General features: G+C 37.6%; 1 protein-coding gene across 4 annotated transcripts; it reads left to right on the forward strand.

The window, feature by feature from the left end:
* The first annotated feature begins 23,475 nt into the window (after positions 1-23,475).
* On the forward strand, positions 23,476-60,351 carry sh3pxd2b (SH3 and PX domains 2B). 4 transcript variants are annotated; one of them, XM_014472419.2, is made up of 15 exons: positions 23,476-23,871; positions 26,405-26,485; positions 34,975-35,050; positions 40,587-40,663; positions 46,525-46,616; positions 50,356-50,381; positions 50,829-50,864; positions 52,436-52,567; positions 52,739-52,840; positions 54,044-54,127; positions 54,859-54,976; positions 55,434-55,636; positions 55,821-55,867; positions 55,955-56,080; positions 56,169-60,351. In XM_014472419.2, the coding sequence occupies exons 1-15, from the start codon at positions 23,800-23,802 to the stop codon at positions 57,702-57,704; spliced, it is 2,808 nt and encodes a 935-aa protein (XP_014327905.1). In that variant the 5' UTR covers positions 23,476-23,799; the 3' UTR covers positions 57,705-60,351. The 4 variants fall into 4 exon arrangements, with proteins under 4 accessions (XP_014327905.1, XP_023198001.1, XP_023198000.1 ...); XM_023342233.1 differs by lacking the exon at positions 54,044-54,127; XM_023342232.1 differs by lacking the exon at positions 50,829-50,864.
* Positions 60,352-69,143: the final 8,792 nt, after the last annotated feature.

Here is a 69,143-nt window from a genome sequence, read left to right on the forward strand (position 1 = left end):
TCTTTTCATCATGACTTCTAGCTTCTTGTTTCTTCTCCGTCACTTAATGTTTCCTTTTTGAATTTTCCTCAAGTTTACTTTCTCAGAAGACAGACGCTCCTCTTATTACAGGTCTAAAAATCACAACAAAATGGTCATGGTAACAGCTCTGTAGATAAAGGGAAAATCCAATTAGAAGTCAACTTCCTCAAAGTAAAGCGCTCAGATAGTTTGATTTTATTTTTAATAACTTTGGCTCATGATGCTTAGAGCCCAGCTTTTAGTTTTGGGTATATCATCACACAGTGATTTTTCAACTTTCTACATGTCAGAAAAGTACAGAAAAACAATTTCTTACACAGTACAGTTTTCCAACATTGTCACATTGCTATCATGGAAATATGGCATAATTGGAAAACCCTCATGCACACACACTGACCCTCACCTACTTTACTTAGCTGTCAATGCTGTGTATGTCCAAAGTGGGAAAAAGTTACCTCTCAGCCTTCTTTGCACTATTTATGGCTAACAATAGTGACACTAATGACTCCTATTAAAAAGGCCACTCACAGCACATTGCTAAAGTCTCCAGGCCTTTAACACAGAGCAGTCTGCTTCAGTGAACACTGCTATTTTCTCTAAATACAATCAGACAAATTAATATGACAATAAAAAGTCTGTCTATTATCTTGTACAGCAGTCAGGAGCCCATTTTGTTTATTTACTACATAGAATCTCCAAATGTTTTTTGTGCGTTTAGAAGAACATATATGCAATTAAAGACAGTAATTTAGAGAGGTTTGTAATTATTACGTTTAAAGGTACTGGACAGTATACAAACCACATGGGCATTTTCAGATTTTTTTCACATTACAATCACAAATGTGAAAGTATTTTGTTGGAACTGTATGGACCAACACAAAGCAGTGCATAATTGATCATTGGGAAGAAAAAGATTCATGGTTTATCATATTTTTACAATCCTTAATTGTACTAAATGAGTATCAAGATTATTATGTGAATACATATTTTGGTACACCCCTAAAAGTTTTGGCTCTTTTGGTCTATTTTGACATTGGTGTTTTCTTAAATCTGATTTCTTAAATCTTGTCTTCCTTTAAGAAAGTATCTTACAGAGTTCTTTTTTTCAAGTGAGCATATTAAAAGTATTCTACGCCATTTATGAGCAATGCTTTTCTTGGAAAGAATAAAACAGTCAAGCAATTACGTGGGGTGCATAAATAGGATGTTTTTATATAACTGATGTTTTGTATTCATGAAGTCCCCATCTTGAGCTAAAATCATTTTGCTCTCAAAGGTCATGTGGTGAAGAGAGAGGAGGGGATAGGTTGAGTCTGAGACGCGGTGCAGCAGCAGTAAAGGTCAAAAACAAGAAAGGTAAAAAACTGTTTTTACCATGTATGCGTAAACCTTGGATATTTATTTCTGTTTTACTCTTCTTTTTTGCCTTTGTTTTTACGTCTACTTTATACAAGAAATCTCTGAGGTAAGGTATTGCCCCCCATGCGTACTAATTTTAGATGTTAATGCAAAATTCAGTGTTGTAAACATGTGCTGTTATCAACTTTGTCTAAATAAATATCTGTTCCATAAATTAATTTAGATTGACCACTGTTATGTTAATCTCAAATATGTGTAATGGTATAAAGCATCAGACACGTTTTAACCTTGGTTGTCTTTTCATAAGTTAAAAAAAAAAGAAATTAAGCCTGCTGAGGTTTTTCATAATTTGCAGACTGAATAAAGCTCTGGCCTCTGAACCACTTCTAACCCTGCTGAAAACTACCTTACCTTGAACTTGAAATCACGTTTAGGGAGAAAAAAACAAAATTGATCTCTAAAATATAATTTAATATAAGCTTGGCCTACCAAATTAAAATGGGAAATGTACAACTACGAAATGTTTTGGGTAATTACTTTTCTTGGTAAATGTAATTCCCAATTCAACAGCATTAAACATTGGCGGTGTTCTTGTAATCCACTCATTAGGTTTTCTGCCAGCTATTATTTAATAATGACTAAGTATTAATTAACCAAAGGGTTTCATGTTGGATTCCTGGCATTTGAAGGAGAGGCTGTTCATGCTGTATGACTTTTGCTTTAAGTCACACTTCCTTGGCTGCTATAAATAACAGTGTTCTCACACTTTGCATAGAAACCAACTCTGGACTAACAATGCACAGAAAATTAACTCTATGAATGTGTGAATAAATGTGTGGAAAAGCTTATATAAGTAAGTTAATATAATTACAATATTTCCTCTTTATAGTGGTTGGTGTAAATTGTGAAGCACTTTGGTCGCCTGTTGTTTTTAAATGTGATTTATAGAAATAAATTTGACATTGGACAACTGACTGATGGAAAAATAATGTATGTTCTTTAGCATAAATCTTGATGGACAATATCTGGTCATCAGTTCATAACCTTAAGCTCACACACTCTAGTGTTATCCAGCATGACTGAGATCCAAAGTAAACAAGCAATACCTCCTGCGAATGGTTCAAAAACAAAGTGAAGGTTATGGAGTGCCCTTGTCAAAATCTTGATTTATGTCCTTATCCTTAAAAACCTTTCAACATAGCTAAATTAAAAAGATTTGTGTAAAAACAAGGTGACAGATTTTCGCCAGAGCTGTAAATGACTAATTGTCAGTTCCAGCAGTTAACGCTCAATGTCAGCTGGTGGATGTCAGATGATGAAACCAGCTGTCAGGGTTTGTGGTTTGCTTGTTTTATTTTCTTTAAAAAATAAAATTATGCTTTGAAAATAACTTTTGTGGTTATGTAGGTTATGACATCAAAATTTTAAGTGTGACAGAAAAGCAAAGCTTAATTCATAATTCATCCTATATTTTTCATACAAAGCATCAAAAGAGGGAATTTATTTTCAAATCAAAGTGGTTTTCAGACCTTCTGACATTTTGCAGGTCTAAAAAATGTGTATTTTTTTTCTAATTTTTCAACCAGCTATTGTAGAGAGAATGCTTTTTGCTTTTTAAGTCCTCGAACTCTGACCTGGGAATCAATCTGGCATAAAAAGACTCAAGTCTCATGGGTTGAACCATTTTTGTGACCATGCATTACAGATAAGATAGAAAAGAACCAATTGAAGATCATATCTTGTGTCTTTACCCAAAGAAAAGAAAGAACATATTTCTTTTTCTTTTGTTAACAAAAATAGGCAACAATAACAGGTTGGCAGAAAATAGAGTTTTGCAAGAAAAGGAACTGATTGGTAAAAGAAATGCCATCTCACAGGTAAACCGCAGGAGAAAATTGATCAAATGCATCTCAGATTTTCTCCGATTCCTGGAGTAATTTCTTTAATATTCCTAATTAGACACTTGTTTGCTTTCAGACTCTGCTCTTGTGCTGTAGAAACTTATGAAAACCTTTAATGTTGTTGTTTCACAATTCCTTTGACAATAAATGTAATTGAGAATATGTGGCAATACCTGAAAATTGACAAGGGGAAACAATGCAAGGAATAGTGAAGATTAAAATAAATACTGGCTCCTTGGAGGAAAGGAATAAAGAAAGAGACATGCTCGATACTTTTTCCCAGCACTATGGGTCGCCGGGTTCGTTTTATATTGACCTATTAAGATTTACGGGGTGCTTTTTTGTAATCATGCAGTCAGAAACAGAGAGGGAGGTTCTGAATCAGTATCAACATATTGAGTGGAGGCGATTATTAGCAGGCAATCATAGTGACACAATTATCAGCAAGCAAAAAAAATGTCTGTCTCTCTCGCTTGCTTTTGTCCGTCCCTGTGCCTCCATCCAGTTAGATACTGTTTGAATGATCACGTTCCCTGGCATGAGAGTGCTATGTAATTAACCTATGATATTCTCCATGTTGCAACGTGCCTCCTGCCTGCCTGGGTCGGTCTGCTCTGGTGGAATATTACTGCCATCTTCTGGCCAAGCGTAGGTCAGAAGAACTCTTCTGCAAAACGCAACACAGTTTTGACCTTTCTAAGGCGGATGGCGGGTCCTGTTCAGCGGATGACTGTGTAAAACGTGATTTTTCTACTCAGAAGCATTAAGGAAGTCTTAACAGGTAACTCTGACTTTTACTGGTTTTCTTCTTGACGAAAGCAAATCTAAGTGTAAATAACTTGACATAATGAGAAACTACAGATGCAGATAATTAAAAAGTGTGAACGTTAAAATGGATTTGACAGTTTTGTTTATGCTGTATTTACAGGAAAAAAAAAACATTCTAGGAGCTATGATGCACTTTTTGAAACTGCTTTAATGAAGTGGCACAACCGACATATTTTACTTATGTTGGTAATGCCTTATCTGAGCTGTAGCCTTAAATGTTTTAGAAAAAACAAATACATCAATTATTAACTGAACAGGTGTTCTGTGTGCTTTCTTTATGGATACAGTAACAAAATAAAAACAACATATGTTCAGAAATTTAAAAGATAAAACCTATAATACCACAATAAAGTAATTTTCTCGGTTTTCCACTCAGTCACTTTCACAATGTTATTTTCTTTCTGTTTCATTCAGTTCTCCTGTTTGCCTGCTTTAAAGCAAACTAAGGTGGAGTTGACTGGTCAGCCAAACCGGAACGGAGACCCAGTGGGGGGGCTCTGCAGGTACTCCACTGCAGCTGTGTGAAGAATATTAAGCATATTCTGCTGTTGCTGTGTTGTAGAGTTAAATCACCTGTTTCTCTAAAACCCTCCTGAGTTCATCCAGAGTTCAAATGATTTCCCGTTTGACTCGTTTATAATGGGTTTGGCTATTTTTAGCAGTCTATGTGGGTCAGTTTTAATTGTTTAATTGTCTGTCTAATAATGCCGCATTATAAGAGAGAACATTTTATTTTAATGATCTGAACAGTGAAATAAAAAGTTAGGTATTTATTAAGGTCATAAATTGCAGAAATAAATAATTCTTCAGCAAGATATTTTTTTCAAAAAAGCAAATCCTGAATACATGTGATTTTGGGTCCTTGTGGACTTCTTAATAAACTGAGTAGAGGATGGTTGTTATTATCACATGGTCCATACTTGCAAAAACTATTGTCAGTGAAGAAAGTTCACTGCAACAACAACAGGTAAGCTAAAATGATAAGAAACTCCTATCCTTCTTCACAGGAAATGAGGAAGCAAACAAGTTGTCTTGTTCAAAAATCTCATTTTAAACCTTTTTATCATTTCAAACTATCTTCCATGCATCATGTAAGGAACCCAAACCAAATTCAAAACTGTTTCAAATAACGCATGCCTTGTAACAGTATCCCCAATTAACTTTTCTTCATTTTATCTGATTACAACCACAAACTTCAATGTTTTTTCTAGTTTTTTGTTTTTATTCATGTGACACACCGACGCAAAGGAATCAAGAACCTGATTGAATTTTACCAAGAGCCATAGAGTGGACAGAGCAAATAGTGCAAGAACCAACACATTTATTTATCCAACATGTCAAAAAACACTGAACATCCATCTGAGCAACGACACAAGGTGGTGGCAGCATCATAGTGTGGGCAAAAAATGTTAGAGGCTCCATATTCTAGATGTGTCTCTGTTCCAGAACATCTGATTCAAATGATTGCATGACCTTCTCTGCATGCCATCAAGTGCTGCACAAGTCTGTTAATCATCCACTTATTGAGTGTTTGGCAGAAACGAATCACCTAAAACATGCAGGGCAGTGGTCTGAGAGGACTGGAATTGAGAAGCCCTGCTCTAAGCATCCAGCCGAATTTAAGGTGGAATGGTTCAGATGAAAGCATGTTCAATCAAATGCGAATAACAATTCTGCTAAGCACTGACGCAAATACAATCCACATTTAATTCTCTCATCATTTTTGAAAGCAACGTGTCATTTTCCTTCAACTTCTCAACTATTCACCAAATTGTGTTTAATTGGTGAATAATAAATTCTTAAGTAAATTCTCTGCAGAGCACATTGCAGTTTGACAAAATGTGAACAGGTTCAAGGAGTGTGCAGACTCATAAGACGCCGTAAATCTGTTCCCATTTTTCTGAAACTTTTTATACTTTTTGACATCTAGACTATTCCATAAGATCTCATCACTTTTTCTCTAATTGTGTGCTTTAGTTAGGAGTATACAAGCGCTAATTATACACTGAAGCTGCTTTAAGGGACGTTTTATCTTTGGAAGGATAATGTAAAAATACTGTAATTATAGATAATATGATTATAATTAGGTACTTCTTCACAAGCAGACTTTAAATGAGATGTTGCACAGATGAGAGCAGGAGCAAGAAAAGGGCTCACTTGTGATGCATTGTCCTCACTTACAGAAGTCAATTCCTCCTATATAAGAGTGCAACGACGTTATTGGGAGTGAAAATCGGGGTCATCTGTTTTATTTGCCCATCAATGCAGCCTCACAGTGCAGACTAATAGATCCTGTGGCTGATGTGTCTGTATCCATTTAACCTCCTGCAACATGCATTCTAAATAACAACAAAAAAAGACTTTGTGGAAAACATTACAGTTCTGCATTGGGTTGGAGGTTTAGAGTTTTCTCCTTCTTGCATTGTTTTTCTAGACTTAGAAAACAGATCACAAAACCTCTTACATCTCATGAAAGGATAGACGAAACTCTCTCTATGTTTAAAAGTGTTATTTATCTTTTGTTTGCCTCCCAGCTGAGATCAGATGCGTCTGCTGTGACTTTGCTCTTTCCTAATTCCTTCTTTCCTGTGCTCCACATCGCCCCTTGCTGCCTACCACAGCCTTCTTCATCATCAAAGCAATGGGCTGCGATTTAACTGTCCTCCTCTCTGCGTTTGATATCCTCACTTTCCTCTGTGCTGATCTATCGGTCACAAAACCTTGCCTTGATCCGTACATGATTGGGCATGACATGAGAGACATTTATCGCCTCGCCCCATCACAGTCTGTGCTCTTGCCATGTCCATTCATGCATACTTCAAAGGCTTTTCCATCTCTAAAGTTTGAGCCCTGACTCTCTCCAAAAAGTTTACTTTGTCCTGCATAACTATATGCCTTATCTGTTACTCATCCAAGTTGTTGTTTGAAAACTTTTAAATTTATAAGAGTCAGTTTTAGAATACCACATGAATTACTCTTCACAGCCAAAGAAAATGATGCATCCATTTGTTTCAGAACACAGATAACATCAAGTGGTGGTTCTTCGATTAGAAGGATGTTGGGCGATCCTCCCCTCAGCCTCACAGCACATAGCTGATCATGTCATCATGGCCTTGTAAGCTTCTGGAAGTTGATTTGCAACAGTGGGGTTAAAAAGGCACATTAGAGGATGTATTTTAAAGCCTTGTGTCAAACATGCTGTTTCCTTGTGTAACTTCCTGGAAGAATCGAAGTAAGTTATTTGAAATGTCAGAAAGGAAATAGTGGACCTGAACAAGTCTGAATTTCCAAATGTCTGAGAGTGCCAGGTCGATCTCTTTAAACAATTATTTTAAACTCCACTGGAATGTCCAACAATCACACCATTCAGGTAGATGGGGTCAGTGTTCCAGAGCTGAAAGTGTTTTGCTGCAAAATGCTTAAATCAACCTCAGAAAAAAAGAAAAATGACATTGTGCAAATGATTAACTGAAACCTATTAGGGCTGCAACTTAAAGATGTTATTGGGTGAGGGTCCGTGCCGTCCCCCACATGAGACATTTTGCCAATATGGAACTCTGCCTTTGCCATAACAATCTACTTAATTTTTGGCAATGCCTCATTAAAGCCAAAACCAGACCTCAAAAATATTATTGTGATGCTAGAGAAGCACATCTTGAAAGCATTAAGATTTCAGCTGCATTCTGTCTTGTCCCCTGTTATTTCACAGCTTGTTGCTTGAATTGGCTTTTCATTTGCGCTGGGAATTCACAAAAGAGATTAAGAACATGGATTGACATTTGTATATGTTAAAGGATATTTTCAGCCTAAATGTTTTTTGCTCCCTGTAGAGTTCTGGCAACTCTTCAGTCCAACCAATAATGCCCTTTGAAGGTCCTTCTAGGGCAATCATTGAATTTTTTTAATGGAGGAAATGATTGAGTATTTGCTGCCCCCTGTCTGCAGCCAGCAACAAATCTAAGAGATTAAATTTGATAATGTTTAGTTACATCTTGTCAAACCAAACCTAAAATGAAAAACTCAGCTTACATCCCAGCAGGTGTAACTACTATGTATATTTTGAGACCCTAAAAATAGTTCCAGTTAACAAGCAGAGCTTTGCTTTCGTTTTGTCCTTTCTCTTCATCAGTGAAGAGTAGCTCCGAAAATGAAATGGAAAAATTCAGTTTTCTTTTTAAAATTAACCATCTTGCAAAAGATGACAGAGCCATGTGCTCTTTGAATATTTTGTCAGCCAGTATTCCTCAGTGGCAAAGCTTTCGCCCCTCCAGGGACAATAACCTTTTACTGTTTACCTTTACTTAAAACATGACAAGGGCCTGAATGTCATTTGATGCAGACCTGGAAGTTTGCTGTGGGGAACAAGAGGGAGAGTCGTGAGAATTAGAATGTATTTCAGGTCTGAAGCAGGTGGTGCATTGCTGCAACTCATATCTCAGTGAAGGAGGGGGTTTGGGAAGGGGTTGGTGGGGGGTGGGGAGGGCCTGGGTGGCATGTGGAGGAGACTAGGTAGGAGGTGTAGGAGGCTTTTGCTGCAAACTGTTGCTAGGAAACACTTGTGGCATCTCATCTCTGTCTGCTTGAAATGCCAGAACTAACTGACAGGAAAACAGCTGAGTGAAATGTCACTTCTATCCTCGAAGGAGTTTGAGTGTGGAGCATGTTTCTATTTACGTAGTCATGTTTATCAAAGGTTCACCTCTCCCCCCCTTCCGAGTAAACACCAGATTTTCTTCTGCTAGAACAGAAACTGTTTTGGATGCAGACAAGCTGGTTGCAGTGTCTGTCGCTTCATCCTGCTCTTTTGTTTGCCCGGCCATCTCTCTTTTATAATTTGCTCTCCTTGAGGATTCTTTATTCTCTCTTTTAGCTTGTTTTTCTCCCTTTTCTTCATCACTCTCAATGTGCTTTTTGTACGTTTCTCATTAGATTTGCCTTTTCTTTTGCTTTATATTAGTCTCCTGGGATCCTGGATTTCCATTGTCCTGTTGTTGAATGTAGAGTATTACTGGTTGAACCCTCTTGATGATGTTTGAATATTAACCTGTTTAATCTCAAATTTTTTCCTGCAAAATAAATGCATGCATTTCAATCCTTGGACCTCCCTAACACATTATATTTATGAATTATTACATTTTATCTTGGCTGTGTTAGTGAAAATGTAGGTTTTATTCTCGGCAACAACTGTTGCAGGTGGGAAACTGAATAGTCTAAATTACACAAATGTGGCCTATTTATACATATAAAAAAAATAAGAAAAATCATGACATGTATAAGCTATTATAACAAAGAACGGTTCCAAGAGTGTTCAGAAATATTTTAGATACATAAAGATTCAATACTACATCCTGCAGTCATAGTCTCAATGTGCCAAGCGACCTTTGACCTCATTTAGTCATTTCATCAATGAGGCAAAGTCAGGTGAAAATGTTAGTATGAACAAATCTGCATCTGGGGGGAAATTGTCCCTGTTCCACCAGACCAAGCACTGCACCGTGGCCGTGTCCTAAAGTAGTTTCAGGCGTGGAATCAACTTGCAGTGGCCATTCAGTGAATAGGCCACACATTGTGGAAAGGCTCGTCTTTAGTGGGGGGGTTAGGGTTCTCCAAAGTCCTATAATTCAATTAAATTTAATATTACTAAAAAAATTGTTCCCCATAAGAAAATAAAAATATCATTTGTCCAGTGCATATGGCAGAAAAAAAATCTTGGTTCTGCTTTGTGTGACATCATCACGAGACTGTAAGTTATTTATATATTGTGATATTTGTAATTTATTTAGTTTACCCACAGTTCTTGATGTGGGCAAACATTTCTATGCGTCTATGAACTTTGGAAAAGAATTACAGACTCTTGTGTGGTAAATGGATTTTTGTTTATTTGCTCATAGACGTTTAAAATACAAAACTGAAAAGTAAAATAATGTGGTGGCTTTTACGTGTAAAAATATATTTTTTTATTATTCTTTGTACAAAAGGGTCTATACCTTTAAACAGTATGGTAGCTGGTTATGTAAAAATACAAGGGTAAATTACTTTGCAAATCCTAATTTTCAGGAGGGATAATCTGGCTGGCACCCTTTTAAAAAAATAAATATATTTGTTAACAGTCACAATATGTACAGACTTAATGAAATACCAATTTCTACTAAATGAGATCCTTAAATTTATATCTCACACTTGGATATTTCAGAATTATATTTCCATTTTGGGATGCAAGGTTTATCCAGTTGTCTGCTATGATGTTGGAGATATGCCCATAGTTAGCATCACTGCATTGTTCATGTAAAGCTTTAGCATTACATGACTTCCTTCCTCTCTATCTAAAATGTGAGCTGTGACTGTTTTTAATCAGGGAAGGTCAGCCAAATTTAGAATCAATTTGGTAAAACTACTCAAAGTCAAAATGTGCTTTTTAGTTTCAGAAATGTCCGTTCACATTATGTCTGAAAAGCTGTAATAGAGCGTCCACGTGTGTAAGGCTTGTTTCTTTAATGTCTCCCCTTATTGGTTAGCTCATTGGTTAAAAAGTGCAGACTGCAAGTGAAAAGCTTATTCTATATTTATGGCAAGCTAAGGAACATTTTATGGTTATGCTTTATAGACTTTTAAAACTTAAAAAGCCTTGGAACACACTGCGAGAAAAAAAAAAATCTTTAGACAGTAATGATGACAAAGAGACACCACTGCTAGCAAACTGTTTCTCAAAAAGCACTACATTCACCACATAACTAAATTACCAGGGATGTAAACTTGATTTGTTGTTTGGCTCTAACCATATGGATGTTCCACAAAGCAGCTGCTTAGTCCAAATGTTTGTTTTTCCCATAATTTATCCCTGATCTTTTGTTTCTTACATCTTAAAATAGAAAATGCACATCATTGGTTTTCTTCTATTGATTTGTTTGAGACCTTTAAGGTAATTAAATCATAGAGAGCTTCTGACTTATGGTTTCAATTTGACGATCCTTCTTTTGCTTTTTTATTACTGTGGAATCGTTAAGCTTGACACAGCGTGCAAAACTGTAACAGCTGATTGCACTGCACAAACTGTATACCAATGTATCTAATGGCAGAAGATGTAATTGGAGCTTTGCAAACTGCCTCCGTTGCATATCTGCTGTATATTTGCATGTCATCTTGCTAGCAAGTGGCTACATTATCTATAGCAGTGTGAATGAAAAAACAATGTGGGCTTGTTCTGTACAAGCTCATGTTCACTGAAACACGTCATTATTGATGCCATTCATTGCTTGATCACCATATTCATAATTGTATTTGAGGCAAAACATGCGTCCTGACAACATAGACATGAAAAAACAAGCTCCGCTCTTTGCTAAGAACTAGCTCCATGTCACTTTCAGCATGATAAGAACAAGTCAATACGGTTTGCCTTTTCCAGCTTGTAAATGTGTGCACTTTTCTAAAGCACAGTATCAATATTGACTGTTGGGAAATGTCCTGTGGCCTGGACCTGGAGCTCTCACAACAGGCTGGCTTTCCAACAGCCCTGGCTTGGTATCTCCTCCCACTGTGCCTGCAGCAGCAGTTCGACCTCTCTGTATGACTGCTGCGTATACTTTGGTGCTTTGCCAGTGGAAATTCTGAACAATATTTCATCAAGACAGTGTGTTTGCTCTGCTGCTGTAAAGCCCTTGAGATTTAAGATAGGTTTTCTGTAAAGAGCAAAAAAGCCAGATTCAAAAAATACATTGTTATTTCACAGAAAAAAAGTCTAAATAAAAACCCAATTAGATTTCTGCTTGATTTTATATTAAAAATTACCTGGTTGGCATGTTTACCATGTTTTGGAAATGTATGCAATGTTAAAAAAAAATTAGACTGTTGATGAGTCTGTCTAATCATAACACGTCTTGTATATGCATCATGCTTTAAAGTATTACCAATTACTCTAAAACTTAGATTATGTCATGCATAAATAAAACATAAAGCTATGTTGAACAGAAAATACAACACAAACATAAAGCAAATCATTTACCTTTACTATGGTCTATGTTTATCTAACGTCAGGTGAACAAAAACACAACAAACTCCACACACTCATTAGCAAACAGCTGTCTGAAATAAGTAAACCCTTGCTGCTTTCACAAAGGAAAATCTGCAGCAGTTATAGGTGCTTCAAATCCCATACTTGATTAATTGTTTGTCAACAAGTGCAACAAGCGAAAATTGAGATTTTTTTGACATTGCCTTCAGAAAACAAATGAAGGTTAGCACAACGTCAAGAGGGACAGACATCAGCAATCACCTTGGATATGGTATTGTTGCTGCCAACAGTTTAAGGGATACATTGCCTTTTCCAATTATTTTAATATAACTAAATATTAAACAGAAGTGGAAAATCACTAAAACCCAATACACAGCAAATAAATAACATAACAAAGACTGTCCTTGATCACATAAGACTGTGTTGGTTTGAAATGAACAAACTTTCATCATAACGTCTGTCCTGCTGTCAGATGAAAGATGTCAGTTGGTGCAATTTGTTGCTTGCAGCAGACGTGACTGAAAGATCCGACAAAGAAATTGGTCCAACCATAACTGCATAGCAACAGCTGTTACAGGCTACAGATGCTAATGCTTCTTTTATTGAAGTCAGAGTCTGATGAGACGAAAAGGAGAATAAAGAAAAGGAGACAGCTTTGGAAGTATTCATGTTTGTGACAATAAAAATGCATTAGCACAATTTCCCCTTATTTCAGATAAAATCAAAGCAACACTTTTTAAGGAGAGAATGACATTCATAAAAGGAAAATGTAAAGTTCAAAAGGGTTGACTTTACATCATACCTCCCTTCAAAGAACATCATCTTTGGTCAGAAGAAGTACAACCCACTGATTCGAGCTCTTGACTATAGAATTTCTTACAATTCTCTACAATGGGAGATTTTGTCTAAGAAGGCAGATTGCAACACAGTGGGAACTTGTTTTAGGATAGCTGCCAGTCTTCCCAGTAGAGAACATCCTGGCAAATTTACTTAAAGGTGACATCATGAAGTGTGATACAAAACACACTGCATGATGTGTACAAGAGCTAAATCTCAATTAATATAAGGATTAAACAGACTTTTTTTACTTAAAGAAACATGACAGCACAAATTAGGTGTCTGACTGAGCCAGCAGGCTTCTGGAACAATGTCATGTAGATAGAGGAGGGATATTATGTGAAACTCATCAGCAAAGATACCTATTGCCAAATGTGTAGCACATTGGTGAAGCGCTGATTATCTGGGTTTGTTTCAGAGCCACCCTGTGGTAGAAACAAGGTACCAGGCACTCACAAAGTCAGTCAGGAACTCCATCTTACACCGAAATGTTCAGTTTTGGTGGAAGTTTGACTTTTGTATTGAAACTGTACAATGATCCCAACGCTTAAAATTGAAAGAGTTTCTTATTGTGACTGCATGCAATTTGCCTGTGGTATTTTAGTAGTTGCATCAAGTTGGTAATGTAGCTAAATAGACACATCTACATAAAATATCTGGATTCAACCTCTTACTCTGGCCTTATTTGTTTTCCACACACAAACACACTTCAATTTTCTATTCAGCAGTGCACACTAATAAGATTCTTATTATGGAAACAATAAATGGCGTATAAATGTCTGCGTGCCCCAGTAAATTACCATGAACTGAACCCTATTAGCGGACTGTAAACTCTTGTAAACACAAACCTTGGGGGGTTTGGGCCCATTGCTGAGGAGACTGTGTGCTGGCACAAGGGGATGACACATTTAAAGCATGACTGAGTGCCTAATGCAACATTGCTTTATTGCATCTCACTAAAAAGCTTAAGTCACAATGACTCTTGGGTATTGCTGAAAAACAGTAAAAATGAGAAGTTATTCATTCCACACAGTCAGCGCAGCTTTGCATGTCTGTAGGAGGTCATTTTGGGAGTTAAGACACCTTATCAACTTTGTCTGAATCTATTTTAATTCTTCATTGTTACTGAAACTCAGAGTTTGTAGTTGACCTTCAATTTAGCAACAACCTTTACATCTTTGTCCTCCTGTTTTATGTGTGATACTGGGAGAAATTGCTTTTCCATGCCACTGCCAATCCAGTCATTATGGTCTTTCAGTGATAAGCAGCCTTCTTCAGTCACTGAGCCGAAGCGTGCGTTCGTCCGTTTGGGCAGCGTGATTGAAATATTTTCTGTGCCTCTGAGATTAATGAAGATTGGAGAGCCGTATATGGGCAGGACAATTAGTATGCTGTCAGAATTAAACACGCTGTTAATAAATTAACCAACAGAGTCTCTTTTTTAAGATACTTTTCTCATCAAGGGCGCCCAACTGATCATTTATTAGGTCTCAAAAACATTGTTTGGTTTCTTATTTTCTTGTCAATAAGGGGATTATTAGATTCTCATAGTTTAAAAATAAGCAAGTAGATTTCTAAGAGATATGCAGACACGTCCCAGTGAATTAGGATAGCATCAACACATTAACGTATTTTTAGTAACCCAAAAGCTAAACTCCTGGATTATATAGATTCATTACACAGAGTGGTACATTTCATATGCTTATTTCTGTTGATTTTATTACAGCTTACAGCTGAAGAAGACACAGAATTATTTCTTATTGAAACTTGTATAATACAGACAAGTGTAGCCCAATTATACCAGTCTGAAGTAGGTAAGGGCCCCTGAGTTCATTAAACCCATTAAATTACAAATAATAACACTCTCGTGTTTAACCCTTTGTTAAGTTTCACTTTAGATTAATAATACACCAGTACTTTTCTATTCTTTTCACCCAATAATATAGCTTTGAGCAAGAAAAATATTCTCCAAATACGATTCTACAAGAAATCAAACACACACCTGTATGAGATTTTGAACATATATTGAACACAATAATAAATTCACAGAAATGGTAAATGTTTCAGTCTTTTGGTTTCACAAACCTATGTTAATTAATGTGGGCCCACACTTCAATGTTCACCTAAGTCGGCAATAATTAACCAAAATATAAGTTTAAAAAAACAAACCATTGCAGGCCTGATGTGATGACGAAGCGTGGAATTTGGTACCTTACTCCAAAGGAAAATCTTGAACCTTCTAGGAATTTCACCTATCCTTAGTCCCAGTTGGCAAGATGTCTTCAGCTCCTTCACCAGTCCCTCGGTCCACAGGACTCAGGACACAGCAGGAAAATCCAAGCAGACACAAAACTCTCAGTGTAAGCTCATCTCTCTGCACTAAGCTCAACTCTGGAACGCTCCCACGACGGAAACTTTAGTTAAGTCTTCTGTTAGCTGAGTTAGCTCACAGTACTCAATGTCCATTAGCACTCAATGTGCTAATGAATGCTAATGCGTTAGCGAGCATTACATATGACATTCCACCTACTGTACAGTGAATTCCGGTCTGAAATTATCACAGTAGCTGTAAACAGGAGTATAGAGTCGATATCTATTAACAGACTGTCGAGTTGAAAGCCTAAATATCTGCTAAAACACTCGTTTCTTAATAACTCCGCCACGTTTTTTCAGCGCGGTTCACCTCTTTCTTTCTCATTTCTTTTTTCTTTTACTTCCTGTCTCTCCTTGACCCTCAGCCAACCACGGCCCAGTGAAGTTGCTTTGTTCTACCTCACTTCCTCTTACAAACATAAGCCCTTCAAAATAAAATATGAAGATTACTTTCCTATAAAACGGTTTTAAATACATTTCTTTTTGTTAACACTTATTTATAACAATTTTAACATATTTAAGCAAACATGCTTAACACATTCTAACTTATTATTCCTTCCACAAACTTAACTCAATACAAAATGCCCTTATTTTGGACTGGGTTACACAAGTAACAGAAACGTATTTTAATGCAGAAACAACATGTTCACCATCTAATAGCCTACACATTATTAGGAAGGCTAGCAGATAATCCAGCAGACAGGCATTGAAACTCTACTGGAATCCACAAAATGTCATTGCTAAAGAAACTTGTTCTTTGCAGAGTGTTGCATACAAATCCACTTCTGAAAATGTCATGAACTGTGGTGGTGTGAATGGTGAGGTAGACACAGCAGGATGAGATGATTACAGTGATTTAATGGTGAAAATCCAGAACTCCAAAACACAAAAACAGTCCTAAAACCAGGCGGCACAGCTGAGCGGAAGCCAGGGCTCAACGCCGGTAGCAACTGGCAAACGAAAGGACAGGAAACAAACAGCTAGACGCATACGACCGACTGGTAGATAGACAAGGACCTGACAAAGACACAGTCTGACAAAGACACAGTGTACTCGTTCCCTGAATACACAAGGGGTAATCAGGGAACGAGACACACCTGGGAACAATCAAAGGGAGAACAGGACAACAGAAATAAATACACAGAAAAACATAGATCGTGACAGAAAAGTTGAGTTGCAGGAAAAGGTGTGGAGGAAAGGTTACTGCAGTTGAAACAAATGTAATTAGCTGAAACTCATACTCTTTCAAAAATAAACAAGAAACACTTAAACTGCATCCCTCTGGGTAATTAATTTATGTAATATTTAAGTTCCACTTTTTAAATCAATTATCATAAAATGGATGATATTCTAAATTACTTAGATAAACTCATACCACGTAGAAGAAGAAAATTTGAAAAAAATTCTGAATGCTTTGAACTGTATAGTACAAAAAATCTGCATTAATATTCTGGAGTCTTAAAAGTAACTAAATCCAAAGTTATAGGTGAATTCGAACAATATCCCCAGCCAACTTAAGTTTAGAGTTTATAACCTTAAAAGTTATCTGAAACCGTCACATCGAATCCTCCTCCCACCTTTAAACCCCCTAATTCTTCCGGGACCTTTCATCTCTGCTCAAGATGTGCTGTCGAGTCCAGAAAAAGAACCGAGGAAAAGCGAGGGATTTCTCAGCAGTGACAGGAACACCGACACCAACATCAAGGTGAGGAACAATTACACACACACACACTAATAATAAAACACATCTGCGAGTGTCACTCTGAGGAAAAATGTAAAAAAGGCAGGAAGTAAGAAAATTTCTGTGTGGCCACAAAGTGAAATATTAGCTCTATAACATTGAAAATGCACATTCTGGGCCATATCAATGTAAATGTGAAAGGGATAATAAGCAGTGTTGTAAGCAAGGTACACTAATGCAATAATTGAAAAAAATTACAGCAGCATTACAAAACAATTGGTACAAACAATAAGAAACCATATAGCAAGCTACTTCAAAGTGAGGATCAAAAGTTTCTTAGTTGGTTTTTTGCATGTTTGACTAATAAAAATGTTATGTGGGTGTGCAGCTAAATCAGAGTCTGACATGCTACTGACAGAAAAGCCATCAGAAAATGACATTTTAATGGTTCCTTTCTTCTATAATTGCCCTTATTTCCACATAAATAGAGCATGTGGTGACTCAGACTCTGCATGTTTTTAAAAATATCATCCTCATGCTCTGCCTGCTGATGCACTGTGACACAACTCTTAATGTGCTGCATTTCTGGAAGAAAAAAAGCATATAAATCATATTTTGTTTCAAGAGCCAGAGCCTGGAGTGCAGTTCCTGTTGGTCACACCAGCAGTGCAGGTTGAAGGCCTATAAAGAAAATAGAGCTTTCAACTATGAAATGACTCTTCCTAATGATGGGAATTGTTGTTTGTAGACTCTTCCCTATACTTATCTTTGTTCTCTTTTTTTGCTTTTTGTTCAGCTTATTTGAAAAAAAGTGACAAGATGAAATTTTTTAACATATATTTAGATTTGTTGGTTTTTCTGTTTGGCTAATCCAAACAGAAAAAGGCAGAGACCAAAGCAGACCTCTCCCATCTTAAAACAACTCAAGCCTTTGGATCCTCAGAATATCATTACGTTCAGCAGGAGCCCAGCAATGAACCTTTTATTTTAATCAGGTGTTTTGAGGTAGGGAAAAAAACTGAAACATGTAAGAAACCGGCCTCTGAGAACTGACTTTTGACACGGTTGCCTTTCCACATTTGCATTGGGCAGGTAATTTATGCATAAGCAGGAGGTGGTGTGCAGGAGGCACTGCCTCCTGCTCGTGAGAACATAACAGGTGAAGAACTTCTGGTCAGGGTAAATGATGAATAAAAAAAATAAAATAAAAAGCTAAAATATTCAGATTAGAAATGTTATTTCAAACAGTCTTAAATATGTATTGAGTTTTAACGCTGGTTAATTGGAGAGTTTGGTAGTTGTTCTAAAAGGTACTGTGGAAACCAGAAGTTTACATGCCCTGCATAAAAAACACATAGTTTTTCTCACTGTCTGGAGTCAAATCAGGCCAACCTTCTCTTGTTTTAGGTCCGTTAGAATCACCTAAATTATTTATGTTTGCTAAATGACACAATGATGAGAGAAATAATCTAGACAGTTTCTTTACCCTGCTCAGCGGGACGAGTTTCACCCCTGCTTATAACTGACCTAAAATATGAGAAGTTTGATCTGATTCAGTTTCAAACAGTGGCAATAATGTGTTATTTTTCCAGTGTAAGTAAACTTCTAGTTTTAACTGTACATGTTACAGATGAAGTATGGGTTTTTTTCAGTAATCAGTGGTTCAATGTCTTCTAACTCTATTTTACAATGGAATAACGATTAGTATGTGGGGAAAAGCCCCACAATACAAGCATAAAAATAGTTTAAAGGTTGATAAAATACTCTTTGCACAGTTTCTGATATTGAAGTTGTTTCAGAACAACTTCTCTCAGACTAGCCATTAAATTCAGCCTCTGGGTAAAAACTAATCTGGATTTATTCTATATCAAGAAGATGAGAGAGTTATATAATGCAGATAGGATATTAGCTGCTTGTAACCCTTTAACGCAGGGTGTTCAAACTCCAATACTTAAGGCCTGATGTCCTCAAACCTTTTGATGTGTCTCTGATCAAACATAGCTGAATTAATAGGCTAAATTACATTGACCATATGTCATCAGTTTCTACAGAGGCCTGCTGTTATTTGATTAAGATGTGCTACTTCAACAAAACTTATTAAAGTTGCGGGACACCGGCCCAGACGGACTGGAGTTTAAATCCTCCACTTTAAAGGAATCTCAGTTTAAAAACCTTGACATATCACTCTAATTAATAAATAATAATAATAATAATAATAATAAATGTTGTTTAGTCTTATTGATAATTCATCAAACTTTTGCTTAATCTAGGTAGAGGACTTGTGGGCAGGAAATGACTGAATTCATACCCAGATATTACTTCATAATTTCTTCTTTCATTTTTTTTTAGATTGGTATGACCAAATGATCTTAGCTACTTTAAACTTCTCATAACGTTTCAGGTTAGTCTTTAGCTCTTGTCTGTTTATTTGTACATCGATGTGAATGGCATCTCATCCGTGGCCATGTATAAACTTATAGACACAGATCACATTGTGAGTAACAACATTGTGTAAAGTCTATGGTGTGATGAAAAGATTCTCAATCTTTCTTTTACTCTTATTTCACTTTTGAAACAGTCATTATGGATAAAATGTAACCCTGGAGCTCAGTGGCCTCAAGTTAAGATGGCAATGTAATTCCAGCTTTTCTGCCACTGAGCTCACACAAATAATGGCCTCCACAAAACAGCAGACCTGATGTGTGATAGTTATAGTCTCATCAGTGCTTCATTCTCTGGGTCTTTGGTCAGAAAGATCAAGCTTGTAATCAATTTTATGGGGTCAAGATTCTCAGTGATGATAAGAAAAGGCAAAACATGACGACCAAGATGTGTGGGTTGAACCAATGATGCAATTCTGGCCAAATGTTTGTTATTCTACTCAACAGTAGTTTTATGACTGCCATATTTATTACGTACTTTTAATGACTTAATTGAACCATTCTTGAAGGATGGATTATACAATATACAACTAGAGAAATTATGATTCAAAAGAGAAACGTTCAAATGAAATAGAGAGTGGGTTATTGGGTCACAATGACAGGAAGTTCATTTGGAGGAGTCGGCTCTCAGATTGATTTAGGCAGGTCTGTGAAGACACTGTTACAACCAAACTCAACCAAAGATAAAAGCATGAATGAGTTTCACTAGGTTTGCTGCAACATTAGTCATTTAATCCTGAAAATGTTCTTAATGTGATAGAAGGCCGACTTTGTACTTGTCATACAATTAATTGTAAAATTTGGACCCCGTTGTGACCAAAAATATTTAATTATTTGTAATTTTAGCCCCCTACTCGTTGTTTTTAATCAATGATATTTTTTTGATTAATAATTCCACCATAAAAAAAGAACAACTCAAATGCATCAAGTCAATAATTGTGGAGTAGCTGAACTTATGACCAGAATTGTGTAATTTTTTGTAGGCATAACTTTCCCTTGAATCATGTTCGGAGTGATGTTCTGTTTTTTTCTGGAGATTTTCCTCAGCAAAGTCCTCATTTTACCACTGTAGTCTTGTCCCATTACATCTGCATGTAAGACCCTATAGTGGCAGCCATGGCTGGGGCAAAGGTGAGGTTATAAGGGTGAGCACATCATACAGATGAAAGTAGTGATTTAGAGGGATTAGATAAAGTGAGACTGAAATTAGGACCAAACTGAACTCTGGATTACCTCTAATTCCAAGGCTCATCTTCATGTGAAAAACCATCAAAGCCTTTTTGCAAATAATGACCATAGAAAAGTGCAGAAATCTATTTCTGAAAACAAAAACAAAAAAACATAAATGATTGTGAAATGTGTATGTTTCTACATGCTCACATGGTGGTTTGGGATTCTCCTGGGACTGATAATATGCCGAAATGACGAGTAAACATCATTAGTTCACATTCTGTTTCTGCCTCTAATTGAAGTGTATTATCAGAAGAACACATGTTCCGTCAGCTCTTTTCATCTCAGGGTAAAACACAGTCATGATTAGACATCACAGGGCTGCGTTACCTCGACATGATGCCCACATTAATGCTGAGACTCTGATCATTAGGTGCCTGCAGGATTTAATGATGCTCTGAGTTTGCTGTGGTCTGTCTCCTACTTTCAGGTTGTTTGCTTCTTTGTACCAGGGTAGTAACAAAAAAAAAAAAATATATTGGAGTCTTTGACTTTACAACTGATGGTTGAGAAGATTTTGGTACAAATAATCTGGAAAGAAAGAGCTTTTATCAGAAGGTACAAAAACTGAACATTTTAACCTAATTGCAAAACACTATTATGTCTCAGAAAAGTATCACTACATTACAATGAAGGCTTTGGTGTTGTGCTATCTAAGGTGTGCAGTTTATTTTTAGAGGTTTTTTTAAGAGGTTGATTTTATCAAATACACAATCATAATATTGTTTTAGTAAATGTAGTCATAATAGTAAAACATGGCAATGTCTGCATCACCCGGTGAGAAAACCTTTCCTCAGCAAGGACATTTATTTAGAGTTTCTCCTTTTCTTCACCTACTTTGTGTTGGTCTATCATAAAAAACTCAACAAGATGTTTTTTATCTTGTGATCATGATGTGGCAAATTGTAAATATAGCTCACGAAAATGTACTTACAATCTTATACTGAATAATGAATAATGCAATCTTATACTGTATTAGTTGCAGCTTTTATGTTCTATAATAGACCACTATGTTGTTTCAGTTTAAAGATCTGTGAATTGTTAACTGTATTTTCTTTCTTAAAGTAAAGGTCTAACTTTTTAACACTGTTGATCTTGTAAACTGAAATGTAAAATGTTTTCAGATATCAGTACAAAAGTACTTCACTACTACAAACTTGTACTGGTGTAACTTTTGTTATAACTTTTGTCTTACCTTGTCATGAGCTCAAATATTTGATCCATTTTATTTATTCATTTAAAATGGAACTTTGAACAAATCATCTGGACACTTTTGTGAGTTTATGATTAAAATATTCTACCTACTTGACATTTAAGTATATTTCACAAGGAGTCTAACAAGAGTCCACAGAGCAATAAGTCATGTTTAATTTCTGCTTTTCTCCAGAGCAGTTTCTGTTTCCCTTAACTCAAGTTCAAGTAAAAACTTTCACATCAGCAAGAAAAATATTAGGCATTCATATATTTATAAAACTTAAATAACTTTGCATAACTTACACAGTCAGATAGTTTTAAACTTTTACTTCATATACCAATGTGGTTGTGTTCAAAACACAAATGAGCAACAGGGAAAAACTGCCACATATGCAGTTATATTGTAATAAGCTCAAAACACCAAAAGATGGCGCTATGGTGAAACAAAACTGACAGGACTTTGTGAATGCCATCACAGACATTAAAAGAGCAACACATCACAATAATCAAAAGCAAATTAGTGGTATTTAAATCTGAGATTGGTTCTACCAAGAACTAAGCAGAATTTCACTTAAAGTTATTCTTTTATTCTGTCTATGCATGCTTATAATGTACATAATTGTGAAAAAGCATGAGACTCTTTAAAGACTCCTTTACAATATTGGTGTCAGTAATCAATCTAATTGCAAAAGGTTGCAGAGTGCATGACCTGTGACCACAGCAATGACAGGAGCAGCAGCAATGTTTAGATTAGGACACAGCATCTCCTCAGCTGCCACCTAGAATGAGAGGCAGCTGGTCAAAAACTTACTTTTGGTCAGCACTGATGTAAATATGCACTTTTGTAATAAATAAAAATTAAAATCACAAAATTAAGGTGTGGAAAAAAACAACATATCAACATATGGTAAACAATAGAGTTATATGAAGTAATTATTAAAAGCTATTTCACATAATTTATTGCAAACTACATATGAATTGAGGTTAATACAAAAGTTATTAACCTCAATCCAGTCATTTATCAATAGATAATTTCTTGGAGCAATAAAACTAAAGATTAACATTTCGGCAAATACAATGAATGAGAATATCATAAAAAGCATCAAAAACTTTTTTATACTTATATCATGTTATTGCATGCTGGATGTAAACAGCATGCACAATCACTGGAATGTTGTTTACATGGAGATGTATCCAAGGAAAAAGATTTTAAATTAAATAACAGAAAAGTCTGTTACAAAGAAGCAATATGAATGACCGCAGACTTGAAAAGATTGTTCCCGAACAAATATTGTTCCCGAACAAATATTGTTCCCTAATAACATGTTCTGAATGATGCATCATAGACCATACTATTGAAATGGTACCGTTAAACTAGCCCCTGATTATTGCTGCAATTTCTCTTTTATCTGAGCTTCGCTTCGTTTTAACCCATATCCATATTTACATTTTGCCAAAATGTCTGATGTAAAAATTAAAAAAAGTGAATAAACGGACATGACAGGTTCTCTGACAAATGCTGTGGCAGCATGTGGTTAACTGTGACGCCATTGGGCTGGTCCACTGAGCAAAGCAGCGCTTTCCAGCTGCTCAGAGGGGAGTGGGTGAGCTGGGATAGGCTGGGAGTTTGGTTGGGAAGTCGTAAGCGGATCCAGAAACGGCACAAGAAGGAAAGAAAGAAAAGAGGAGATCCAGGATCCAAAGACCTTCATGCACAAATCGACTGAATGTTGTACAGGAGATCTGACGCAGTAGTTTTGCGGAAAACGGGTTTTGTTACCGCCACAGGTGACGGATTGGAACTGTGTGGATGACAAAGAGAGACTCGAAACAGTTAACTTTTCCAACCGGGTGTGATCGCTAGTAGAAAACTTGGAGTTGGATTTCTGCGTTTTGTGGTAACGGTCAGTGGAAGAGGAGGACATCATGCCGCGGCGCACCGTGCAAGAAGTAACCGTGCAAGATGTCCAGAAGCGAAGGAGTCCCAACAAACACTATGTAAGATCCTTTATTTGGAAGAGCCCAGCGGCAACACGCCGAGATTATTCCGCTGCTCTGCCTCTTTTAAAGTCAGGAAAAGTAACAACAAAGAGTGTCAGATTACAGTTTATCAAGCCAGCCCAAAGAAACAATTAGACATTCCTGGCATTTGTTGCTGTTTTAAACATTAACCTGACTTGTACTGTTGTTAAGTATGATTTAATCCTGAAAACCAAAAGTGGGGACGTAGGAAAACTTTTTAAAGCACTCAGATACCAACAACCACTGGAAGAGACAATAGCCCTTGTATGTGAATTATATCCTTTGAAACCACCAAATAACTCACTGAGTATGGCTGAGAAAACTCTCTTATGGGTTTTGGTGTTATTGAGGTTCATGTAATTTTTAAGACCTGCTGGTCTTATATAAGTGACTCCCAATATCAGGTATTGACTGTCTATTTGGACATTACTATTGGAAAGCATTGACACTAGACAGATTAACTCACATTTCAACTTTAGCCATTTAGCCAAGTGCCTTGGAAAAGCATTCACACCCTTTGAACTTTTCAACATTTGGACAATGTAAACATGTGGAAGAAGGTGCTCTGGTCATACGAAATAAGTCGATGTGCAGAGCTATTGGAAATGTATCTGTTTCAAACTGGTGGAAGGTTGTTAAGCACTTTTCACAGTTTAATTTTGTAATAATAAATAGAAAATGATCATTTTCTTCCCACTTCAGAATTATTAGCTGCTTTGTTTTAGTCTATCAGGTAAAATGCCATTGGAAATATTGAAGTTTGAAAGTTGTAAAAATGTGGGAAAGCTAAAGGGAACTGAAGAGTTTCAAATAGGGAAGGCCCCAAGGTAACACATTAGGCAGTGGCATCTCAAGATTTGTCATGCGTCAAGTCCTTCAATTAACTCTGCAATTCGTGCCTTCAGGCATGACAGACAAGGAAGTCACAGGAGTGGTGCTAATGCCGTCACACTGACGGCAATGTCACTGTGGACAATGGTCCTAATCATTATAATCCTTCCAGCATTTATAGCCCATTGCATGAACATGTTCATTTTTTTTGCTTCTGCAATAGATTTATGCAAATAAATATTGTGTTTATTTATTTTCTACTTGTTGACTAGCTTAGTGAGGATTAGCATTTTGTTACCATAGATTAATTGTGTAATTTTGCAGAGGAAGGGGCACAATCAAAAATATACAAGCAATTCTTTCTCTCTTCCAAGAAGCCTGATAGTTTGATAGACAGGAATGCCAAAAAAGACAAAGCCCCATTTCTAACTTTTCTGCTTTACTTAAACAAAGAAGCTTCTATTGGTTTTGTGGGAACAGCCCAACGTGGGCAGGCATTTGCCTGCATATGTAAAGTCACTGCAAACCGTATGACACCACGTGACCAGAAGCCCAATCAGAGCCACCATAGCAGGCATTGATGTTAGTTCAGCGTCCCTGTACACATCCTTCTGTGAATGTTCTGGTTTGCGTCCATGATATACTGTACGTGTGAAAACTTTGGGACAAACTGGCGGTAGACTGCTGTGAGTTGGTGGTGGAGGACGTGGCACTCTTCTGGCCCCGTGTCTTCTCCATCTGTCTGCCTACTTTCCAGTTCAAACCATGTGGTTTTATTGCTTTTTCTGTTCCCCCTGACACTCTAAATCTCATAGAATGCTAATGTGTGCTCATGAGCTCATGCTCATACTTCTGTTGAGTTCATAAAAGTTGATGTTTTCCTTTAGTTTGGTGATTGTATGATAACCAGACTAAAATATATAGCCTAAAAGCCTTAGCTCTCTTATTATAGTGGATAATTGCTTGGTCTCTCTTGCACAGACATAAACTCAGTGTGAAGCTCTGTATAATCAAATAGGTTCCCCTACATGTCTGTTTAGCAATCGCTGACTGCTGCCCTGCAAGAGAGAGCTAGGCCATAGTGGGCCTGGGAGTCAGGCCAGCAGCAGTCAGCCAGACACAGTGAGCCACCAGGGAGTTTCCAATCACCTCCCTCCCCTCTGCTCTTTTTTTATTAGTTGAGAGCATTCCCTAAAACTGCATCTGCTTCCTCCAGACCCTGGTGATTAGCTTAGATGTGTTTGTAATATTTCCATATAATAAAGCTAACATTTTAGTTGTTTACATCATATAGTTATATCTATACTAATTCCCTAGTTTTTGTTTCAAAGATGTTAATCTTTTGGTGTCAAAATAATGATTGTCTGGTAAAGCTAATCTGCTGTGTCTATACAGGATAATGTTTCAGTGCTGGACGAATCACCTCAAGCACCACAGGAAGTGAAATAATAGTATATCCTGATGGTAATCACTGATGCTTGATTTTTGTCAGTCAGAGCAGCTTGTCTTTCCTGTTCAGCCCTATAGGAGTCACAACACTACTATATAGTAAAACCATAAAGGTGGGGTTTCACTCAAAAACTTATCTTGGTGCATCGTTTGAAGTAACTTGAAATACTGGGATGTTTTAAGTTCACTATGCAGTAATATAATTCTCCTCCCTCTTTTTCTTTGCAAGGTTTACATCATCAAAGTGTCCTGGAGTGATGGCAGTACAGAAACTATTTACAGGCGCTACAGCAAGTTCTTTGACCTCCAGGTGGGTGTTTAGTGTGTTAGTATGTGCATGTGTTACTACACTGACCTGTATGACTGGATTGAAAATCCTAAAATAAATGTTTGTTGAAAAAGTGTTAAACATGCAAATCCAAATAGACTGCTTTTATTCAAAAAAAGTTTTATTTTTAATGCACATTTATATAGCACTCTTCATACACCTGCCAATTAAAAAAGGAACATTAAAATAACAATAACCTCTTTGGAAAAAAACTGCATGAAAAGAAAATTGTGAAAATGTAATATTTTACATCTTCCACTGAGATCAGATAAATAATTCACTAGTCTGAGTTTCTGATCAAAAGCTGCAGCAAGCAGTAATATTTTCAGCCCTTGTTGATAGTAGGAACAGTTTTGGCACATCTTATGGTTTCATGAAATTTGTTCGAAATGCTGACTACCTTAGTTTAGTTCTGGTCTTGGAAAAACTAAGTAAGCTTTAAAGACTTGTGGAGTAGCTCATACTGAGCCAGTAACTCAGAAACGTGTTTTGGCCCCTGTCCCTTTAGTAGTTTTAGTATGTCGTGGAAAAAATACTATCATTCATATAACATGACTAGCAGATGTGACCTTAATGTAATTTTTCCATCACAAGTACCAAAAACAACATTTTAAGGCCCATCCTTTTACAAAGGATGAGTTATTTACAGCTGCTATGGTTTCCATTTTTGTATAGCTACTGTATATTAGCACTCTCTTTGTTCCACTAGTGTTGGCTCATGGTAAAAAGGCAGACTTATACAGAATATTTTATCAATATATGGACTTCAGACTGAGGGCTACACAATGTCACCTTTGCAATATCATCTACAGATTAATAACATTGATAGGACAGATGTAGTTTTCTCTACATACCAAAAGGACATTCAGCTTGCTGGGTGGGGTGTCTCTGCCCACCTGTGACCCAGATGATGGTGCCCAAGATGTTAGATGTCACAGAAAGTGCTAAAAGCTATATCACTCCAATGGTCCAGTATCATGCATTCTTTTACTGTAGTATTTACTGAAGGCAATTTTAAAGAAGCTCTTTTTGGAGAGAATAGACAACTGTGTGGAGTAGAGGAACCTGTCTTGCATCCCAGAGCCCTGATCGCAGCTTCATAGGGACGTTTGGGCTTCTAGTCCAACATCAGTATCTGTTGTCCTGGATTAATGGTTAAATATTCCCATAAACACACATATTGATGTTTTAGACTTTTTTTTCCAGAAGAGCTGAAGCTGTTGTAAGTGCACTGTCATATGCATTAATAATGGAATCTCATTAAAGTCAATATATTTATAATGGAAAATGACCCAATACACTTGGCAACATTTGACCTTCTGTATCATAGAAGCAGCGTCTGCATTACTCCATCCACATAACACTGGTAATTAAACTGTGTGAGGACTCTGAAAATGTCCCATTGAAGTTAACAGAAGACACTGATGAATGGAACAACCGCACTGATGACCACAGAAATGTCTGAAGTCATTCAAGCACCATACTATTGCCAGTGTGTCTCTTGAACAAGGAGGAAATCTCATTAGTGTCATAGTTTCCTTTCTTCTTTTGAAGGTTATGGATCTTTGGGTGCTGGCTGCATCAAAGCTTTGAGAGCACTGACTACAAGATACCCAGCAAAGAACTTTTAATGAGCATACAGTCAATTTAAGCAAAGTGCATGGTGAACTCTAACTGAATTCAATTCTTATAATTTCATTAAAATAGTTAAAGCATGAGGAGTGAAATAAAGTCATATAATGCATCATCAAAGCTTCCCCGAAGCAGCTAATGCAATGTTAAGCAAAAGACGGTATTTCATTACTAATAGCATTCAATTGAGCCTGGAAATGTGCGATCACCTTTCTGTCTGTGAGATGTAGTAATATTGTCCTTTTAGTTATAAACAAGCTAACAGTGATATTAACTTGGTGAACAGAAGCAGGATGAAAACAATGATTTATTACTTCTATTTCTCTGGGTGATAAACAGCACAAATAATCATTTCACATTTGCTTCTCAAAGTATTAGACTCTCTGGTTATGATAATTATAACTGATTTAGAGTTAGTTCCGGTTTAAAGTGAGGTAGTGTAAAGTTATTGGTAACATTTTCCCTAACTGAAAGAGAAAGATGTCATATCACTGTAAGCTTGTTAAACAAGCACCTACATTGAACTTACCCTTTAATTGGACAGGGTGTTTTTACAAGCAGAATTATTTCCAAACAGTGAACTCTGTTTTGCTTGAAACGTGAGAAAGAGCATGACTGCATTATTTCAGCCAGCAGACCATCAGTGCTCAGCAACATGTGGGGAAGGGGTAACACTGCACAACCCTTTTCAAATAGGAGATAATCCGGCACTGTCTTTAGCATGATCTCTGCCATCTCATTAAATTGACTTTAAACAGTTTGCTACTTTTTAAAACTGTAAAATAACATCATAATGGTAACCAGCCCTGCTGAAGTGCGATACTTTTTACTTTTACTTCCTGCTTTACATTTCTCCTAATCCAAATATCTTTGAAGACCTTTCTCTCCAAAGGCTCAGTATTTGATTATATAACTTTTACAACATTGGAGAAAGTCAGGCAATACAAATTCTGTCCAAATGACCTGCTATAATCGCATTGAGAAGTCCTACATCACTGTATTGCCAAATGAGGAAAAATCAAGTTCACTTTAATGAAAATCAGACCACTCTTGCTTGATATAAATACCAAGCTTGGAAACTGTTTTTTTAAAATTATCAACTGAAAACACATTCAGTCCTTTAGATATCTGTTGGTGCAGTCATGACACACCATACAATACAGTCTGCAACTCCAGTCCTCGAGTGCCACTGTCCTCCAAAACCAAACGAATGGTTAACAACCAGGCATCACTTCAAATCTTGATGATATGCCAGGGAGGTAATAAAACCTTTGGATTGTAGTTTGTTGGAGCAGGGATGCATCCAAAAGTTGAATTACAGTGGAACTCAAGGACTGGATTTACAGACCTCTGTGATAGTTTAAAATATTATTTATTTGTTTTGGTTGGTAGCTGTTGAAGCTAATATAAAGCAAAAATATAATCTCATCAGGGAAGCAGCACTCGTTAACTCGGTCCTCATTTTTATTTACAAGATTACTTTTTAATAGCATAATGCATTTATTTCTTCATCATGTTTCCAGTTATGATTAATATGCCACTACCACTGTCAGAGAATGTGATGATCATGTCTGACTTATTTTCAGTTGGGACTTTCCCATGTGACCTCACCTCCTCCCTGCTATTCTGCTTCCTGTTGTGTTGGCAAGTCTGTGGTTGGGCAGAGTACTCTTTCAAATCAGCTGAGCTGACGTGGACTGACAAAAATACATCACCTTATTAGTTTTGAAATAGTATTCCAGAATTTATGTGAAGTAAAGTAAATTTATTAGTCGGATGCTTTACAGTGTTCACTATGAAGCAGACAAAGACAGAAGGTTGATAACTTCTGACATCAGTCCAGGTGTCTGGCCAACATGGTGATGAAAGGATGACAAATTTAACTCTTCCTGTTAATTGCCACATCATCATTTCCATCCATTTTATATGATTCAGCTTGAGGTTCTCATAACAAAGACAAGATGGGGCGGAGACTGGATGTGTCACTGAATGCATGCAGTCAACTCAGCTGGAACAAACAGCTAATGCTTAAGATAAACCACAACAAAGCATTTTTGTTTTTTATTATTTTTAATAATATGTGTGCTAGTGAGACCACTGACGCACTTAACTTGATTTTTGTGGCTAGAAGTTAATATTAACAGGAAGAGCTTTGGGCCTTTTCATATTTTATTCTGTTATAACTATAAACTTCAATGAATTTAATTGAGAATTTATGTAGTAGACTAATGCAAAGTAGCAAATAATTGTGAAGTGGTATTCCAAAGTGCCTTAACAGAAGGTTGGTGTACTTTTGTTTTTTGAAGAGTTTTACCTCTCATTGAAAAAGCTTCTTCAGGTTCTCGGAACTGAAGAGGCTTTTGTGATCAGGTGTCAAAATGTCTCTACTTAAATCACTGACTGTCATGTCCTGAATGACTAAAATCTATAAGAATGTGGTATGAATTTGTATTTAACTTTCTTTACTCTGATAATGAAATAAAATCCAGCCCAACCCACTGCCTTTTGAACTGATCTAATTAGGAAATAGTCCAACTGTGTCTATTGTATTCTTGGTATGAATTCAGTTGTGTTGCTGTGAAGGCCTCAGAGGATTACAAGAAAACATTGGTGAACAAACTTCACGGAGCCTCACGAAGACAGAGAAACACAACTGACAGATCAGGAATAAAGTTATGGAGAAAACGTTGTGTCCAAAATATTTCCTGATTTTGGACACATTACTGTGTACTGTTCAGTTTTTTAACTGAAAATGTAAAAAATATGGAATGTCTTCAAACCCACTGGGACACGACTATCCACTGGACAGAGAGCACTAGTCAGAGAAGCAGCTAAAAGATCCATTGAATTTACTGCTCAGGCGGGAGAATGTTTTAATGCAACTATTAGTTGTGCACTCTGTTACGACTGGCTCAAGGTCATAACAATACACTCCACAAAATTATCCTTCGTGGAGGAGTGGTGGTAGTGAATGTTGAAATAAAGTCAGTAGAGGTCTTATTTGGAAGTTGCCTCAAGCTACGTAGGAAACAAACATGTGGAACAAGTTGTTCTGGTCAGATGAGACAAAATACTGCCTTACAGGGTTTCCCCCAGTGTATTACAAGCCTGGTGAGCTGCCAGGCTTTACTTGTCCCTCCGCCAGGCTAAGCTTTGCTTGTTTTCATTTTATCTAGCAGGACATTTTAAAAACCAGTAACCACGAACTGCATGCGTCTTTGCTGCGCTCCGCTGCGTACTTCACACAGACTGATTTATAAACGATGCGTTGAACAGAGTGCAAAGCCGGGGAATGCACCAATCACACCAACTGCCTGTGCGTTGGCCGCCTCACCCTGTTGCAGACACCGTTGTCACGCTCGTCTCATGGTCATGCAGAACATAGTTGTTTTGACACGAAACAATGCCTCAAACTGTGCTATATCAAATTCCTGCTCCACCTCTGCTACACTCTAGTCAGGCAGATTTCAGCACGTGGTTGCAGAGTGAACAAATGTTAGAGGGCCAGCCGGTGTTGACAATGATTGGAAAAACTGGTCTCATAAAGTCAGAGCCACCAAAACAAACAGAGTCTGTGGCGCTTATTACAAGCTCAACAGTCACGAATGGAAAATCTTGGTCCCTTCTGGTCCCTTGTAAATTAAATCTTCCTGATTGCCTCTGGATTCCAGCAGAGATGTGAACCGGCTGTAGCTCATCATTTACATTTCCTGTCAACACACTGGGCTGCTGGTGGAACACCTTGCAGGTTTTCTGCAGGAAACCCTGTTTCATGCAAAACAAAGTGGTGAAGGCATCGTCCTCATATGATTCTTTTCTTCAGCAGGGACAGAGAAGCTGATCAGACTTAATGGGAAGCTGCAGTAGAGATGAGACTAAGGCAAAGGTTATTTTTTTAGCAGGACAACCACCTCAAACATAGCTAGAGCTACAGTAGAATGGTTTACATCAAACCGTCTTCTTGTTACAGTTACCCAAAATTCAGAAATGTATATTTAAAAGACAGTTAAGCCAATTGACAGTCTGAGTTGTTTTTTATTATGCAAATGAAAACTGGAAGAGATTGTAGATGTGAAGCTTTTCTTCATCCCCTCATTCAACAGTCTTGCACAACCTTTATTATGCATCTGCCTAAATGCTGATGTAGTGAAAACAGATACAGGCTTGACTAAATTGAGTCCTTTTAAGTGTAAGTTTCTTTCTGAATAAGCAGAAATAAAACCAGTTTAGAAGTTTCCAGGATCCTCTATCTATCATCGTAAGTTAAAACTATAAATACTTCCCTGACCACATGTTGTCTTTCTGTGAGTTGCTGACATATGTTTTGTTATGGTGATTATTTTGGGTTTTGTTTCCTCATATAGGACCAGTAAATGATGATGAATTAAGAGCCACATGAAGTAATTCAAATTTCCTTTTAATTGTAGATACAAAAATCAGAGGTCATTATTATCAAAGTTAGGAGACTTGTGGTTCTTTTACATAATTTGCAGTTAATATCCTTCTATTTTTAGGTAAGTGTAATTACACCATCAGAGGGATTATACTAATAAATAAGCAAGCAGAAAAGCGTATCCAGCAGTGTAATTTGAAAATGTAATTTGTTTAGTCCAGAATAACTTATTGTGTATATGACACTCATGTTTTGAATCTGGCCTCAAAAAGCAAGTCTCATGTCACTGCTGTAATAGGACCAACAAGTCATCCATGGTGCTTTTAGCAGCTGAAGGCGTTCCCATGGAGCATGAATATTTGATGTTGCACGCTTGGCGTAAATGACATTTTGTAGAGATGTTTCTCTCTGACTCCAAATGTTTTTTTTTTCTTTTCCTTTGACTGGCTCTGATTACAGAGTAGATACAAGGTTCAGGGGAGACACTGAGGCTGGAGTGTGTTTGCACTCCCAGCTAAACACATGGGAACAATTACTCTGTGTGGGGCATTGGATCTTCTTTGTCTCTGTCTGGCTGGCTGCCTTTGTTTTTATGGTGGCATTCCTTTTTTTTTTTACCCCTCCAGGGGGTCTTTTGTGGGTTCTAGTGTCCTTTATATGACAGTGGGCTGACAGGAAACAGGGAAGGAGAGGGGGGAAGACATGCGGCAAATGTCGTCGGGTCTGGGAGTCGAACCCGCGACGGCCGCTTCGAGGACTCAAGGCCTCCAAATACGGGTCGCGCTAACCCCTACGCCACGCCCCATGGTGGCATTCCTAAGGTGGTGCTGTGTCACTGACTAAGTGTCTGACTCTTAAGCGGTTTGATGTTTTTCGAGCCAAACATTTTTCCCTCCATACTTTGTCGACATCTTTCTTTTTTCTGACACTATTTTGGTTTTCCAATGCTCTCCATTTATGATGATTAGCCTTAATGTATTTTAATGTTAATAATAACATGCCAGCTTAAGTTAAATACACAGATAAGTTTAATTAGCTCTACTAATACTATTTTAAAAAAGACATATTTTTGTATACTTCTCGATAAATAAATAAATGAAAACTGTTTGTTCTGATTACACACATTTTAGGGTTAGGGAAATAACGGCTTCCAGTGGTCTTGATTTGAGATGAGATGACCTTGAGTTTATTTCATAGAGGCTGTGGTTTAGTATTGTAATTCTGTTTTTGTTGTAGATAGTTAGTAAAATTGGTCTGAAGGATGGAAATCTCAGTTTATCTGGAATTCTGCCCCGACTTTATCAGCAACGTCTCATTAGAGACCACATGCTGTAGGATGGATGTTTGTACAGTGTAAACCTGTTCAAAGCTGATTGTTGCATATCTTTGTTGCACCTAAAAGCAAAAAGCAAAAAAAAAAAAACTTTTCAGATCTGAGATTTTACTACATTGTTTCTGTCCTTTATTGTTCCAGCCTTAAATTATCCAAGTAAGGAATCATATTGAGATTAAAACTTGTCTTTCAGTAATGACCTGGCCAATCAGTCACAGTTTCATTTAAGTTTTATTTGTGCTTTAGAGCTTCATCCAGACTGTATAACAGATGCATATATTCTATGTCTGCCCAATATGATTCAAAACTGAGTACAAAAAACGAAACTAAAGGTACGTAGTTGACTGAGTTTGACAATATCCTCCGTCATTGAAGGGTGTAGAACATAGTTTACTCAATTGCTTTTGTAGTTTTTAGGAAACAGTTTCTAAATAAACTTTCATTATGAACTATTATTAGAAAAACTTTCTTTCTGTATGTAAATAATAATTTGTTTAGCTGAAAAGTGCTTCCTCCTGTGTTTTGGAAATATTTTTATATCTGTGGCTATAAAACCTCTTAAATGATCCAATTTGATGAGACTGTATTGTTATGTCAGAGTCTCTGTTAGAAATCATATTAGGATTCGACATGTACTTCAGTTGTCTGGGCCAAAATAACTATGCTTTTGTTTGTTTTTGAAACTTTGGCTTCATCAAGGTTGCATACAGATATATTTTCTGATAGGCTTTAATTGCTGAATTACAATTTTTTAAGAAATAGAAGAATTAAGAAAAAGAGAAGAGATTTAGAGCAACAAAGAATCACAGCTCATTGGCTTTTTTTCTGAGAAATGATGGAAACAGATATATTCCATTATGTCAGTGGTTCCTGGCTGCTAACAGCACTCAACATATGAAGCTCAGAGGGGAAAGAAACATACCATCTGTTCAGTACATTCCTAATCATTGTCAGATCTGCCCCTATTGGCTAAATTCCCTGTAGGAAGTGCTGATTTATAAAAAATCACTTCCTCACCACCTGCAGCTCCCCTGTTTATTCAGCCTATATGTGTATGTGTGAAAGTAAATACTATATGTGCCAATAACTTTCTAATCATTTTGGGGATTTCAGATGGAATTGCTGGATAAATTCCCTGTGGAGGGAGGCCAGAAGGACCCAAAGCGCAGAATCATTCCATTCTTACCAGGTGAGACTAATAAACGTCAATCTACTTTAAATTTTCACCATTTTATACATAAAATGAAACACATGAATTTGTCTTCTCTGCACAGTTGTCTTTCATCCTTCTTTGATAACTCCATGAGAAATGCAAACATAAATTGCATAACAGTGACTCACTGACAACCTTTAAAGAAAGAATACATAAAGCACACATAAATGTCAGTATAATCCAGAGTAGTTGACAATACTTAGTCCTAAAACTGTCTGAAAGGAATCATAACGCCTTTCCTTTTTAACAATACAAGAAACTGCTGTGTTTTCTGTGTACATGGCCAACTTTTTAAATACTTCTGAAAGTAATACTTCAAGAGAGGGGAAGAGGCCTTATCCATGAGCTCCACCCACATATCCCCCACCACACAGGCAGGGTTGGGTGGTGGGGTGGGGGGATACTTTTTATGTCCATGCAGGTCTGGAAGTCATTGATAGAAGTTGTACTAAGACAGCAGAAATGTAATGTTTGCATGAGGGAAAAATAGAAGAAAAAAAAACAGATTTTCATTCTATGGTTGTCATAAAACAGTCTCTCCTGGATTAAGCTGCCATCTTTTTCTCTTGGTCTTCAGATTGAAATTGGAGATTTTCTCTGGAATTCCTGCCTGCTTCCTCCCATCCCTCCTTGTTTTCTCTCCTTTATTTCACTGACTTCTATACATTCTTATTTCTTCAGCTCTTTTCTCTTTCTAAAGAAGCACAGATCACTCTTGTAGAACTGTTGATGGAAGATTAAGGAGTAATCTGAATTAAGTACACTAAAAACTGGCAGGACAAAATAGTGAAAAAACCTAGTGTTATGGTAAGTGGAGATTCTGAAGAATGTCCCCTGTAATCCTAGATCACATCACACTTTTCTCTCTATGGGGTTCCACGCTAGCATTTGTCTGAACTGCTGATATTTCCTCACAGCTTGGAAAGTTATTTCCTACAGAGCCTGCATGGAGCGAGGTCAGCATTACTAAGCACTGATGTGGTTTTTCCTCTTGATTAAGTTTGTTAAAGTCCTGAAGATGTTTACACTCTTTTGTTATCTCCACATCAGGAAGGAATAAGGTTTTTCTGTCTGTGTGGACTACTTTTCCTGATGTTTTTTTTGTTGTAATAACCAACAACTGTTTGTTCATTATTTTACAAATGAACAAACAGAAATTCCCATCAGGAGGATTAAAACTTGAATATTTGAATATATTTTTAGATGTGCTCCAGTCTATGATTTTGGGGTTCAGATCTGATCCCAACGGCCATCAGAACATAACTTTATCGAAAAGTAATATCTGCTTTTATCTCTTTCTCTTCACTTTGCAGAGACAATGTCACAATGTGCATATACTACACTAATTTGAGAGAAGTGACACCAAAGTTCAATATCTTATTGAACATGATGGTCAGTTTTTTAGTATTTTTTATGAATTAGCACCATTAGTAAAATTAGCATTGCAAGGAGCAATATTAGCTTCTTTGTTTATTATGTTGATATAAATAAATATTCACCCCTTTGTTCAAACTCAGGCTGTCAATATGTCTTATATGTTCCATGGCGTTTGGAGACTGAAAGATTAAAATAATAAAATACCAGGCATTGTTTTTTTATTTTATCGCACACCTCTCATGCTGAGTATAGTTCAAAGTGCTTTGTAGAGAGACAAAGGAACAGATGATGTATTAAAACACCCCAAAAATGCAAACAACAATAGTAAATGTTTAATAATCACCTAAAAACAAATATTAACAGTTAAAAAAATGAAAAGCTAGAGTAGGACAGAAATGAGCCAATAAAGTAACATTCTTCATTGCAGTAAACCTTCCTGTTGTCTGCTAAAGCTCCTTGTTTCTTCTCTGTAGAACTCTGGGATTATTATTACTGTGACAATCCAACATAGTTTTCACCACTTATGTTTGTACAGAACAAATAACTAACACCTGACTTGGACTTTCTTGATTTTAGCTGCAAATTATTGTCATGTCATTCTGTGTATTGTATCAGATTTGGTCCATCTGTATATAGTTAAATATTTTAGAGTTTAATTCCAGAGCCCTAACAGATGATTTCACAGGCAGCACCAGCCAATTGGTCATTGAAACCTACAAAGCTCCCAGTGGAATGTCGTTCTGTTCTCAAGAGCCTATTGATGTTCACTGTTGACATCCTCCAGGATTCAGACAATGCATTTACTGTTTTAGTTTGAACATATTTTCTTCCAGTAAAGATAAAATACAGAAAAATCCTTTTCATCTACTTCTATCTCTGAAGTTGGAGTAAGAGTAACCTTAGATTATGGGCTGGATCAACTTCTGTGGTCCCAAATATCTCACATTCCATAAACTGTTCTTGATGTAGCAAAACACAAGCAGATCTGTATTGAATAATTTGTACCAGTAGTCGGAATGTCTTAGTAGTAGATTAACTGACATTCTTGACCTTCGTCCATTTTTTTTTACTTTGATGTTTAATGGCATAGATGAGATTAGGAACGTAGATTGAGACCTTTGCATTGTGACTCAGCTCTCTCTTCACCACAGCAGATTGGTACATCACTGCAGATGCAGCACCAATCTGCCTATTGTTCTCAAACCCCTGACAATCCAGGTGAACTTTCCTTGATGTCCACGCAGTATTACTGAGTCGTGTCAACCAACACAACCCAGCAACATACAGAGGCTTAAGAAACTTTGGGCGACAGACACTGAAAAGCTTTGCAGTTGAAAATATTTCTGGCACACCAAGGCAGTAGAGCTGCTAATAGATACTATAAGAAATGTTCCAATTCTAGAAATGTTGAGGTGCACCAGCTGGTGGTTCCTTAATAAGAATGTGTCGTAAAATGAGAACTATTTCTACATTCCTTGAGTTTGGCCTAGTCCAAAACATAAGACACTCCAGGCCTTTTTTGGCTACTACTTGCATATTCTGTCGTTTTTCTCCTGAGTTTTGTGACATTGCAGTAAGTGTCTATTTTTTGTGATCCAGTTATTTGAGGAACCATCTTAGCCTTAAGACACGTTTTATAGAATTGAAACAAAATTCTGGCAAATACTTGGACACTTTTGTCATTTCGCAACGGGTCCCTACTCTGGCTAATCTTTTTTAACACAAAGAATCCACTTTTGTCACATCAAAGCATTAAGCTTCACATCAGGTCCAAATAACAGGATTAGATCTACAGCCGTGCCACTACAAACAGCTTAAACAGATTTTGAGTTATATAAAAGTATTATCAACTGAAAAAAAAAACTCTGTAAAGAGGCATATTATGGCAGCGAGTCTCCTCATTAAGAGATTAGCCGGAGGCACAGCTCTTTGGGTAAAAGGTAAGCAACAGTGGACCTCTCTGTGTTGGTCTCACTGTAAGTCTTTTCTCTTCAAACTTCAGTCTTCTGATGGAAACAACAGTTTTTTTTAATACCTTTGGTCACTGCTGGCACACAGATTAGACCATAAAGTCTACCCTGTCTCTCAGCCATGGCTCCAGGGCCGTGGCTGCTGCTCCTCCCTCCCTAACAAGCTCTTTTCATCGTTTGCATCCACATGCTGCCTCGCATACAAAGTGAGCAGTGTTGAGTCAGTGCTTCTCTCATGACCCCACAGAGCTTTGGAAAACCTTCAAGAACGTTCTGTTTTAAGAAGGATGATGGGAGGAATGAAAATGAAAAGAAGAAGCAGAAATATTCATCTGAGAAATGACTTTCAAACCTCTTTCAGCTTTTGAAAGCTTCCATCACTTTTAATTCTTTTTGCAACTTTCATTCTTTTCTGTACTTAAGCATGTAGGTAGGCATTTTTTGTTTTTCTTGATCTTATAAGATAAACGCTTTTAAACATATTGTGTTTCTCTTACTTGCATCTCTACACATCTGTGTACATGGCTTTGTTGGCGGCTCAACTCATTCATCAAAAAATAATCACCCTTGAGTGAAACAGAGTAATTATGCAAGAATGTTTGTCATAGTCCAATAGAGTCAGTGGCAGAAGGAGACATTTTCCCATACATGGTTTATAATAATAATAATAATATTTTTTTTTTTTTAAAACCAAGAACAGGAGATAAAGTAATTTCATGATTATAAACATGATTATAAATTTCATCCAAAACGGCATCCTACGTTTTTATACGAGCAGTTAACAAAGGTATTTGCACAAACATATATTTTATTTACATAATTAAATATTTAAACAATCATTTATAGCCTGTGTCTTTGAAATTACACACTGTAGACTAAAACAGCCACTTTCAACTTATGGACTTTATTTGGCCAGCATTCTTCTTTTACATAGCCATTTAAAAAAAAAAGAAATATATATATAACATTCCAGAAAATATGGATTACAAATACAGTGGACCCTCAGGTTGAGGACAAAAACTGTCTTATAGTAACTGCTTATTACAAGATCAATAGGGTATAGAAAATGTTATGGAAGTTTATGTATGAAATGTTTTTACTACAGTAATAGCTTACTTGTCAGTTTGGAAATAAAAACACTAAGCTCCTGCTTTGCAAAATGGAAAACAACATATGCATATAGTAATTACTCAACCAAGACAGCATAGAGATGGTAAGAAGCAAATATCTTACAGAGCAGATATATACTAATGGCAATACAAAGTAAAAAAAGAAAAAAGTATCGACTTAATTATAAAACTAATCAATTAAATGGATAAAATGATGCAACAGATTCAACTTAAATACAATAATTGTGACTCAACATGTTCGTCTTGGAGTAGCTTTACAAATGCTGCTGCTGGAACAAAACGCAGTTTAAAAACGGGGTTTCTTAATGGGGCCATCAAACTCCTCGCGGACGCGAGGAGTTTTTGTCAAGAGAAAGAAACAGGCAGGTGTTTGAGCAGTTCATAGTTGGTTGGTGGAAACAATCAAAGCGTTAAAGGTGATGTCTCCTCTGGGATTTGCTTTTGTTCACGTTTTCACCAACATTTAGCCAAGAGAAAAATTATTTCCTATTCTTGTGGTGTGTAATTATCAGAACCATTTCCATTCTTACTTTCACCTTTGTAGAACATTATTGACTTAATCTACTTTTTCTCTACGCTTCTTAAAACTTTTACTTGTTATGGTTATAGTGACCTGGTGTATCAGTGTTGTTCATGTGTGGCATAAGATTAAAAACTTGGGAAGAAAAACATGACCTTTCTTACAGACATAAATTCTCCTGAAACAATTTGTTCATGTCTCGCAAAGGCCAGCTTTCCTCTCGGCTCCTTACTCATCTCATTGTGATGTCAGACCTATTGATGCAGTGACTGGATTGCTTCTGCATGCTAATTCACCTGTCATGATTTGCAGAAGCCTCTGTGCCTTTGCTTTGTTTCTGCTTAGTCATCCTTTATTGTCTTTTCAGAAGAGCATCAACTCTTACTTTTATTATTATCTATTTACTTTTGAGGTCTAATATTCCCAATCTCAAACCAAGTGTTGAATAAATATACACAATTTTCATTCTACTTAAAGGTATTGAAGTTTCTTTATCTTTTTTTCTCTTTCTTTAGGAAAGATCTTGTTTAGGAGAAGCCATATCAGAGATGTGGCCATGAAGAGACTAAGGCCCATCAACGAGTACTGCAGGGTGAGTTTGATGATTAATACAACTTCTGATTTCTTATTGTTCAGTTTTCTTGAATTAAAATTACAACAAAAGATTGTCAAGAACAGTGGCATCAATGTATGGGTGGATAATAGAAAATGTTTTCTTTTTTCTCCTGTGAACTAGAGATAACAATATATTGAATCACAACATCATTGCAATATCAATGTGTGCAATAATACAATCTTAAAGAACTGCTTACATACAATACTTAATATTGCAATTCATGCACAACTTTGAATGCCAGTGATACAAATATAGTTGACCTGCTTAAAAGGAGTTGCAGGAAAATTGTAATGACAGAATGAGTCAGAAAATGGGATACAATTATGATAGAGATCATCCTTACAATATTCAGCAAATCATTGTAAACATGTACTGCAGTTTTTCCAACTGTTCTCCTTTGCCAAAAGAAAATTTTCTTTGTAAAATTAGAATTTAACTGCAGTAACGAGGACATAAGGAAATGTGGTTATTGTTTTTTTATTACCAGACATCTTCTCAGAATTTCTCAGTGTTCAAGCTTGAGCCTTGCTTTTTCAGCTGTAGTGAACATGTAGGTTGCGGTGGCTACTATAAGCAAAACTGAGGTAGAGACAAAAAAACCTCCTGTTGCTGAGCTTGCTCCAGTCAGCATATGCACAACACGCTTACTTAAACCTTTTCTTTTGGATTCTGTCTGCTTGTTGTAATGCTACAAATCCCCTGAAAGGAGAAATAACCTTTAAACTTGTCTTTTATTTACTGTTTATTGTATGTCTACCTTAAAACAAAATTAAAAACAATCTCCTGCCTTTTCTATTAAGCATACCTTGATGTTTCCACTCTACAAATTAGTCTCTAATATTCAACTGTTAAACAACTTTACCCAGAGTAAAAGCAGCAAATCGTAGGACCCCTGAGGTGAAGCGACTTTTATGTATGATAAACAAAGAGGAGGGCTGGAGGCGCTCCTTAGTCAAGCAGTGTTAAAGGAATGCACAGTGGGTGTAGGCTACATCTTTAACCACTTATGACAAGAATAAGCGTTTGGGGGAGGAATGCATAAAGTTGTTGGTTCTTGTCTTTGGGTGGGGATGTTTTGTAGAAACAACTGAGCCAATTTTACATTACTTTTTTCTGTCTAAGGCATTAGATTTAACCTTTGAGAGATTTGCTATGTTTTTTTTGAAAACAGCATATATATATATATATATATATATATATATATATATATATATATATATATATATATATATATATATATATATATATATATTACAAGCTTTTGAGGTTAGCTCTAACAGGGGGACAAGGTGAAACTCAGGGTTTTCCTGAAACAGCAAAGTCAGCCCTGGTTTTACAGCTGATGCTTCATTCTGACTCATGTGGAATTTCCCGAACTGGGCAGCTTTATGTTTTTATTCAGGTCATGAAACGGTTATGGATGAAAGCATGAGGGGGAAAGAAAATCATGGAGTCAGGGACTGGTTTGCCTAAAATCATTTGTCAGAATAAACAATAATGTGCATAACCTGCAGTTTTCAACATGCTTGCTAAAGAAATTCCTGGCTCAACATTTTAGATCCAGTTATTCTGAAATCATGTAGAGTGTCGTCCAAAAGTGTTCATTTCTCAATAATTTTTTCTCTTTTTTGCATTAAGATTACTAGAGTGTATTGATATTCTATGTAGTACCTCAGCACAAAATGGTGCATGATTGGCAGAATTTTCTAGACCTAGAATTTTAACATTTGGTTATTGAGAAAGGAAACACACTTAAATTTGATTTAATGGCTTCAAAAATTATTTTAAAATGTTTAACATTTAAATTCAAGATTTAAAGGAGTTGACAAATTTACTTTGTAAAAGTACAAACAGCAATCTTTATAGTTGTTATGTTATCATAGCTACAATCTGATGCTATGAGTTTAATCTTTGTTTGTTCACAAATAAATCAATCAATCAATCAAATTTTATTTGTATAGCACATTTCACCAGCAAGACATTTCAAAGTGGTTTACATCATTACAAACACAGAAACACAAAGCAATATAGAATCAATAATCAAAACAAAGCATTAAGTCAAGTTCCATCCATAAATTTGTAATTGATTACATTTCAAATACAATTCTAAACAGGTGGGTTTTTAGTTGAGATTTAAAAGAAGTCAGTATTTCAGCTGTTTTACAGTTTTCTGGAAGTTTGTTCCAAATTTGTGGTGCATAGATGCTGAAAGCTGCTTCTCCTCGTTTGGTTCTGGTTCTGGGGATGCAGAGCAGGCCAGAACCGGAAGACCTGAGAGGTCTGGAAGGTTGATACAATAACAGCAGATCTTTAATGTGTTGTGGTGCTAAGCCGTTCAGTGATTTATAAACTAACAACAGTATTTTAAAGTCTATTCTTTGAGCTACAGGGAGCCAGTGTAGGGACTTTAAAACTGGTGTTATGTGCTCTATCTTCCTGGTTTTAGTGAGAACGCCAGCAGCAGCATTCTGGATCAGCTGCAGCTGTTTGATTAATTTGTTGGACAGACCTGTGAAGACGCTGTTGCAATAATCAATACGAGTGAAGATGAATGCAGGGATGAGTTTCTCTAGATCTGGCTGAGACATTAGTCCTTTAATCCTGGAAATGTGATGTATTTACCAAATACGTCAGTAAATTGTAAATTGATTTTGTGATTGATTGGTTTTAAGCTCGGCCAATAGTAATTAGTAATAAGTAATTTCCCTGCTGGGATGAATAAAGTAATTCTATTCTATTCTATTATTAACTTTCTCCTATCTCCCAGATTCCACTGAATCTATTTCTGCTCAAGGCCCCATACAAGCTTCGGTCGGCCCTATATGATAAATTACAATCTCTGCCTTCACATCTCCACTGGATTCCAGATTATGTCAGGAAGGTATCATTTACATGGCAGCAGTAGGGATCAAGCTTTTCCGTTGAGTTTGTAATAAGCATCACAGACTCTCTTTGTTTTGGTTGCTCTGGCTTTATGAGACCAGTTTTTCCAATCTGTGCTTTTCATTGTCAACACCAGCTGGACTTGTAGAATTTGTCCACGTGTTTGCAGGTCCACTCTGTGACCACACGCTGAAATCTGCCTACTGGAACGTAGCAGAGGCAGAGAAGGAGCGTGTGAGGTGTAAACACACACAGTCTCGACCAACAAGTGTGTGTGTGTGTGTGTGTGAATTTTGCGTTCACAAAGATATATCATTCTTACAGCATGCTTAATACACACCTCTAAAAGCACAACATTAGGTTACATTTGCAGTTTGCATTGAGTTTGTGCAAACAGAGCATGTGCTGTGGCTTTTAAACTTGACGCCTACCTTGATGTGGTATTTTCCTAAGAAACATGAGTCCTCACAGGGGTTCATATAAATGTTCATATAGGTGAACTTGCTCCTCAAAATGCCTTCCAAGTCATCCAGTTTGGTGGCGCACAAAGGTGCCGACAGTATGATTGGGGCCGGCTTTAGGTTTCGCGTCCTATTCAATGCATCAGCAATAAACCCGTCTTTCAGTAACGGCCACACTCTGCCGGTGAAGTGCACAGCGCAGCACAGCAAAAATGCATGCAGTCGAGGATTGCTGTTGTATAAAGAAACCTATTTAAATGATGACGCCAACTTAAAGTTTTATGTTTTAGTGATATGTTAAAACATATCACTAAAATAGAGGCCAAAATGTTCACATGTCCTCATTTGACCAGATGACTTTCTTCCACATGTTCCACATGACTTTCAAAAACCTCCAAGCAGAACTTCTGTAACCCTTCTTTCAACAATGGTTATTGGTCACTCTTCCACATGAGCCAGGCTTGTGGAGTGCATGACTAATAGTTGTCTGGTCAAAACATTTCCCAACATGAACTATGAATCTGCAGCTGCTCTAGTTACCATGGGCCTCTTGCCTGCCTCTACAATTAATTTTATCACTAATTCTTACCCACTTTGTGTTGGTTTACCATATTAATAAATGATTTTGTAATGTGTTTAACATTTTAAAAGATATAAATACTTTTGCAAAAAGTTCACATTATCACTTTACCTTGTGTAACAGATTGTAAAAATAAATTCTTTATCTGTCTGTCTTTCAAAACATTACTGTTCAGCCATACTGCCACATTGCACTGTCCCTCATGAGAAGTAGTTCTTTCAATTTCATTATATTTTTCCTTGGAGAATACGCACATGCTCACTGTCACGTGCACACGCAGACACAAGCACTCACAATTACCTTAATGGGCCCCCTGCAAAGAACATCCATAAAGTCCATTTAATGTAATTTACGCTGAGCCGGTCTCCTGTCTCCTCCCTGGGGAGAATCATAATGAGTGGACAGGCCACAGACTGACTCAAGGAGATAAATAAATCCAAAGAAAGGACAACTGGTTCATGATGCACTCTGACCTGAGGCACTGTGCAGCACCATGGCCTGCAGGACGTAATGTTATCGCGCTCCCCTGGTGAAAACCTCTTGCAAATTTAAAATGAGATACTTGTCTTTTGTATTTTACAAATTAAGCCTTTGTTCAGGGTCATGTGATCTGTATTGTGTATAAAAGCACATATATGTGCTCATAAGCATGCTTCTATTTTGTAAAGAAGAAAAAGGTGCCTTGTCAGTCGCAAGAATTGCAGTCTATGTTTGAGTCCAAGCCAAACGGCTGCTTTTAACTACGACGAGCCAAATGCAGCAGTTGCGACAAGGACACTCGAGTTGGGCCTTCGGCTTTCATTCCACATCAGCCCTGACTTTACGTCAGTGGATGACAGCCGTTGTTAGAGGTTGACGCCGTTCCTCTGAAGGACAAAACTGAAACACTTAGGAGTATTAAAATCAGAGGTGGAGAGCAGCAGGGGAAGCTTGATGGATAGCACTGAGCTCCGGCTTGCCTGCAAATGGAGGAGTTGCCTGGCTTTATCTGAAATCAGAGACAGTCCTCATGCAGAAAGCTGTTGGCAGCAGAACTGTTTCCTCTCTTCATCGTCATGCTGTTGAGGTGATTATCTGCTTCACCGCTGCCCATCAGATGGTGAAAAAGCGAAAGGTTAGATGATAAAATAGCATTTTGATAGCGAAAAAATAAAAAAAACGATTTCAGTGACAGCATGACAGGCTGTGAGAGATGGTAAGAAGGAGACACAGCAGTAAATAGAAACTGAATGGTGCTTGTTTTTCATCTAAAGTTGATTGTCAGAACTAATCGGTCTGCTGTTAGAAATCCTCCACAGATTTGTTGGATGTGGGGGGATAGATCAATAAACTTAGAACCAAAGAGAAGGATAAGTGAAATACAAAACACAAAATGCTGCCTGATTGCTTATTTTAATAAGGCAGACTCTTGTCTTGTGAAAAAAAGTGAATGAACGTACATCACACTGAACTGTAAAATTAACATCAATGTTTTGACAAAAATTCCAAAGCAGATACTAAACAGGTCAGAATATGACAACTGCAAAATATTACAATATAAAGAGCTAGTTCTGTCTAGTTGTGTCAACATGTCGTAAAGTGTTAATATTTTAACAGCAATTCAATTGAGTTCAGTTTATTTACATAGTGCCAATTCACAACATATGTCATCTCCAGGTACCTTACCAAAACAAAAAGAGTAGATCAGCAGCAAAAGCTCTTCTTAATCCATGCTTGAGGGCCAAAAGCAAACTGGACCTCCCCCCTCATAAAATAACTCTCATCTCCAAAATGTCATAGCTTTAAATGGGAATGCTATTTTAGAAATCTTCAATCCATCTTCTTGTTTACTTTTAGTTATTGTATACAAAGAAATGTCATCCACAAAGAGTAAAACTATATGTTTCATGTCTTTCTAATTTTCCTTTCTGTAGGCTTTGATCCAGCTGCCAGTCTACATCTCCCAATGTGAGGAAGTCCGAGTATTTTTTGAGACCAGACCTGAAGACCTCAACCCACCCAAAGAGTAAGCAGCTCAGACATGAACTCATGTACAATGGAAAATGATTGTTTCTGTGGCTCAGGCCATATCCTGTATGCATTTGCAACCCATTCTGTTTGTAATGAGCATTCATTACACCCTCTAATGAATGTGATTTCATAATGTCACTCTGCTTCCTGTTGGGGTTTTTTCCCAGTAGAAACCCATTTAGTCATTATTTCAAGTGCTGAGTTAGCACTTTAGCATGTAGCTGCAGTTCCAGCATAATCCAGCTGAGACTGCAGGCTGCTTCCTGACAAACTTTTTCTCTCTCTAAATCTAACTGAACATGGTTTAGTCATATTCAGCACTGAAAGCAGCTATATGCATTAAATGACTTTAATGGGCTCAAACTACCAGAACACAACACACCTCTGGGTTTCAGTATATTAAAGATTACCTGCTCCTGTAGAGCAGTGGAGGCCAAGTTCTCATTTTGACCACTGATATGTGTTTGTTCTCAACAGTTGTCAGCTAGGTTGCTAGTTTTGACCTACATCCTCACACATTGATGTGTATTGTTGAAGTTTCCTCAGCAGGCAGGAAACAGACAAATACTCTTATGACTTATGATATACGTTGATATACAGAGATGATGGACTAGCAGTAAAACCATGAACAGAGTGGAAGGGAATGAATTGTATTGCTTTGTTGTTTTGGTTGTAGATTCTCTCTGCCTAACATTTGGATTATTCTACTTTAAACTAGCTTAGAGTTTAAAGTAGGTTAGCTTAGAGTCTCTTTAGCAGCAGGATTGTAATATCATTCTGTTACACTGTGGGTGTTTATTTCATTAAAAACTTTGACTTGAAGCATGTTGCTTGGTCTTTTGAAGTCCTAATTTTATTCCTGAAAGGCTCTCTCCATAATATAAACAGGAAACCTTTTAAAGTTTTTGTTTTCAGTAGTGACATGAATGATGGATCACCAGAACACTTGATTTGTGTTCTGGTCTATGGGCAGCTGCTGTTTTCCTCTATGTTATCCTCTTAAAACTTATGGAAATATATTGTACATTGTAAATGAACAGAGAGCTGCACAGTTTTTATTTCATGTTTTGGATCTGTCTATCTGTTGTGAAGTGACACTGAGTGAACAGCTGGGGGTTGTTGACCAAGGACAATCAATACGAGCTGCTGTGGGGAATGAATGTTAAATGAGCCTGCTGTGTTGCCGTCTATAATGTGGAAGTCATTTTGAGGTTTGCTTTCTTCTTTCTCTTTTATTGAAGGAGGCACAGGAATAACTTCACCTCAGATATACTGAGCAGAATAAATGTCATGGAAGAGTTTAGAACCACTTGAAGAGGGAATACATTCTTGACAGTTTTCTGATTTAAATCACACATACGTTCTGAATGTGAAGCAATCAAAAACTTGCTAACAGGTTGTTGATTTGTGTGTTTCAGACACCTCAGACGTCTCTTTCTTTTTTCTCTCGTCTCCCGTTCTCTCTGAGGGGTTTGCCAAAAACATTCCGCCTTACTCTGCATGCAAAACCTCCAGCCATTTCTATGGAGGCGAGAAAGGAAACATGGGGAGTGTACTTGAGGAAGACGAATATAGAAAGGTTCTTGGTTTGTCTTAATTGAAATTGGATTATAGCCCTGTGTTAGTGCAGCCTATTGTCTGGCTTTCTGACAACAAGACTGGTGTGCAGACACAGTAGCCAGGCGAAGATTTATCACGGTCTATAAATCCACTCTAGTAAGACATGACATACAAGACTTTTTCCTTAAGTGCAGGATGGAGGAGAGGAACAGGAGAAGTTGGCTGGAAAGGGGAAGTAGATGCTATAACGCCAGAAGACATCACTGAGAAAAGGAGAAATCTAAACAGAACAGGAAGTGTTGTAACACAAGTGAGACTACGGCAGAAAAAGTTAAAACTATGGAGGACTAAAGGCAGAGAAGAACTTACTGATTTATTAGATATGGTTTAGAATGATTGTAAAAATGTTGAAGCTTATTTACAGATTTTTCCCAATAAATTAGGACTAAATTAAGTAGGTAATTCAATTCAGAAAATGCAACTCTTATAAAAACACATTACTCAAATTAATTTATTTAAAGGATATATTTACATCCTCCACTAAAAGGATGTAACATAAAAGCTGATTCATAGGTTAGAATATAATATAGCTGTATATTCCCAGGTAGTTGTAACCAAGACAATTAAAGTAAAACTGAGTGGAAGAAAGAAGTGTGGGAGGAAAAGGTGCACAAACATTAGGTTAATTATACCATGCAGACCATAGACATCCATTTCAGTAGACAAACATTTCTGTATTGTTCCTGGTCTTATGTAATATAATTTTTTTTTAAGAAACAAAATGTGGTATTTTGATTTTGTGCAACTCATACTCATCTAAATTAATAGAAATAAATACATAAAATGCAGAATAAATCTATAGAACTTGTGAGTTTCACTTCTTAATTCTAATTAAAGAAGTAAATTAACGTTTCAATGATATTCAAATTTACTAGAATATAGGTGGAACTGAAGCGTGTTGATGGGGAGAGAGATGTCTGGGTTTCCCACCTCAACCTGTTACTGTCACAACATGATGGCCTTCACTGTTTGAAGATAGATAGAAGCTTTGTAGTGCTAACAAAAATGTGTTTTTTCATTTCCCATCATCCCATAAATGATGATTTCGTCTTACTCTGCAAGGACTTTGTGTTAAGACAGCAGCTGTTTTCTGTGAGCAGCCTGAGCCTCAGTGGTGGAACTGAACTGGTCCTTAACCCTGACTCAGTCCTGGAGCCAGCTCTGTGGAGGCATTTCCTGACTGCCAAGTTCATATACGAGCATAGTCTTTTTAACTTTAGTTAAAAAAAAGAAAATGCTGGACACATTTTCCTATAATAATTATAACCTGTTTCCTGTGTTTTGTTTCTTTTGGCTGCCTTCTTGTTTCTTTTTATAGTACTTCAATAGGAAGTCTTAGATCGAATCAGATTGTATTATCTGATCTCAGGTAATACAATTAGCAGTTTTACTGATCAAACAATGCTTTGTGTGTGTGTGTGAGAGAGAGAGAGAGGAAGAGAGCGAAACTGACTATTTATGCTAAAAAATGTGTAAGGAGTGATTCCTGGGAATAACCATGATGGGAGATGATGGAGTGAGAGAGGCAGACATAAAAAATGAGAAGTGGAAAAGTTGAAATGATGGAAGGCAATAAAGCACTCGAGAAATGTTTAGATAAGAAAGATGGAGAGGTAGACAAAGAGAGAAATGCAAAACCTAAGCCAGAAGTGATTTTTCTATTCGTCTGGTTCCTGAATCAACTCCTGAGTGCTGCTGCGGAGTGACGCCCTATTTATCTGGCTAATGTCTAAAGCAGACACAGCAGATGCTATATTGAATTTAACATCGAGCCAAATATTAGAGCTCATCTTTCAAGTGTATCTTTAAACATGTTGGTCTGACTTGTAGATGGAAACATCCTCTAATGTCTGCTGCATCAAGTTAAGATAAATCTAGTAACTATTTTATGTATAGTACATATTCTTGTAACTGATCTGTCTGTCTAGTTTTTAAACATCTGTGTGTTGACTTCATCAAAAATAGAATTGATAGGATTCAGTTTATTCTACAATAACTTTAATATAAAACAATTTAAAGCAATGGCATTACACATTATATGAATTTGATATTAAATATTTTTTGTAAAGTTATTTCATTTTCTTTTTTAAGTAATGCATTGTCTCTGTTTACAGGGAGCCCATTGGAAAGAAGAAGTCAGGTAAGATCACTTTATGTGTTATTTGCTTACATGTTTTACATGTTTTAAGTGTATGGAATAAAAATCAACCTATATTATTGAATAATAAACAATTTTCTTTTATTATAAATAAAAGTAAATGTAATTGTAAAATAGTATTTGGATATAAATAGTTTATGGAAATGAATGGTAAACAGAATTGACTTTAGCACCATCTAGTGACAGTTTCATTCATAGAAATAGGTTTAGGAATATTTGTCTTCTTTGGAACAACTTTTCCATCAAGAAACTTTCTATCTAAACTTTTTTTTTTTGCAGTTGAAAGCACTTGTATCAAAGCAACCATCTTGAATGCTGTTTTCTCTACCTTTTCACATTTTCTATATCCCCTCAGTGACCTACTGTTCTTAAGTTTCATCCATGTTATTTTTTTCAGTTTTCTTCTCCATTCATTTTCCTTTTCATCAGGGTTTGTGGAGAGAGCGTCTACTTTCCTAAAGCGAGGTAGTAAACACACTGTCATGCTTTGCCGTGCTGTGTGTGTAACCCGGTGGGTTGCTAGTGGTGTGTTCCCCCTCTCCTTGCCAGGCCTGGGCAGGTGGGATGTGGCTCTGCTGAGGGCTTGGGGCTCATTGTGTGTCTAAAAAAATAAATCATGTATTTGGTGTTTTAAAGAACCATTGTCTTCCTGTTTCGTGTTACAGACTGTAAAAAATCACTGTTGTTTGGCAATTTTGAATGTTCGTGATGGGTTATGATGTATTATGAATGTGCCAGACGAATATTTTAGCTTTGCTATGCTTTGATTGGCAAGTATTCAGATGGCAGTTCAGGTAACTACAGGAAGGTAGTTACCTACCTTTCTCACAGTCATTTACACAAAAATTAAACAAAATGACCTAAATTCCTTTATTTAAGCATGTTGTGCTTTGTTACTCTTTGCTCAGACAGAAAAAACTTCACCTGACGTTTTGTGGCATCATTACAATGATTTTAAACATTTAGAAATGGTGTAATGGACATTATTTTAGTAGTTTTGAAATTATCTGTTTTTGAAATGGTAGGCTTTTTTTTTTTTAGCTAATCTTCATAAACAACTATTATGAAGTTGTTTATGACAACAACTTTACACCATTTACACCAAAATTAAAACATTTAATTTTGCTGTAAATGTTTATACACCAAAATTTATTTGGGAAGTTCAAAAAATATTTAAAACTGTAAGCTATTGCTTTTGTACTTTTTATTCAAACATTATTATTAAACATGTTTGCAATATTAAGCTAGGTTAGCAGCTGTCGGTTCTGCTGTAAAGAAATATTTGGTTTCTATTTGAATTTCTTACTGTCAAATACTGTCAAAATCACATTTGTTAGAATTAAATTTACAGTCACGTGTTCAGCTGAGTTGTCACTTATTCCCAGTTTCAAATGCTTGTTTGTGGAAGTAGATTTTTCTGACGCTAATTTGTTGCTAACATTGGTGGTGGGTCCTGTGTGTGTTTGGTTGTCTTTACTGAAATCATATCCATGTAAATGATTAAAATAACTTTCCACACTGTCTCCAATCACACCGTCCTCCTCCATATGTCCCTTCTGCTCCACTGTTGGCTCAGTATTTTGCTCACTGTATGTTTCTAATCACATACTTCGTCTATCTCATGCTAAAGAGATATACATACCTTAGATAAGCCTTCGCTCATTTTATCTGAAAGTCTTTGCACTAGTAAGACCTTCACCTGACAGTTATATTTGGCTTTTTATGATTTTTGGCAATTTTTTATGAAGCATTTATAATCTGACATTTTGAAAAGGGCATATAGCAACTGGTCAATGACAGAGAAAACCTTTAAATGTCAAAACCCCCAAAGCACAGAGATGCAATCTTATCTTGACAACTTCAAGGGCTTTTCTTTAATAGCATATTAGCTGACTTTACTAAGGATTGGGGAAGAAAAGGAGATTTTGAGCGAAGGCTTTTTTATAGTTTGTCGAGATTTCATGTATATCCTGTTTTAAAAGGAGCAAAGAGGAGAACAAATCAAATGGATCTGTTGCTCTCTGCTCTTTCAATAGGAGACCCCACCTCTGCAGACGCACTCTTCCTTGAACAGTATGTGGCAGTAACAGACTACGAGAAACAAGAGAGCACCGAAGTCAGTCTGCATGTTGGTCAGACAGTGGAAGTCATTGAGAAAAATGAATCTGGCAAGTGCTTTTCTCCATTGTTTTATTTAGCATCATTGTCTGCTGATTGCTCATAGGTTGCTAGTTTGTTGCTCATTAGTAACAGTTGTTAGGAAAAGAAAGTGCTAAATGTACATTTTTTGAAGTGGGAGTCCTAGTCTGCATGTTAATGTTTGTTTTCTGCTGATTTAGGCTGGTGGTTTGTGAGCTCAGAAGATGCTCAGGGCTGGGTTCCTGCCACCTGCCTGGAGGCTCAGGATGACCCTGATGACTTCACAATTCCAGGAGAAGAAGGTACATAAAAGTTCATGTCTGAACGCTGATTTTTTGTTCTTCTCTCAGCCCCTAAACTAAACAGCATCATTTCCTAATGGAGCCACATACTGAATTTTTTTTCTGACTATTATGATCATGCTTAACTTATCAGGAGTTGCTATCGCCCATTGATGACCAAAAAGGAATTGTTTGGTTTAAAAAGTGAATTTAAGGTCTGGTGGAAATGGTCATTTTTAAAAAGTTTGAAGGAAAAAATTAGCAGGGGCATACAATCTAATATTGCTTCTTTTAAGGATGGATAAAAATCCAGATCTGTAAGCATGCAATGAAGAGTTTGTCAGTAGATGAATAAAGTCTCTAGATCAGTCTTTCTCAAACTGTTTTCCCGGACCACTACGTGCATGTAAACAGCCATTTATTTGCCATGATGTGAGCTCAAAGTGCGACGCTACAGTTAGCTTATCAAAGGATTGTCACTCAAAAAATAAGCCTGAAGATACCAGTGGAAAGTTTCTGAGGGTGAGGTGCAGAACTTTTGTTTTTGAACACTTACGATGCATAGCAAGCTGCAGGCATGCATATCTAGGCCTATGGCTGTGCTGAACGTGATACGATGGTGACGAGACCGTGAGCATAACTGCGCCCCACGCTGACTAACTGCATCTAAAACACCTCAAATGAAATAATTTATGTTGGGCTATCTACTGGCTGGAAGAAAATGCTTGTTTTTGACAATGCAACACAAGTCTATTTTGTTTTATCATGCTTCTAAATTACAAATAGCCCTAAAAGGTTATTGGTGAACAGAACATTGGTAGTAAAGAACGTTTTTGGTTCAAAGCTTAGAGTCCATACTTTCAGAATCTGTAAATAACTCAAAATGACTTATTCGTGGTTTTATTGTGGCCAATCATGTTTACAAAACGGCGCCACCCTTCACATTAGGAAGAATAAATACAAAGAGTTAGGAGACTAATATTTTCATTTCAGGTTGTACATATTAAGATGTTGTATCACTGCGGGGGCAATTAAAATTAGGTGGTCCATGAGTGTTTGTTAAATGGGATAAGTGGTTCTCGGCCCGAAAAAGTTTGAGAAACACTGCTCTAGATTTATCAGAACTGATGATACTTATAGTTAAAATGTAAACATCATCCAGATCGCAAACCATTTGTAATGCTTACTTCCTATTTTGCCCCACTTACCGTGCTGGGATGTCAGTGCCTCGGAGGTTCTGGTCACTGCCAAGGCACGTGGGTCGGCGCAGAACTTTAGGGGATCTATTCAGCACAGGCTTTGGGCAAGGTGGAGCGCACGCCTTTCTTTCAACCCCTCCTTCTCCTTTTTTTAACTGAATGTGTGTGTGGGCGTGTGTGTGTGTTCTGGCTGCTCAACCATGATTGTTCTTGTGGATGCATGTGTGTTGCATGAGTGATCCTGGCATGCAAATTAAATTCATGCATGTTGGTTTGTTCATTTCTGTATGTTTTACATACAGTTCATAACTGAAATCCATATTTTAAAAATGTACTTATATTAATCAATAGTAAGAACCACTGATAACAACTTGAATTTTAGTAGATTAACAATTACTTATAATTAAAGTAACATTGATTGTTGCTCCTCAGTTTGTCCTGTAGTGTGTTTAGTATTTGTGGAATATCTGTGTCTGTTTTGCTTGTTGTATATTTGTAAGTTTTTCTTTTTTGTCCTTTTTCAAGATGCTCCTCATGCCTTGCCTCATTACATTGATTGGAGATTGTAGATTCTTTACTTAAATTTTAACAGGTTTATCAGAAAGTGTCTATTGGTCTCATAATTAAAGTCGGGTTTTAAGTGTTTAGAAATAAGTCAACCAGTTTCACAGCAAGAGAAATATCAGAGATGATTCTTGTTGCTTTTACTCAGCTATGCCAGTGTGTGTTTTTCTTTCCATTTTTTAAGATACATTTTCTTGTTTTACTTGATACTGTATATTTAGTCCACAAAAAATATTGTGTTCTTGCATGTAACACTACGTGCTTTTATTCCAACAGAAGAGAAGTACTCTGTGATTTACCCATACTCGGCCAGGGATCAGGATGAGATCGACCTGGAAAGAGGCATGATAGTCGAGGTTATTCAGAAGAACTTGGAAGGCTGGTGGAAGATCAGGTAATCAAACGAGATTGATTCCTGCAAGTCAACATAAACATTAACTAATGTTCACATCCAGAAATGTATAAATCACTCTCGTACTTTGAAAATTCTGTAAATAAATTGAGAACATGATGTTTATGTACATGCAATATATAGATAATTCATGTAATTATTCTATGATAAGAATGATGAATACATGAAATCATCATTTATCATACATGAAAATGAGTGAATACATGATTTGACTTTGAAAACACAAACTGCAGGAACATCAATTGAATGTTTAAGATCTAAAATCAAAGATTAGCGTAGCGTACTTGACTAAACATCAAATTCATTCAAAAGTTTATATCTTAATGTAATTTACATAAACAGAGCTTATGGTATATTGCTGATTTATTCTCAAATTGTTAAGTTTAGTAGAAATGTGTCTCATTTAATGCCACTGAAATTATACTTTTCTCCAATCCAGGTACCAAGGCAGCGAGGGCTGGGCTCCGGCCTCCTACCTGAAAAAGTCTGATATTCAAAGCCAAAGGCAATCAGCAGGCGCTGCAGCTCATGCCAGTACAAATGACCTGGAAGGGGTTTCCAAACAGAACCTGCAGAACAATGCATCAAGAGACAACCAGAAGGAAAATAGGCTCTCCATTTTCTCTGATAACAACAAAATTAGTAAGTAGGTTAAAAACACCCTACATAGTTGATCACCTTACAGGTTACAAATGTTTTTTGTTCAATCAAATGTAGTTTTGCATAGTGTAATTGTGTTGCCACTTACATCCATCCATCCATCCATCCATCCATCCATCCATCCATCCATCCATATATCCTTATTCTACTTCTTTTCCCTTCACAGAAGTGGGATCAAGACACGGACTTCCTCCACGCAGAGATCTAACCATTGTAAGATGTAACATTTTGATGTCAGAAACTCATAGTATCCATAAGTGTAACAGCCTAATCTTTTTGTATGTTTCTTCTATTCCACAGCCACGTGGTGCAAACTTACCAAAGCCACCCGTTCCACCAAAGGTCGAGGAAGAGTATTACACCATAGCTGACTTTCAGACTACAATTCCAGATGGGATTAGCTTCCAAGCAGGGGTCAAAGTTGAGGTGGGTCTGACCAAAGCCTCTCTGAGTCAATTTGCAATATTATCAACTTTAAAAGTTTTATTGAATTATTAACCGTTTTCCCTAATAGGTAGTTGAGAAGAATACAAGTGGTTGGTGGTACATCCAGATAGATGAGAAAGAAGGCTGGGCCCCAGCCACTTTCATCGACAAGTACAAGAAGACTAGTAATGCCCTGCGACCCAATTTTCTTGCTCCATTACCCAATGAGATGGAGAAACTCAGGCTTGAGGATGGTGGTGCCGATGATGATACCTGGTCTAAGCCTTTACCAGATGAGCCGACCACTGCCTCCGACTCTTTTGCCCGCCCAAAGCTGAGAGACTGGAAGTCCAGTGCCAACAAGACGACCCCAGCCTTTGCTGGGCCTCTGCCTCCAGCCCCAGCTGCCCCTCCAGCCCCAGCTCCCCCTCCAGCAGAAGAGAAACCAGCTCTGCCACCTCGACGGGAGTCTATTAATAAAAGCTTTGAGTTGGAGGCGGCGGAGAAGCCAAAACCCGATCATTACAAGCCGTTGCCTCCAAAACCACCAGCACCTGGAGTCATCGTGCCTCTTGTTACCCCCAAATCTGCCCCTTTCAAGCCAGAGAAGCCACCAGAAATCAAAAAGGAAGATAAAAGCAAAGCTCTTCCTCTTCGCAATGAAATGGGTCTTGAGTGTGGCCACAAAGTTTCTGCTAAGGAGGTGAAGAAGTTTAATCTGAAACCTGTTCCCAAACAGCCACCAAAACCGAAGGCAGAGAACCGGGAAGAGAAACCAGAGCCTGCAGGACCTGCAGCCTTTATGAAGGGTAAGCCGGTGGTCAGACCGAAGCCCGTCCCAGCTGCCAAACCTGATCCACCAGCAGAAAACAAAGTGGACATCACCAACTTAAGGAGCAAGTTGAGGCCATCAAAAGCTGCAGACGTTGGCTCTCCGTCTTCTGAGGGAAACCATCAGAATGATTCTTCAGCAGCAGGAAGCAGCCCACCCCCCAGCTCTTCGCCCATCCACATCCCTGTGCTCAATAACAGCAAGTCCTCTGATGAGCCAAAACTCCCTCCCAAACACATAAATGGTCTTAGCCAGGAGAAATCATCCCCTCCTCCAAAACCAGCAGTGCCCCCACACAAGGAGCCTCCTCAGAGACCTCCTGCCATGGCTCCAAAAAGACCTCCTCCTCCAAAGAAGACCGATCCATCCAGCCCAACCGAAAACAAGCCTCCTTCTCTGAGAGAACCGCAAGAGACTCCCAAGCCTGGACCACCACCACAACTCAGCAGGCCCCCTCCCCCAAAACCCAAAGCATTTGTTCAACCACCTTCAAGCAAAGAGAAAGACGACCCCAAGGGGAATAAAGCTCCCATTCCTCCCAAGCCCCAGATGAAACACGAAAAGTCTGGACCACCCAAGGACAAGCTTCCGCCGTTGCTCAAGGAGCCCAGTAAGGATGAGCTCTATCTAGCTGTGGCGGACTTTGAAGGGGATGAGCAAACATCCGGCTTCAAGGTGGGGACGGTGTTTGAAGTTCTGGAGAAAAACAGCAGCGGTTGGTGGTTCTGTAAAAATGTAGGAGAAGATGTTGAGGGCTGGATCCCCTCGAACTACCTGAGCAAAAAGCCGTAGGTTTTATGATTCATTTAAATGTAACCAGAAGAGAACAAAATAATACACCAATGGTGTAAATGTAAAGAAAAGCAATCTTTCTGCCACTTCACAACTTATTTTATTTATAGGTACATTTTTTTAATAAATACTTTAAAAATATCCAGCCAGTCAAACCAGCAATAATAGACCTTTTTTGTGGAGGTTTCATGATGTTTACTTATTTTTATTTTTATCTAGATATTCATACTCGCTTTTGTGGCTACGTGTCAATCACAGCCTCTGTATCATGTTCCCATAACTTAGGCTGAAAACTGGGATGGCATTTAGCCCGAGTTAGCGGGTGTGCCTGATTTACGGGTGTGTTAGCACCCATGCCTTTAAGGATGCAGTGCCTCGAAATATATGCAAAGTATAGGCTTCAGTGCTTACAAAGTATATGCAGCTGTAGGCTTAGTAGGTGTTCATATCTTGCCAGTTTCTATTCTGCAGCAGGGAAAAAAGAATCCTAAATAACTTAAGTATTTCATGAGTGTAGTGGGGACATTCACTGATTTCATCTGAGCTTTCATGTATGGTTAACATTTTTCTTTAAAATATATCTTTGCCAAGTATTAATGTTGTTTGTAAATTTAAAAACTTACATTCAGGTGCATCTCAATAACATAGAAAAATCTAAATGTTTCTAATTTCAGATCAACAGAGGAAACTCATATTTTATGTAAATTCATTACCTTATGTCCTGCACATTTCACTGACAAACTCAGAAAGGCATTGCTTAAAAAAAGTCAGATGTTCAAAGTGCTTTGTCTAAGTGCATTCATGGAAAATTGAGTGGAAAGAAAAAGTGTGGTTAAAAAAAGAAGGTACACTGGCCGCATGAATAATTTCAGGCTTAAAAGAAATAGACTGGGCTGCAGAAAGCCAATACTTCAAAAGTCACCACACCCACCTGTGGCTTAAAACTGTTGCATTTCTTGTATTAAGTCACAGTAGAAATAGAGACATAGAAAGTGAGGTCAATTTTGATTTTGGGCCCAGAGACTGGAGGAAGCCTAAAGATTCTTGAGGTCCAGTGTGATTTTTTTCACAGTCAGTGATAATTTATGGAACCGTTTCATCTGCTGTTGGTTCCTCGTGGTTCGTCAAGCCTAAAGTCAATGCAGCGTCTACCAGAAACTTTTAGAGCCTTGTGCCTCCTTCTGCAGACAGTGTTTTGTAGATGAGGAGTTGACAACTGCTGACACTGCCAATAGTACCATGACTATAGTATGAATGTGTTTCAATGGACAGCAAACTTATCAGACCAGAACCCCATAGAGAATCTAGATAGCTCTCTATTTCTATGGGGTTTAGGGAGTAAATTATCAAAGTCAGTAAGCCACATTTTACATAATTTTATGCTAAAATTCTTGCCTAAGAATCCCAGTCAAGTTACTGAATACATGTTCTGTTTAATATTGGACAGAACAAATATTTCCGAATTAAAATCCTTTTTTACCAGTATTGTGTGCTGTCTTAGACTGAAGTTTGAAAGGCTCAATTTTGGGTTTTGATTAGTTTTAACAAAATAAAAAATTATCACACAGTGTGTAATGAATTTCTATATTTTATGTGTTTTATGTGGACTTACTAAAAAAACATCAACTTGCTGATGTTACTTCAGTTTATTAGGATGCACCTGTATTAGCGTTCTTTTATTGTTGACTGAATCAGTGATGATTGTTGTGATTTGTAACAGATGTGCAGATTCTCTCAGTTCAGGCAAGTACAAGTTTTGCACAATTTCAGTGCGGAGAGAAGAACAACTTTTAACGTTACACCAACTTTGTTTCTTTTCTCTTTTTTTTAGCTCACTGTTACGAAGTAGTTACTCCAATCATCTAAATGTAAACATAATATCCCAAAATAAGAGGTCGGTAGGAAGCTTTGTGTCAGAAAACATTTTTTACCATAACTGTTATCTTTCATCCAAACATAAGAGCTGTACAATGTGAAATGCAGAACATTCTGCCCATAACAAATTGAAGATTTCCATTGGTTTGTGCAATGATTTACAGTGTTGTAAATGTACAGGCTTTTCCTGATGTTCGGTGCTCAAATAAAAAAAAAAAAGACCATTGTATAAACATAATATTTTACATGCTTGACTGGTTTCAAGCAAAGGTCAGCAGAGCAAATTATTTTTATTGTACAGTGATGTCATACTTTAGCAGTTTTTTTTAATGGTCCTTGTTGTAGTTCTCTTTTTGGTGTGCATTTTCAAAATAGTGAAATTTGCTTTAATGTTAATTACAAATGGTATAGTTTGGTGGTAAAAATAAAAACTAATTTGCTTTATCAAGTAACTGGCTGCTACTTTTACAGGAAATGGTTCAATAAAGTAACAATAAAATGTTTGTAGACAAGGCTACAAGTTGTGACACTACTTATGTTCTGCTTCTAGTTGTTCAAATGTTTCACAAAATTCAAGCCATATTACAGCACTGACAGTCTGTCATCCTAATAAACATTTCAAAATGATACCTACAATGTCAAAGGTGTTATGTGGCCAAAGGAGGGCAGAATGCACATTGATATTTCAGTATTGCATTTCTTTTTCTATGTATTTTGCATTACACTGTCTCTACCTTTACTTTTAAGTCAATAAAATAATTTCAACTTGGAATGTTGCCTGAATTCACTCTTCCACTTCTTTTTTTGCTGTGTGAGGAACTATTTTTATCTTGGCTTGCATTGCGTTGGGATGTAAAAAGTCAATTTTGGAACATAGATCCAATTAGGTAAAAGTAGGTTAATATGGTTTGTTGTTGCGCAACACCCCCCCCCCTCCTTTCTGTCTCTACTCTCTCACTCTCGTACTTCCTCTTCTGAGAGGGGAGATGTGCTACCAGCTCTCCATCTAACGGGTTAATTGAGTTTCCTAAATCTGCCGGGATTTACCCTGTCCAGAACTGAAGTAAACTCTGTTTAAGCTGGTTTCGAGAAACGATTCACCTGATTTTTAACGGCCTACATCCAGGTGTCTCACCCTTCTTCCCTCTGTGAATTAGCCAGACTGAGCAGCCTACAGCCAACTAGTTTCACAGAGCACACCTGTTAACGGTCGCTCGTTCTCTTATTTTACAACTTGCATTTGTTATTGAACCAGGTAGGTTTTAGTGACTCGGGCGAGTCCCAAGGATGACGTTTTAAATTTGGGCTACCAGCAACTTAAAAACATTTTAAACTTTTTCCTCTCCAGAATCAAACATCACAGCTATTTTACAACCATCAAAGAACTTTAAGGTGACTCATTAACTGAATGTCCACAACATCTTTTAGATTTTCTTTATGCTAAATATTTTATTAGTAAGGCATTTTTGCAAGGGTCAGTACAGCTTAATTCAGTAGCAGAAATAATCAAATAAGTAAAATCAGTCATCTAGTCTATCTTTCCCTACTGCTGACACTGAGAACTAAAAAAGGAAACCTTTGAGAGAGACGGACGGAGCCTGGCGCCTCGAACCCCAGACCTGGCACGACGACGAAGAAGGTGCTGCAGCAGGAGGAAGACGCCGATCGATGAAGGCCAGGATCTCCGCAGGTCTGATGATGAAGAAGGTGTTGCAGCAGGAGGAAGACGCCGATCGATGAAGGCCAGGATCTCCGCAGGTCTGATGATGAAGAAGGTGTTGCAGCAGGAGGAAGACGCCGATCGATGAAGGCAGGGATCTCTGTAGGTCTGATGAGCCTCCTCTCCGCATGGATGGTGAGGTCACACAGGACTTGGTGCTGGCAGGAAGGAAGGCACCAGTTCTTCTTCTTTGTCTTTGCCTTTGTCTTCATCTTTGTCTTTGGGGTCTGAACCCAGCCGATGAGAGAAGTGCGATTCGAAGCCACAGGTTGTGGGCCAGACGGGTTGGTCCCCATGCATGAGCAGGACAGTCTTCGGCTCCGTGGCCCCGGCTCTTCTTCAGCTGCAGAGTTCTTTGTCCATCTCGATCTTGGCTCGAAGCTGCCCGGAGGATCCAACGAACGGTTCCTCTTTTGCACTCACCTTTTATAGGGTTTCTGACTGCTTAGACAGATGATCTCATATCCATCACTGTCTTACAGACATTTCCTGATGTCTGTGCTAATGTCTCAGGGTTGCTCAACCTCCTATGTCCATTGCCTGCACAACCTTTCACCTACTCTCTAAATAAGGCGTTGATCATCTCTGCTCTCCTGTTAGTTCCTTGCCTTTCACCTTTCACCTACTCTCTACCTCCAACATATCAGTGATGTTTAATTGCAGTTACACCTTTTACACCATTTCAAGTTCAATGTCAAAATCACATTTATATCACATTTATTTTCTTTAGCTTCTTTGATTTAGCATTCATTTATAATTTTATAACCATAACTTATATCACATTTATTTTCTTCAGCTTCTCTGATTTATCATTCATTTATGATTTTATAACCATAACTTATTAATTATACTTATTATAATCTTAATGTGAGTTATTACAGATGTTTTTCTGAAAAGAAACCAAGAATAATACATGATTCTAATTATTTGATGCCAAAGTTACAGTTACTTGTTTTTCTTGTAACTGTTCCCACAAATGTTCGTGTAAATATTATTACAAGTAAACCAATATTAATATAAGTATTTTACTTTGAATCTTATCAAATTACCAAAATGTTTAGATTTCATTCTTTAAACTTTCATGATTTAAAATAAGGAATAGTCTCAGCTATTTTTTATAAATCTGCAGGCTGGAACTTACTTCCTCTTTTTCCAGGAAACCTGCTTTTCCTCTTTAATGACTCTTTCTGACTGACTATGATTTCTTATGATTAGATAGAAAAAAGTAGAATTAAAGCAAAGTTTGCATGAGACAAAAACAACACACACAACTAGATTTATTTTATTGACACTTAAGTCTACTGTTGGGCCTAGATGTCACTTGAGTGATTCATTTTAAAGATAACTTTATTTATTATTACTGTTAAACTAACTTTATTGACACTTAAGTCTACTGCTGGGCCCTGATGTCACTTGAGTGATTCATTTTAAAGATAACTTTATTTATTATTACTGTTAAACTAAAATCTCCAGCATGGGGAAGTGGGATGAGCTCGGATTTTCTTGACACCCCCTCCACGAGGTCAGACCTTTCACATGCTGGGAGTCCATCACCCTCCTGCAGTTCGCCGTCCTCATCCCCTGGAAAGAGAAGAGGTTCGTCTGGGATGTGAAGATGCAGATTCTTCATCCTCAGTTGTCACAGAGGGCTCAGTGTAGTCATCAAAACTCCACTTCTCTTGACACCCCCTCCTTGGAGTTTTGATTTCCCCCATGAGGTGATGAATGTCGAAGAAAACTTGGATCGTTCTGATTCTTCTACAGGAACTTTCGCTGGATGAACTGTCGGTTCTTCAGGATGTGGGATGATTCTTTAGGGAAGATGGGCTGAGACAGAAGGCCTCAAACAAAAAAAAAAATTCTGGCTGTTCAGCAGAGCAAAGCAAAAAGCATAAGCATCATGACGCTTTATCCGTAATCATGATCCTTTTCCATTTTAATCCATCAGGTTGCGACAGGAGTTCTTCTTTAGCATAGTCCAATTTCTTCACGGCCCTCCCAGTCCAAAGCCTTGAAGTTGTTCTTTGAACGGCAACCTTCCTGTAATAGTGGCCAGTCTACTGTAGGATGGCATGGTGCTTGATTCTCTGGCCATCTTCTCGTAATGTTCTGGTTCGCTGTAGCTAAGAACTGGCTTGAGCACTGCTTCCTCATGGACCCCTTTCTTCATCAGTAGTACTGTTGAAGTTCAGTACTTGCTTTACAAAAACTCGGGCGTTGAATCTCAGCTTGATCACCGTAGTTGCAGGCCGATCTTGAGCTTTAATCCAAACTCTCTGCCCTGTTTTCAGTGACACTTCGAGCTGCAACTTCCCTTTTCCTCCTCTGAGCAAAAAGAAGAAGTGTCTTCGCCTCCCTGCTTTCTGTGACGTGAACGGAGTTCCTCTGCAGGGGAAGACCTGCTCTTCTAGCAGTTGTCACTGTGTCCATCAGCACCAAGAGGTACTTCTCACCTCTCTTTCCTGTTGTCCCCATTGGCTCTGCTACATCCATGCAGACTGAACCCCATGGGACTGTGCTCTTGATGAACAAACCTTCCATCCGCTGCCCTGGGTGCCCTGCGTATCGACCACATACCTCAAAGTCACACAGCTGCATCGGATGGGCTGAAGGGACATCCAGCAGTCCTGCTTGCTCAGTTCTTCACGGGGGTGTAGCACGCCTGCATATTCGAGGGCCTTATGCACGCACCGTACTACCTGGTCCCCGTGCTACTCTAGGACCACCTGTCCTTAGGTGTTCTGTCCCACCTCGACACCGGCAGAGACAACCTTTCTTAGTGGCACGAAAGGTCGTCATCTTTGCCCCTCCATAGGGCTTCTTCTCAGGTGTGCGCCTTGTCGCTGCACCTCAAGTTTCGGGCGGAGCCTCAGTTCTGCTTTCTTCTTCCATAAGTTGTGATGAGCTACTTGTTTCCCTCTCGCACTCTCAAGCTGCTTCTCTCGGGTCTGGCACTCTTGATTTTCCTTTTCACCAGCTCCAGCAATCCTTCCAGTACTGCCGTTACTTCTCCGGCTTGAGCACTACCGGGAGCTTTTCCTTTCTGACGGCATCTCTCTTTGCCGTCTTGCTTCAGAATAAATCCCCAGTATGCCGACTGGTCGGACCCCTTTCTGGATCCATCGGTGTGGATTGTCCCTTCCAGTTGTCCTGGCTTCTCAGATGTCGCTTGCGGTCATTTCTTACTGGTGGGTTGTGCTGGCCCAATTTCAAGCTCCGGGTCCAGCAGGATGTCTTTAACCATGTCTGCGTCTGTGTGATGATGTCAGCTGCTGGTGTTTGTTCCTCTGTTGCCGGATGTCTTCTCGATGGCTGCAGTGGAGGACGCGGTGTGCTTCCTCATCCATCGTCAGCTGATGATACTTTTCTGTGTTTCTTGTGCATGCTTGCAGGCTGGTCTTTTCTTTTCTTGTCAACATGACATCACGATCCACTCCAGCAAGAGTGAGCCAACTTTTCTTTGTCAGGGGCTGATGTTTCAGTTCCTCATTCTTGGAACCAACTTCCCCACTTGCTTCAGGTCTGAGTCACAGTAGCTGTGCAGAAACTGATGCAGTTCTGTTGAGGTCTCCTCATTTTCCAAACGATCTGGACGGCCGGCTTCCTCCGGTTTCTTCCCCAGATTTTCCTCCTCGAAGTGATCATCCATCACTCCGTCTCTCTGTCGGTTCGAGTTGTCTATCCCCCAAAGCCTCTCTTTGCGCTTTCGAGCAGGGATGGGTCTAGACTATGTTGGCTACTAGCTTCACTGTCTGGATCCGGTCATTTATCCTCAGTAGAAGCTTTCCCTCACCTGTATGCCATACAGTTACTGCAAGGGGTGTGACTGACGGCCTTATCAGTCACCATTAACTCTATTCCCTAAGAGTTAACAAACCAAGTGAGCTATTCAGATCCTCACATCTGTTTTTACTGACTTGGCATATAGGGCCCTCCTACTCTGTTAGTCGGTGCCCCACGTTGGGCGCCACTTGTTGTTGCGCAACACCCCCCCCCTCCTTTCTGTCTCTACTCTCTCACTCTCGTACTTCCTCTTCTGAGAGGGGAGATGTGCTACCAGCTCTCCATCTAACGGGTTAATTGAGTTTCCTAAATCTGCCGGGATTTACCCTGTCCAGAACTGAAGTAAACTCTGTTTAAGCTGGTTTCGAGAAACGATTCACCTGATTTTTAACGGCCTACATCCAGGTGTCTCACCCTTCTTCCCTCTGTGAATTAGCCAGACTGAGCAGCCTACAGCCAACTAGTTTCACAGAGCACACCTGTTAACGGTCGCTCGTTCTCTTATTTTACAACTTGCATTTGTTATTGAACCAGGTAGGTTTTAGTGACTCGGGCGAGTCCCAAGGATGACGTTTTAAATTTGGGCTACCAGCAACTTAAAAACATTTTAAACTTTTTCCTCTCCAGAATCAAACATCACAGCTATTTTACAACCATCAAAGAACTTTAAGGTGACTCATTAACTGAATGTCCACAACATCTTTTAGATTTTCTTTATGCTAAATATTTTATTAGTAAGGCATTTTTGCAAGGGTCAGTACAGCTTAATTCAGTAGCAGAAATAATCAAATAAGTAAAATCAGTCATCTAGTCTATCTTTCCCTACTGCTGACACTGAGAACTAAAAAAGGAAACCTTTGAGAGAGACGGACGGAGCCTGGCGCCTCGAACCCCAGACCTGGCACGACGACGAAGAAGGTGCTGCAGCAGGAGGAAGACGCCGATCGATGAAGGCCAGGATCTCCGCAGGTCTGATGATGAAGAAGGTGTTGCAGCAGGAGGAAGACGCCGATCGATGAAGGCCAGGATCTCCGCAGGTCTGATGATGAAGAAGGTGTTGCAGCAGGAGGAAGATGTTGATCAGCGAAGGCAGGAATCTCTGTAGGTCTGATGAGCCTCCTCTCCGCATGGATGGTGAGGTCACACAGGACTTGGTGCTGGCAGGAAGGAAGGCACCAGTTCTTCTTCTTTGTCTTTGCCTTTGTCTTCATCTTTGTCTTTGGGGTCTGAACCCAGCCGATGAGAGAAGTGCGATTCGAAGCCACAGGTTGTGGGCCAGACGGGTTGGTCCCCATGCATGAGCAGGACAGTCTTCGGCTCCGTGGCCCCGGCTCTTCTTCAGCTGCAGAGTTCTTTGTCCATCTCGATCTTGGCTCGAAGCTGCCCGGAGGATCCAACGAACGGTTCCTCTTTTGCACTCACCTTTTATAGGGTTTCTGACTGCTTAGACAGATGATCTCATATCCATCACTGTCTTACAGACATTTCCTGATGTCTGTGCTAATGTCTCAGGGTTGCTCAACCTCCTATGTCCATTGCCTGCACAACCTTTCACCTACTCTCTAAATAAGGCGTTGATCATCTCTGCTCTCCTGTTAGTTCCTTGCCTTTCACCTTTCACCTACTCTCTACCTCCAACATATCAGTGATGTTTAATTGCAGTTACACCTTTTACACCATTTCAAGTTCAATGTCAAAATCACATTTATATCACATTTATTTTCTTTAGCTTCTTTGATTTAGCATTCATTTATAATTTTATAACCATAACTTATATCACATTTATTTTCTTCAGCTTCTCTGATTTATCATTCATTTATGATTTTATAACCATAACTTATTAATTATACTTATTATAATCTTAATGTGAGTTATTACAGATGTTTTTCTGAAAAGAAACCAAGAATAATACATGATTCTAATTATTTGATGCCAAAGTTACAGTTACTTGTTTTTCTTGTAACTGTTCCCACAAATGTTCGTGTAAATATTATTACAAGTAAACCAATATTAATATAAGTATTTTACTTTGAATCTTATCAAATTACTAATAATGTTTAGATTTCATTCTTTAAACTTTCATGATTTAAAATAAGGAATAGTCTCAGCTATTTTTTATAAATCTGCAGGCTGGAACTTACTTCCTCTTTTTCCAGGAAACCTGCTTTTCCTCTTTAATGACTCTTTCTGACTGACTATGATTTCTTATGATTAGATAGAAAAAAGTAGAATTAAAGCAAAGTTTGCATGAGACAAAAACAACACACACAACTAGATTTATTTTATTGACACTTAAGTCTACTGTTGGGCCTAGATGTCACTTGAGTGATTCATTTTAAAGATAACTTTATTTATTATTACTGTTAAACTAACTTTATTGACACTTAAGTCTACTGCTGGGCCCTGATGTCACTTGAGTGATTCATTTTAAAGATAACTTTATTTATTATTACTGTTAAACTAAAATCTCCAGCATGGGGAAGTGGGATGAGCTCGGATTTTCTTGACAGGTTTAAGTAGATATTTCACTTGCAGTAAATAAATATTTTGTCTCCAGATGCTGCGGATTCTGATGCTAACACTAAAGGTCAGTCAGAGAGCAGCCAGTTTATGCAAAAACTATTTCGAAGATTAAAGTCATCACATTTACATTGGACTGTTAAACTGAAAGGCTAATCACTTATTTTTATGTTCTATATAAATACTTTGACATTTGCACGTTGCTCCTACTTTCATCTTCTGTCTTAATTATTGGCTTCTCTACAAATAACTGTCCAATGCAAACATGACATTAGTTTAAAGGTTCAATAATTCGTGATTTTGAGATTGGCATTGTTTGTGGGGAACATTTTTTGTAAAGGTTTAGGTTATTAGATGCACACTTACACTGAATACTGTGATCTACTTTAGGAAGAATCCTGACTCAAACCCTCAGAGTCCTGCGTAAAAAAAAAAAAATGTCTCCCTTTTGCGTTTTATTCACATCTCATCCCCTTTGATACTTTAGTCTATAAGAAAGTACAAGTATTTACAAATATAAACATGATTTCAAAACTTCTATTGAATGAAACTATAATATTGAATAACTGTAGGGAATTGCTTTCCTTCCAGAAGCTTTGAATAAAAAGAACAAATCAGCACTTGCACTTTTTTTCTTAAAAAAAAAAAAAAAAAGGATTTTATTGAATTATTTACACCAGTGGTTCCATCTCATAATTTCCATATGTACTCACAACCCCTTAAATACAAATAACATGTAAACCAAGAAATACATAGATGAAGCAACGGAAATCACCAATTTTAATTAAAGAGAGAGCAGTTAGGCTGTACCTGATTCAGTGCAACTCTGCAGGCCAAATTCTATTTTTACACTCATTTATCTTCTTTTGCAAAAGACTGGAAAATCTATTTTAGGAATTTACGTTTTTATATTATTCCTCCTCTTAGTGCAAAGAAGAAAAAAAAATACTCTAAACTTAGCAACATTCATACAGTATTGCACATTGGTTAGAAGCAGTTCATTAACTGCACTAGATATAATTGCACACCTAACATTTAAATCACCCATGCAAAATAATAATAAAAAAAACATATTTTACTTTGGTTTTGTCAGTTCCCATCCAGTGTAACTAGTTATACAGTAAATAAAAGAAAATAAGTAACACTATCTGATAGATAATATGTCTTCCCTTGTTTCATAAAACTGAGCTAAATAATAATCTATATGTTCTTTTTTTAAAGAAAAAATGGTTCAATTCAAATATCTTTGAATTCCACCTCATATCCAACTTGAGAAATGAATTTAAATCCTTTCAAATCATGGTTGTTAAACAGAAATGATACAAAAAACTTTCAACTTACAGTGTTAATTAAGATCATGACCTTTTATCAGTAGAAAAATAAATAAGGCGTTGGCAGCTATGTGACAAAAACGAGAGGTTAATGGTTAGAACAGTCAAAACAGCTGGGAAGAATTATATATATAAAAAAACATAGTTAGACTGAAAATAATTTTGATTAATTACTGATTTCCCAGGACTGAATGCATTCTTTCCACTCAT

This window comes from Xiphophorus maculatus, chromosome 11, assembly GCF_002775205.1.
Source record: "Xiphophorus maculatus strain JP 163 A chromosome 11, X_maculatus-5.0-male, whole genome shotgun sequence".
Classification (NCBI taxonomy): domain Eukaryota; kingdom Metazoa; phylum Chordata; class Actinopteri; order Cyprinodontiformes; family Poeciliidae; genus Xiphophorus; species Xiphophorus maculatus.

Bases quoted from the DNA above. Each gene is read 5' to 3' on its own strand.
- sh3pxd2b (XM_014472419.2), top strand. From the start codon at position 23,800: ATGCCGCGGCGCACCGTGCAAGAAGTAACCGTGCAAGATGTCCAGAAG. The intron at 23,872-26,404 runs GTAAGATCCTTT...TTTCTTTGCAAG, and splicing joins GGAGTCCCAACAAACACTAT to GTTTACATCATCAAAGTGTC. The intron at 54,128-54,858 runs GTGGAGCGCACG...TTATTCCAACAG, and splicing joins CAGCACAGGCTTTGGGCAAG to AAGAGAAGTACTCTGTGATT.